This window comes from Tribolium castaneum, chromosome 4 (genome assembly GCF_031307605.1).
Source record: "Tribolium castaneum strain GA2 chromosome 4, icTriCast1.1, whole genome shotgun sequence".
NCBI classification, from domain to species: Eukaryota; Metazoa; Arthropoda; class Insecta; order Coleoptera; family Tenebrionidae; genus Tribolium; species Tribolium castaneum.
The window spans coordinates 20,788,224-20,860,312 of NC_087397.1; the positions used below are offsets into that span (position 1 = coordinate 20,788,224).

Consider the following 72,089-nt stretch of genomic DNA (forward strand, 5'->3'; position numbering starts at 1 on the left):
GACGTTCCCTACACCACGCCTTGTACAGAGTCGTTGAATCGGCTTTTGAGTTTATAAATTTTATATTACTATTTTTGTTGTTTCACTTTATATTTAAATGAAAAACACACTTCTTAATTATTTAATTAATCAATCAATCAGTTAAGGGAAACTTACAGCGGCCCTAGTCCCAGCGGTCATTAAAAAGTAATTAAGAATAATTACCTCATTAGCACTAATTAACTACTATTGTACCGCCTATTCTACTCACGAACAATTCTTTAAAAAATCGTAACCCAAGAGTCCATTAAACGGAATACCACTTGGTTCTTTCAAGATATGAAATTTTATTGGAATTTTTTTATTGTGTATTTCCAATTTTTATTCGATGCTTCCGACGCTTTCTGTGATTGCGTTGGCTACAAGGAGACAAGTCGAATTGGTTCCCAAATTCGGTAATCCTCTCTAATTATGGTCCAATTGGTTCCCATCGGTCAGGTAGGTCAGATAAACGGATTAAAGTATTATGATAACAGGAATGGCATTTTAAGTGTATGAATAAATTCACTAGTTCAAAAACAAAATATTGAGGTAAAATCCATAGTCGAATCTCCTCTTAGTTGAAATATGTTAAAATTATTTTTGTAATTTGTCTCCATTTTGATGCTTTAATAGGTTAAGGGTGCACAGAATTTAAAATTGACGGATAATTTAGAGCAAACGATGTAAAACTGAACAAGAACTAGAACTCTAGAGTCAGAACCACCTTTCTTGTTTGATACTTGACACAAGTTTTCTCAAACATTTTTCTCGGAGCACATAGAACCCTATCTGTGAGAATTCAATCTGTAATTCCTAACGAAGAAAGGAGAAAAAGGAAATGCAATGACAAAGGCAAATTAGTAAACTGAGAACGGTCAGAGCTTATTTGCAGAATATTTTACGAAATTTACAGAGAGCGGGCTTAAAAAATAACATTCTCCTTTTTTTAAATAACCAATTAATCACGAATAAATGAGAGTTATTGTTGGATATCCTACCAAGAAAATAATTATTTAAACATTTCCACCAGCTTTAAATCTAAAATAAAAACATATCCGTGACTTAATCCTTTCTCTCTACCTGCTCATGCGGGAGCCAATTCGACCCTCTCCCGGGATCCAATTCGACCATCACTTTTTACAGAATTATACTTATAAAGATTAACGGGAACCAATTCGACTACGACCGCTACAAGTCTAGACATTCGAACTTTATGATTGGCATTATAAGTTAAGCCTTCATTTTTTTTTAATTTTTGTTATTCTTATTAAGGAGACACTTGCGCCTGTGTCTAATAAGAATTTAAAATTTTGATTGCGATATCATGACAACATACGAGATGTCGGTATCACTAGCTAAATAAATTCGTATAATATTATTAACATCGACGATTGGATTTCTTAGGAGATCATTTCAATAATTATTCCCGAGGAATGAATTTCGGAATTTTGAATTAGTAGCATAACAATTTTTTACGTAGGAATTGCGAATTTCCGAACTAACATTCTCGCGGAATGTGTTACGGAGGTTTGATACGTCTCTGTAACTTACAAATTGTCGACTTATTGGACGCTTACAGCCGACATTTAGGAGTTTAAATGCACATTGCTTATGTCATTGTGATTTGATGCTCTTCTGTTGTTTTCATTGGAGTTCTGATTTTGTTTGCGATTATTGTATTCGCGTTTACGACATTCGTTTATTAGATGACCTTGTTTTTTGCAGTAATTGCAAAATTTGTTCTGAGGAATTGGGCCTTTTTGTCCGTAAGATTTTGAAATTCGACCGTCGTGAATCTTTTTTGGATCCGGATATTTATTCCGGGTGAAGTTATTTTCTTTGAGTTTATAACAATCGCGGTATGTGTGACCGGGTTTTTTGCAGTTCGAACACTTTATGGAGTTTTGATTGCGATAATTACTTTTTCTTTCCACGAAAATTCGTTCTTCGTTCAGCGCGAAATCTAAAGCGTCTGAAAGATTTTCCGGGCTTCGTAATCTTAAAATATGCTAAATTTCTTCCTTTGTATGGAGAACAAATGTATTTAAGGCGATATCTGTAATCATTTCTGAGCGATACCTGCGTTCAGCAGATCTCATTCCCGAAAATGTATTTAGAATACGCGTAAGCAAAGATTGGACCCGATTGTAGAATTGCACAACTTTTTCGTCGCGATTTTGGCGGAGTGTGTTTAATTCCTCCATGTGTTGGGATTCGGTTTTCTTTTCCGAAAATAATTGTTGAAGAATTTGTTTTAATTCCGACCAAGAACTGACAGTTTTGTCTTGAATTTGAGCGCTTGCATGACCCGTTATATTGGAAAGAATAAATCCTAAAAGTGGTTCTTTTTGCCGATGTGTAGCGAACCTGTGGGCTGTATCGCATATTTTTTTAAAACTCTTGTAAATCTGAACGTTTTCTGTCAAACGACCGGGTTATCATTCTAAACAATGTGTTGGTATTGATTATTTCAATTTCAGGGGTAGTACTGCTGTTGTCAAAGTCGTTATCATCGTCATCCGGATAGTAATGATTTTCGATTAGAATTGTTTTCGAGAGAATTTTTGACGTTATCAAAATTAAATGGTTGTTGGGTATTAGTGCTTTGAAAATCTGTTTTTAATTCTGCTAATTAATTTTAATTTTAATTTAATTTAATTTTTAATTTAATTCTAATTTGTCGGTGCTCATTTTGTTAGTTTGAATATTGTAGTAATCAAGATTGGCTAATGAATGGTTTTTTGAGTGTAGGGTCTAGAGAGTGATTGTTACTTGAGTATTACTAAGTCACAAAAAGTCGTATTTACGTTTACCGTAGAGGGGACCAGGACTTGATCCTGTGTAGATGCCTCAGCCACTGGTCAACACTGTTATGACTTATCAGGATGTTGGAGGGAAGGGGTTCGTGGAGTGTTTTCTGGCGATCGCCGACCAGTCTTCGACTGCCAATTTGTCGTAGCACCACTTGCACTCACTTGCACAAAGAATTAAAATCCACCGAATTTTCGTTGAAGAATTCCACTTCTGACACCAAATTAATGTTATGTTTTTTTGGTTAATAAAACATTCAGGAACTTCTGACACCACGTTATTAAAAAGAATAGACCTTTCGTACAAGCACAATTCACCGACTCTGACCCTTATTAAGGAACGTGAAGAACTTGCAGAGTTTTTAGAACTCTTCGAACTGTTAAAACTAATAAAACTGTTGGAACTAATGGTAAAAAGGAACTTTTATAATATTGCCTCATGAGTTAAACTGGAACATCCCTCTTTTGTGTTTCAGATATTTCATTGGTTTTTGACTATGTTGTGATTGGTTGGGTTTTACCCTTAGATTTACGAATTACCATATGGTACCAAATGTAACCGTATGTTCTAAGTTATACAAAATAGGGATGTTATTCCTAAACAAAAAGATTTTTAAATATTATCTCTAAGACTTAAAACAATATAGGAGATGAGGACAGTTGCTTGCAACGTTTACGAAGCGGGTGGCTTTTCGTACGTATAAATAAATATTCGATCGCACGCACAGTTGTGGTACATAACAAGCTTATGCCAGTGTTGTCATCAGGTCACTATGATTACGAAAAAGTTGTTAAATCTTACGAAACCGTGCCGTAAATCTATTAATACAAGATAAGATAGAACTGCAGAACGTGCTAATGATCCAAATGATCACATTTATAACCATTATTCATTAAATAATTATTCATTAACACTTGTTGCGGTTAATCCATTTTTTTTAAATTAGTAATTATACTTAACTTCTAAATAGCATTTACTTTTGGGTGGAATTAGTTACATACGAGTAAAGAATAAAGAAGGAGCGAGTAATTCTACGAGTACGTAATTGCTTTACAACTCGAGTTCCGTACTATACTTTACCACCATAGTTGAAAATAGTTTTTTTATTCTGCGAAACTGTCAATTTTTTTCTCTTTGTGAGGACGTTTTGACAACTCTTTCGAATGTAACCTAAAAATTAGGGTAACATAGCTGATCGTAAAATCGGTAAAGCTACGAGGGCAAGATGAAAAATTCTTAGCCTAATATTGGATGCCTTCGTTTTTTGATTCAAATATGCATTTATTTTTTGAATAATCTCTATTTAGTTCAACGGACTTGGTGCATTGTGTTTCTAATTTTTAATCCCATCCCTCAAGTGGCTTTCTAGTAAGTCTGCAAAATACTTGTTTACAGTCACAATCACCTCCTCATTCGAGTGATAATTTTTCCTAACCACATTTTTTTAATTTGTGGTTGTTGGAAGCCTGGGGAAGTCAGCTTAGGCGAATATGAAGATAGTTCTAATAATTAATGTTTTAAATCCCTCAATGTTTCCATTACCACAGCGCCATTGTGGGCGGGTGTATTGGACCCATGCGGCACTCTTTTGCAATTTTACAGTTTTTTTTTGTATTTAATTTTTGGTGCAAAATAGACTACACTCTTTTCTCAGATATTCCTATGACCTTATTTATCTAATCAGTTTCATTCGTCGATAATCCAATACCAATTGTGCATTTTTTTAAGGTTTCCATACGTGGTTACTGTTTTTAGTCGTTCTTCACAAAACTCATCATTGAGAGATGTGCCACCACGTTCGAATTCAGCTTGCCATTTTTTACATTAGAATATAAAGAGGCTGACTCTATAGAAACTTTCACCAACTTTCGATAAATGTCTGTTGGCAATAAGCCCCCCAAAACAAGGAATTTACTGACGGCGGAATTCCCCATTTTATCCGTTGTTCGAAACAGACATGCACTTTTACTTTAAAAAATGCTCAGAAAAAAAAACTATTTGTCAGATTAAGACGAATCTTGAGGAATTCTATTATGACGCATGATGACTTGTTACTGCATAAAAATTTTCTTGACAATATTAAGTCTATGGTTGGTCAAGAATTTCTCACCTTGCCCTCGTATACTACAAGTATTTAAATATAAATCATTTTCTTGAATTTGAATTCATTAGTAAGCTGCCATAGGAAGTACAATAATTATTATATTCCATACAGTACTACTCCATGACAACTCAACAGTGAATTCGGAAACGTCTACATTAGACGATTTGAACAATTCTTTCTGAAGTAGGTTTTATATCAGAAAAACAATATCATTGTTATGTAAAGAATTCCTGTCGTACATTGACCGAACTTAAGTTTCATTATTCAATACTTGGTTCTATTGATTTAAAAAAAAAACTCTCAAATCGTTGTCGTCTTTTCAAGGAAAGCTGATCAAAGTTGTGTCGAGCAATCGAGCGTAAGACCAAGTCTGAGACTCTTCATTTGTTAAATTATAAAATGAAGAATATCGCAGACTATCATCACTCATCCGATAGTTTTGGTTGATATTAATTGTAGATTTAAGAAACAACTTCAGGGTCTACCTTGCCCAGTGATAGTTAAATAAATATCAACAAAAGCAAAAGGTGGACCTGGAAGCAATTTCGGAAAAGAAATGTATCTCGAGGCATAATTTTAAATTCCGAGAGGAACTATTGTAGATAAATTAGCTTGAGAACCAAGACCTAAACTTAATTAAATTTAACATAAAATTGACATTGAAGGCTGTAAGATTCATTAATAAGTTGCCATAGAAAGTACTATAATTACTATGATCTATACAGTACCATCCATGCCAACTCACTATTGAACTTGATGAAGTTTACGTTCGATAACTTGAGCACCGAACATTAACAATGATATAAAAATGAAATCCATTTCTCGGAGTAAAGTTTTTTCATTCAAAATCTGGTAGTATTAACTTTGATTGAAATAAAAGCACCTGAATCGTTGCCTTTATGTAACGGATGCAACGACAAATGCGCTTTATTTTCAAGGAAAGTTGGTCGAAGTTGTTGTGAGGGTGGTCGAGCAGTGGTGGGTAGTATTGAAACACGGTTGATAATACGGTTAATATATTAATAAGACGAGCAGAAAAGAATAGGAAACAATAACCGAGAGTTGCGAGTCTACATGTCGGCGACTACACTTCAACACTTACTTACTCTCTAGGATCTTACATCTCAAGTTGAACATGCGTATTAACAATAAGTACTCGTAGGGCACAAATTCGCGCCTGAATACAATGTAATTCCCAACACTCCCCCGTATTCTGCCGGAATTTGTTACAATTTTTTTTAAACAACTTACATTAATTAGAGTACATCAGAACAAAATACAAGAAACAAAAAAAAATACACAGTGGGACTAATGAACAACATTTCCAAATTCAAAACAAAAACATTAAATTTCGCATAACATAATGCTTTAGTAAACACATCGGCGACTTGTTCAGTCGATGGTACATATTTCAAGACAATATCTCCATTCTCATATTTCTCACGTACAAAGTGATATCGGACATCGATATGCTTAGTGCGTTTATGAAACATTGGATTTTTAACAAGCTTAATCGCTGATTGGTTGTCAACGCACAAAGCGACACCACCGCACTTTTCACCCACTTCACTTAAGAGGCCACTTATCCACACTGCTTCCTTGGTAACTTCCGAAGCTGCCACGTACTCGGCCTCCGTTGTAGATAGGGAGATGCACCTTTGACGACGACTACACCAGGTGATGGCGCCATCTCCCAGTTTGAAAACGAAGCCGCTTGTCGACTTCCTGGAATCGATGTCGTTCGCATAATCGGCATCCGAGTATACGATGAGTTTACCGGAGTTGTTGTAGAGGATTCCCAGCTCCTTAGTCCCCTTTAAATATTTGAAGATCCGTTTCACGGCGTTTACGTGAGCGATTGTTGGATTGTTTTGGTAACGACTCACTACATTTACCGCAAACATAATATCGGAACGCGCGGAAATTGCGGCTTACATTAAACATCTCGGTAAGGAAATAGCACGTCATTGTTCTTGGGTTCGTTTGGATCGGATTGCGACAATATCGCGTTTGGATCAGCTGGTGTATTACACGTTCTCGCATCGTTCATATTAAAACGGTCAATAATACGATCGATAAAGTTCGATAAATGTATGAAGATCGAATTCTTACCAACTTTAGGATCACTCTGTCTTTTAATTTCCAGTCCCACAAAATATTCTGGTTCACAAATGGTCACTTCGAACGCACTTTTTAATTTGTTGCCCATTTTGTGTAGAGTGTCCTCGTCCTTTGCCAAAATTAGACCATCATCTACATACAGTAGAAGGATCATTAATTGTTCGTTGAATTTTCCTGTGTAAACACATTTATCACTTTCACATTGTTTAAGTCCGAAAAGTTCGAGGAACTCGTAGAATTTTCTGTTCCAGCAGCGAGGTGATTGCTTAAGTCCGTACAATGACTTTTTTAATTTTAACACAGAATTAGGTGGCACAGATAACCCGGGAGGAGGTTGCATGTAAATGTTTTCTTCTAATTCTCCGTGAAGGAATGCTGTTTTGACGTCGAACTGTATCATCTGATAATTTTCTCTTGCGGCGACGGCCAAAAGAATTCTTATCGTGTCGTATCGAGTTGTCGGTGCATACGTTTCGTTATAATCTACGCCTTCGGTCTGGGCAAAACCTTTTGCACATAATCGTGCCTTATAACGAATATTTTTATTATTGGGGGATCTTTTAATTTTGAACACCCACTTAGATCCGATTGCCTTTTTATCAACTGGTAGGTTGACAAGATTCCAAGTATCGTTCTTCTTCAAAGCGTCCAGTTCCTCCTGTATCGCATTTCTCCACTCTTCGGATTCGCTACTGGTGATTGCTTCGTCATATGTATTTGGGGTATCGCTCTCAACTATGTTTATCACATAATCATCAAGATTGTTTGGTGTTTTTAAAATTGCACGTGGTCTCAGATTATACCCTCTTCGATCTTCAGTTTCTGGTACGGGTTCTTCCTCGGGTTCTTTAGTTTGATCGTTTTGGTCATCATGCACTAAATTTCTTTTATCGTCGTGAATTTCATCCGTGATTACAATCTTATTTGCTCTGGGTAAAGTCAGTTCATTATCTTCGCCGAATGTTACATTTCTAGCGATTTTAATCTTTCGAGTTGCTCGATCAAACAGTCTGTAATTTGTCGAGTCATTATCATACCCTACAAGGATCAGTTTCTTGCTTTTCGGCTCTAATTTCTTTCTTAAGTTATCAGGTACGTGCATGTACGCGTCAGAACCAAAGATTCTTATGTGTTTTAGATCAGGTGTCTTGTTTGTCCAAAGTTCGTATGGCGTCACTTCTTGGTTGATCGAATTTGTCGTTCGATTCAAAATATATGCCGCCGTGTTTACGGCTTCCGCCCACAAATATAATGGTAAATTCTTCGTATAGATCATAGATCGGGCGCTTTCAACTAGAGTCCGATTTTCGCGTTCAGCTTTTCCGTTTTGTTCGTGGCAATATGGGGCGCAGGTTTCAAGAATTATGCCTCTATCTTTTAAGAACCTATGAAATTCCTGATTCACGTATTCCCCGCCATTGTCCGCACGCAAGGTTTTAATTGGGTGACCAAATTTATTTTTGCACATACAATAGAACTGTTTGAAACAATCGAGAGCATCTGATTTATGTTTTACGAAATAAACGGTTCTAAAATTCGTCGAATCGTCTTTGAAAAGTATAAAGAATCGACATCCGCCGACGGAATCTACTGACATTGGACCACACACGTCTGTGTGAATAATTCACCGGCTTTGTAATTTCTTTTCTCGATTTTATGATATGGCATTTTGTGTTGCTTACCATACCGACAACCCTCGCAAATTTGATTGACCTTGTCATCAGTTATTCCATGTGCGTCGATCAAGCCTCTCTTCGCCATCTCCTGGATTGTTTTCATATTGATGTGTCCTAAGCGCTGACGCCAAGTTTGTAGACTTCTTGTCGCTGTCAAATTGACCTCGCTTGTTTTTGTTGTACAACGTATCAGTAATTTATAAATATTATTTGACTGCCGAACTGCACAGGCTTTTACGACACCATTACAAATTATTTTGGCTTTGTTATTCTCTTTTGTAATTGTCATTCCCTTTTTCGTAATTTGACCCTCCGAGAAGAGGTTTCTCTTTAGATTTGGAATATACCAAACATCTGTCATTTTGTTTTTAATCCATTCGTTTTCTAGCCAGCATTCGATTTCAATCGTACCCTTTCCTTTTACTTTTAGTTCGCTGCCATTGCCAAGTTTCACACTGAACTCATCGACCTCTTGTATTGTTGAAAATATGTCTCGTCGTGACGTCATATGCGCCGAGGCGCCGCTGTCCAGGATCCATGCTTCATCTTCTTGGATTTTGGTAGGAATTTCGTTGACATCATCGATTAAGAATGCTCCACTGTAACCTTGAGTCACATGGGTTTTTCGTGGGGCACGACACTCTCTTGAAATATGACCTTTTTTATTACAATTGTAGCACGTAATGCGTGGTTTTCCTCTTATCGTTTTCTTGTTTGGTACGACACTTGTAGTGGTGACCAACGCGTTTTCTGTTGTTTCCACAGTTGTTAAATTACGCTCTTCGTCGATGAGTCTTGATGTCAGGTTGCTAAGTGTTTGTTTGTCTTCCGCTAAAGACAACCATGCCTGTCTAAAGTTGCGGTATCTTGCCGGCAGCGTACCAAGGATTTTTGTAATTATGGCCACTTCACTTATATTGTCGCCAGTTTCTCTTATTCGTCTTGCCAGATTCTCGACTTTTGAAATGTGTTGTGCAATGGAATCATTTAAACACATTTTGTACTGATGAAACTCCTCGTGTATAAGCATCTTGTTTGTCTCCGTCTTTATATCGCAGATCGCATCCAACTTGTCGAGAATTTCTTTAGCCGTATCGCAGCTTTCTATCATCGTTATTTGAGACAATTCCATCGTAGATGTTATTACGCACATTGCTATGGCGTCCTTTTTGTTCCAGGTGTTGAGTTCTTCAACCCTATTCGCTGACGGTTTCTCCATTTCGCCTATTGCTATTGAATACACCCCCTTTGCCTTTAGGGCGCATTTTAGCTGGAACCGCCACTGCTTGTAGTTGTTTCCGTCGAATTTGTTTATTGCTGACAAATTTATTCCGTCTGCCATTCTTGCTTTCACGACACTCGTTTTTGTCTGTGAATCACCCGTCACACTGGTTTTGACCGCACGAACCAGTTTTTAATCGCCCGAACGCGTGTTTCACTCGAACGTTACTGTAGGCAAAACTGAACTAAAACTACCCTTGCGACCTGGGCCCATAACCTGTTGTGAGGGTGGTCGAGCAGTGGTGGGTAGTATTGAAACACGGTTGATAATACGGTTAATATATTAATAAAACGAGCAGAAAAGAATAGGAAACAATAACCGAGAGTTGCGAGTCTACATGTCTGCGACTACACGTCAACACTTACTTCCTCTCTAGGATCTTACATCTCAAGTTGAACATGCGTATTAACAATAAGTACTCGTAGGACACAAATTCGCGCCTGAATACAATGTAATTCCCAACAGAAGTTGCGTGGAAATCCAAACCTATGAAGTTTGATTTAATATAAAATGAAAAATATCATAGACCTCATTTGTAAGATGTGGACTGAAAAAACGACTGTAAGATCCACTTTGTCCAGTGATAATTAAATAAATATCAGTCTAAACAAAGATAGACCGGGAAGAAATTTCCGAAAACATTGTGATGGAATGCAAGTGTAGACCATATTTATTCAACTTTTCAATAAAATTTTACTTGTTTACCAACAATAAATCCACAGATTTATATACATAATGGTGCAATTTTTCTTGTCTTTTAATTGTAAACAATTCAAAATTAAGAATACAGTAACCGTGCTATATCCTGCAAATAGCAAAAAAACACTTAATGCTCACTAAATTTCGAAAACATTTTCTGCAAAAGCACAACAGCACGAGTGCGGTTTTTTGAGAAAGCAATAAAAATTTAATGCTCACCTACAAGAAGTCTTGCTGCTAAAATGAAATCTATTATTTGGCTGGAATATATGCTACTATAAAGTATAATTTTACACGGTACTACCCTACGCCAATGCAGAACTAAATTTACATAAAGGCCACATGTGCGGACGTCTATAACATTATGTTAGCCGTCCGCGCATTTGTGCGCATCGTGCGACTAGACCATTGGTGGATTGTTTCAAGATGAGTTTTAAAAGTGGAGATGAGACGAACTCACAAAACATTGAAAGTTTTGAAAAAAAAAATACAATCAATTTGTATAAAGGGACTGTAAAAATCACCCAGAAGACGAGATTACTTCAAAAATTGACGAAAGCAAGATTGGTGTACTACTGAATCGTTTAATAACTTTAATACAAATGATTATTTTTTACAATTTTTACGTTTATATTTAAGCATTAAATTACTCACACATCAGTGAGTTGATGCGTCGGTTTTTGAGTACCCGGTATAGGTAATTACACATACAGTGTCTCCCAGATCTCGCACCCCACCGGAAAGATGCATATAGTTTAGAGAATTCTGAAGCCAAAAATTCCTTTACAAAATTTAAATGGCTGTAAATTATTATACGATTACTAAGAGTATTTAAATTTTCATCATTTATTTTGGATTTGACTACATTAGTAAGCAAGTACTAACACTTATACAAAACTTTACAAGAATACCAAACACTAACAACACTACGACCATAAACGTTCGTTGCTAACAAATATCGATACATTTTATATGACGGCACAGATGTATACATTTTTTAGAAAACATAAAATATTTTCTCTTACTTCACTTGCTGGCGAATTGTAATTTATTACTGAGCCGGCATGGGTCGTACTATGGGTTAAAATGTTACATGGTACCACCTTATGCCAACCCAGCACTAAATTTATTCAAATTTAACTTAAAAATTAACATTGTTTGCTGCAAAATCATTTTTCTTAAATTTGAATTTATTAATAAGCTGCCATAGGAAGTACTATAACACAATTACCGTAACCCTGATTTCCACCACACAGACTTTGCTTCTCGTTTGATAAACATTAAAGAAATGACTGCAGGGCCTACCTTACCTAGTGCAAATTAAAGAAAAATCAACTTAAGCAAAGATAAGCCTGGTAGAAATATCGATAAAATTGTGATGAAATGCAATTGTAGCTTCTGATCTTATCCCACACCATTTTGCTCAATCAAACAAAGTTAACTTATTTCATTTTTACCGAGACAACTCCAAAATAAGGCAATTTGTGTAAATTCCGGACATATTGCCACTAAAAGTGCTACTTATTTCGAAGCGATCTTCATTATTTAAATAAAGTAGTAATTTGGATCAAGAACACCCATTCGACTTTTATTCGTTTTAGTGGTTAATGAATCCGAAATGAAGCAAACATTGACTGTACCATGAGCAAATATCGAAAACATTTTCTAGTAATGCACAAATGCTCGTTTTTTTGTGAAACCAATAAATTTCTTCCCCTACCTAAAAAATTCTTGATGGTGAAATAATTATTATTGGACAGGAATGTTATCACCATACACGTGCTCTGGATTAGCATAGAACCTTCCATAAAGATCCATTGACAACACTCGCTTTCCAACACCGTGGTCATCAAAAACCTTGCAACTCCTGCAGGAACTATTATGGGACGAGTCGAATTGGTTCGTCGTGATGTTGTTAGTCGTTATTTTCGAGCCATTCGTAATATTGTAAAAGTTATAATTTTAATTGATTAAAAATAAGTGAAATAATTGTAAAAGTAAAGTTGTTATAGATGTAATAATATTATTTCATCAATAAATAATTGGACTGAGCGATTTGACCTGATTATCTAGAATATTATTTTTACATCGTTTTTACTTGTTGCAAGATTTGTAGTTTTTTAATCTTCTATGATCATCAAATGGCACAGAACGACCAATGATAACTAAATACCATAATGAAAAATTTTATCCTATTTAAAAACAAAACACTTTATCGGAGAATTGCAATTTATTACTGGGCTGGCATAGATCGTACTATGGATTAAAATTTCACATGGTACCAACAAGCCAATCCAGCACTTAGTTTAATTGCCAAAGGGCAAATTGTTTACACCTGATTTCCTCAAGATAGCCCCGTTAAATTAGACAAAAATTAGACGATCGGTGAAAAAAGTTTCTAGAATTGTAATTCTTTTAATGTTTCCTTATTTGTACATTTTTCTTTGTAGACCTACTCCCATGCATTTTAACCTAAATATTAAGTAACATTGCTGACTGTAAAATCGGTAAGGCTATACTAGCATTTGGCATTGGAAGTACTATAATTAAGATGATCCATTCAGTACTTCATGCCAACTCAATAGTGAATTAGAAAAAAATTGCATTCGATGATTTAAACAATTCCTTCTGAAGTGGGTTTTTTAAATCAGCAAAACATTAAGATTGTTACGTAAAGAATACCAGTCATACCTTGAACTCAAGTTTGATTATTCAATATATGTATATGTTGACATTGACTGAAAGAAAAGCCTCCAAATGGTTGCCTTTTAAATAAGTACGCAACGACAATTGTACATTATTTTTAAGGAAAGTTGATCAAAGTGTTGTCGAGCAATCGAGCGAAAGATCAACTCTGTGACTCCTCATTTGTTAAATTATAAAATGAAGAATATCGCAAACTATCATCCTTCATCCGATAATTAGTTAATATTAATTGGAGATTTAAGAAACAAGTATAAGTTCTACCTTGCCCAGTGATAGTAAAATAAAAATAAACAAAAGCAAAAATAAAATTGTACATTCCTTTTTTCAATATAGACAAATTAGTTTGGAAAACTATGACACTAGTAAATACTTTGTAAATACAAAAATACCTACATGTACATTCTCTTTTTGTTCCAGTTGTTAGAGGATTCGAAATGAAGCGAGCGTTTATCGGTTTATGACCCTAAAGAAGCGTAGAAACCACCAATGTTTTATTATTTATCGAAAATATTTTGTACAAATGTGTCTTTTGAAAAAGAAAGAAAATCTTCGCAAACCTAAAAATGACTTGCTGGTGAAATGAAATCTCTTACTAGGCCGGCATGGGTCGTACTATGAAATAGAATTTTACACAGTACTACTCTGTACCAACCCAGTACTACATTTACTCAAATATAACAAAAAGGTTGAAATCTCTAAGACAGTTTATTATCTTGTACTAGGATTTGTTATTAAGCTGGCATATAAAGTACTATGATTATCATGGTCCTAAATACCACTTTATTCCAACTCAAGAATAGATTCCTGATTAGTTGCTTTTTCGATAAATGCTCAAAGAACATTGGTCAAAATATTGCGAACCATCCGATAATTTGTGATTGATATTTGAGATTTGAGAAACTACTACAGGGCTTATTTTGCGCACTGATAAATTGATAATTAAACATAAACCAAAGCAATGATAGACCAGACAGAAATTTCAAAAAGTTAGTGTTGAAATGCAAATCGATGATAGACCAATACGTTGAAAGAATCAAAGTCAATTTGTTTCACCTAAATAACTGTTATACTGCCATTTATGGTAATATTAGTATCTACATTCTTAAGCTAGTCTCATCTTAATTTAGATTAAATATTAGTTTTGATTCTAATACTTTTGTAAAAAATAAAAAATCTATTTTTATTTCTTTTCAGTTGGCCCAGAAATCGAAATTAAACAAACGTTAACCATACTATGACAATATGGTTATGGTAACACTCAATGCTCACTAAATCTCAAAAACATTTTACAAAAAATATGCTCATGGTGGTAATGCCAGAGTTTTCAGGTCGCATCTGCAGCGTCTGACCTGACCGAACGATCACTAGTAGTGACCGGGACCATATGTCTCTTCCGAAAGCCGAGGCATAAAGGTTTTGATTAGAAAGCATAAAAACTCTTACTGAGTCGGTACCACTTATGCCACCCCAGCAATAAATTTACTAAAATTTAGCTTAAAAAAATACTATTAGATATAAAATCAGCTATACCTTCATCAAATGTAGCTTTATTTTTATGCATATCTAATCCTGTGTAATAAAATTAAATCATAAAATTTCTTTTCAGTAACGTATTCCAAAATAAGGTAACTAATATAGATTTTGGGCATATTGCTACAATTATTCTGTTTTTGAACTAAAATGAGCTCTCATCTAATAATACAGGTTGGTAACGATTATACTAAATCATACAAATGGGTCTATGTGTTTTCAAATTTAAAAAATATAATTAAGAAATTACAACACATCTACATACTTGATAGCGCGTATGTTTACAATGGGCACGAATTAAAAAAATAAATCTTTACTCACCGTTACCTCTCCCGTAATTGATGATCGAAGAACTTCGCACTGTTGTTCTGATGCCTTCAGGAACCACGGACACATAATGGCCCTTAGGCCAAAATTGCCTGCTTATATTGGCTTACCCCCCAGGGATAATGGAGAGTGGGGTTGGGGTGAAAGTTACTTTTCTGCTTTCAACAGCAATTTTACAAAAAGTTTTGTTAGATTTTGTTAGAAATAAGTTAGAAAAGAAAAATTGGAGAAAATATTCTCAGGTTTCATAAATGGTAAGGCTAAGTTTTGAGAACTTCAAATGCCCATAACTCTATATTACAAATGGAATGCTCCAATTATTTATATTACACTTGATGAAAAAAAAGTTTTACATTCACCGTACTTTAGAATTCCCTGTACTTATGTGGAATTTATAAGTTATGTTTTTTTGATATTATGTAAGATTCCTTACGTTACAGCTTTTTTTATAAAACGCTACTTTAAAGAATTATTTTTCATTGAACAATGGACAAGTAATGATCAAAATTAGTTTTGTTAAACTAAATAAATTCACTGAATTTACGTTTATAAACCAATATTTTTCATATTTTTCTTCGGTTTTAATGGCAACTTATTAAACAAAATATGATTAATTTCTCAGTGTCAACAAAATATTATAACTTGAAACCTATTAAAACTAAGTAGAGGAATGTTTTTGAAGATTCATGCAGAATTAGAAATGGAAATTAAATTTTAGTTGAAAAAACTGAGTTATAGATGTTTGAAATTCTGCAAATTTGGTGTTTTTTAACATTTGTTTTAGATAAACTTAGAAATACAAAAAAAGCTTTAAGCTTTCTCTTTCAACTACCCAAAAAACGATTTTAAGATTTAAAAAAATGGGTATGTTACTGATTTTCTTAACAGAAGATGCGAATCCAAAAAATTTCAAAAAACTCCAATTATTTAGAAAATGGCTGAACTTCATTGAATACTTAAAATAGCTTGCTGTTCTTACTTGTTTTTATTTTGTGTCTATAATTACTTAAACATCTTATTTCATCTCGTTTGAAAAATAATAATGGGTAAACAACAGATGTGACAATCAATTAAAATGAAATCTATCCCACTCTATGACATGCTATACTTTATTATCTATCCCTTATATTATACATTTTTATAAACAAAATAAAGTAGAAAATGGATAAAACGTGGGAAATTTTATTTCAAAATCTTCAAACTTTGAAACCACTAACCACTTTCCCGTAATCCCTAATTGTTAAGCCGATTTGCGCTAAGTGAAATTTTTCAGTCACCTGCGCGTTAACTTCTCGGTATTTGTGTTAGTCCTAAGAACAAACATTGGGAGCATTTTACAAAATAATTTTAAACAGTTAGTTAGCGCCTTGAACGATAACAAGAATTAGTAGAAAAATATTTAAGATTATACAGAGTGTTCCAGAAAAGGTTTACAGATTATTGTTGAAAAAATAAATACATATAATTAGGCAAATTGTGCGATGACGAAATTTTTGTTTAGTTTTCTATATGCCAAAAAAAAACACAAAAAGCGTTCTTTAAAATTGCTTTAAATACATAGATATAGGTGTAATTTTTTTCTTTTACACAAATCTAAGTTTTTTTTTCAAAATCCCCAATTAGGTTTATTTTTATTGTAGATATTTGACTAAAAAAAGTGTCTTTGGGAGAAGTAAGTCATTTCAATTGAAGCAATTTATTGGATTCTAAACTTTATTATCAGTTTTTTTTAAAAAGAATTGTCAGTGTCATAATCGTGTAAAAAGTAATTCGTATCGCTTTAAAATGGCAAATTAAGCAATTAAGTCTACATTAGGTTCCACGATTTGGGGTGTATTAATAACTTTAATACAAAAGATTATTTTTTACAATTTTTACGTTTATATTTAAGCATTACATTACTCACACATCAGTGAGTTAGTGCGCCGGTTTTTGAGTACCCGGTATAGGTAATTAGGCATACTGTGTCACCCAGCTCTCGCACCCCACCGGAAAGATGCATATAGTTTAGAGAATTCTGAAGCTAAAATTCCTTTACAAAATTTAAATAGCAGTAAATTATTTCTTACTTCACTTGCTGGCGAATTGTAATTTATTACTGAGCCGGTATGGGTCGTATTATGGGTTAAAATGTTACATGGTACCACCTTATGCCAACCCAGCACTAAATTTATTCAAATTTAACTTAAAAATGAACACCGTTCGTTATAAAATCATTTATTTTAAATTTGAATTTATTAATAGTCTGCCAAAGAAAGTACTATAACATAATTACCGTAACCCAGATTTCCACCACACAGACTTTGCTTCTCATCCGATAAACATTGAAGAAATGACTGCAGGGTCTACCTTACCCAGTGCAAATTAAAGAAAAATCAACTTAAGCATTGATAAGTCTGGTAGAAATATCGATAAAATTGTGATGAAATGCAATTGTAGCTTCTGATCTTATCCCACACCATTTTGCTCGATTATGAGCAAGGAATCAAACAAAGTTAACTTATTTCATTTTCACCGAGACAACTCCAAAATAAGGCAATTTGTGTAAATTCCAGACATATTATCATTTAAGGTACTACTTAGTTCGAAGCGATCTTCTTCATTATTTAGATTAAGTAGTAATTTGGAACAAGAACACCCATTCGACTTTTATTCGTTTTAGTCGTTAATGAATCCGAAATGAAGCAAACATTGACTGTACCATGACCAAATATCGAAAACATTTTGTACTAATGCACAAATGCTCGTTTTTTTTGTGAAACCAATAAAAATTCTTACCCTACATAAAAGTTTCTTGATGGTGAAATAATTATTATTGGACAGGAATGTTATCACCATACACGTGCTCTGGATTAGCATAGAACCTTCCATAAAGATCCATTGACAACACGCGCTTTCCAGCACCGGTCATCAAAAACCTTGCAACTCCTGCAGGAATTATTATTATAAATTCGGATCATCATTCGTCGGATGTTGTTAGTCGTTATTTTCGAGCCATTCATAATATTCTAAAAGTTATAATTTTAATTGTTTTTTGTGTTTTGGTTTTTTTTTGGCATATAGAAAACTAAACGAAAATTTCGTCATCGAACAGTTTACCTAATTGTAGGTTGGTAAATGCTTTTGTGGTGGTCAGTGGTTAAAAGTCAATCTTCAAAAGTAAAACTCTCTCAATTTAACAAAAATTGAAACATTATTTTAGAAAATAGTAATTCGTTTTCCAATATTCTGCAAGTAGGGTGACTAATACATATTCAAAATTATGCACATAATGGGTTGTACATGTTATTTATTCTCTCTTGGAACTTTAGGCACTTTAGGAAAAGAGTTTTGATTATACAGAGAGGCCTAAAATGCGTGACGTCATAATGCACGGTACATTCTTTAATAGCATGCTATTATTTTTTTCTGCTCATTAGTGCCCTTATAGCTACTTACATATTACTAAAAAAATTAAAGAAGTTACAAGACAATTTTTTAACAAATAACTTGGAATTTGTTAGAATTTACGTTAGGGTTGTAATAAGAAAAAAATGTTTGTTTTTTAATTATATAAACAGAAGTTTACATTAAAATAGGCACAATAAAGAGCTCTAAAATTTTAAAAAGTTTGAAAGTAAATTGTAAACACCCTGTAGTAAGAGTGTTAAACCTAATTCAAAACGTACCTAGTAATAATGAAGTATCAAAAAAAGCACTGTTGGTGTTTTTTATTAATTTTAAAAAATTAAGATGTAAAACTATTTTTTTTTGTATTTAATCTTTTTAACAATAATCTGTAAACCGTTTAAAAAATAGCGATATATACGTACTCGTAGCTAATGAAGACAATTAAATTAAGCATGCCATTAAAAAATATTATGTCGTGACACTTTTTTGGAACACTCTGTATAATCTTAAATATTCGTCTGCTAATACTCGTTATCCTTCAAGGCCCAAACTAATTGTTTAAAATTATTTCGTAAAATGTTTCCAAGGTCTGTTCTTAGAAATACACAAATACTGAGAAGAAGTTAACGCGCAGGTAACTGTAAAATTTCACTTAGTGCTAATCTGCTTAACAGTTAGGGGTTAAGTGAAAGTTGTATTTGTGGTTTCACTTCAGGGTGTTTTAGGACTTTGAGATAAAATTTCCGACATTTTATCCATTTTCAGTTTAATTTTCTTTATGAAAATATTTCAATTTGGTTTAATTTATTCTAATTGATTGTCACATCTGGTTTTTACCCAATATTATTTTTATACGAGATGAAATAAGTTCTTTAAATAATCAAAGAGACAAAAATAAAATCAAGTAAGAATAGCAAGTTATTTCAACTATTCAAGTTTAGCCATTTTCTAAGTAATTGGAGTTTTTTGAAATTTTTTAGATTCTGACCTTCAACTAAGAAAATCAGTAACATATCTTTTTTTTGTAATTTTAAAATTGTTTTTTAGGTAGTTAAAAGAAAAAGCGTAGAGCTTTTTTTGGTATTTTTAAATTTATTTAAAACAAATGTTAAAAAACCCAAATTTGCAGAATTTCAAATAATAGAGAATTTAATTCTCGTTGAATCTGCATTAACATTAATTTTACTAATTTTTAATAGGTTTCAAGTTATAGTATTTTGTTGACACTGAGAAATTCATTAGCCATTTTTTTAATAGGTTGTCATTAAAATGAGAGAAAAATATGAAAAATTTTGTTTTATAGTCGTAAATTCAATGAATTTATTTAGTTTAACAGAACTAAACAGTAAAATTGTGATCATTACTCATCCATTATTCAATGAAAAATATTTCTTTAAAGCAGCCTATTATAAAAAGAGCTGCAACTGGCAAGGAATCTTGCGTAATATCAAAAAAAACAACACAACTTGAAAATTATCAGACATAAGTGTAGGGGATTCTAAAATACAGGTCTATGCAAAACATTTTTTTTATATAGTGTAATATAATATTGGGGCATTCCATTTGGAATATTGAGTCGTGGCCATTTGAAGTTCTCCAAACTCAAACTTATCATTTATGGAGTCTGAGAGTGTTTTTTCCAATTTTGAAGACACTAAATAAAAGATATAATAATAATATAGGCATAATTTTTTAATTTCCTACATACGATTTTAAAATTTAAAAAATGATACGGATACCGAGTAATCCAAAAACGAAGCTGGTAAAACAAGTTCCAGTAACATGTTATTAGAAATACCTACCGATATTAATTGTTAAAAACATTTTAAAATTAAACTTTGTTTAAAGTATTATTTTTTAAAATATAAATTTAAAATGGATGAATTTGGTATAATAGAAAAAAATTGAAACAATATTTTGAAAACAGTGGAAACACAGGTACTATGTGAAAATATGGTGTTTGTAACTTGGTCTATTGTATTAAGCAAGAATAATTAAATAAAAAAATGAATCAAATAACAAAATACTTATTTTATAAGGAGTTGGCAGTTACTAACTACAAATTATTATTGAATAAAAACTAAATAAATTCAATATTTTCTAAACTTATTTTCTAAAAATATCATAAATAATTTTTTTGTAAAATTACATACTTAATTTTAAGACAATTGTAAAAAAAACTATTAAATTAATAAAGTTCATGTTTCAAAAGCAACAAATTTGGAATTTTGCGAGTTGTAAACACATTTTTCTTTATTTTAAACTACTTTTGCCGCATAATTTTATAAATTATTGAAAAAAACAAAAAACATTTTTACGTATTTTTTGACATAATGTCTAAATGTTTGTTTTTTTTTTCTAACTTATTTTCTACAAAAATAGTAAAACATTACAAAACTTTTTGTTAATTTGTTGTTGCAAGGCAGAAAAGTAACTTTTACCCCAACCCCACTCTCCATTATCCCTGGGGGGTAAGCCAATATAAGCAGGCAATTTTGTCCTGAGGGCCTGTGTCCTGTGTCCGTGATTCCTGAAGGCATCAGTGCAACATTGCGAAGTTCTTCATCAACCACGGGTGCGGTATCGATAAGTAAAGATTTGTTTTTCTGTAATTTTTTTTAATTCGTGCCCATTGTAAACATAGGTGCAATTATGTATGTAGGTGTATTGTAATCTTTTGTTTATATTTAAAAAAATTAATGAAAAAATATAGTCCCATTTGTATCATTGAGTACAAACGTTACCAACCTGTATTGTTGGATGAAAGATGATAGTTTGTGATATTCTACATTATTATTACCAAGTAACAATTTCTACATGATTTCCTTAATAATAAGGCACGTTTGTTGTTAGCTTCTTAAACTTGATTGGTATTCTTTTGCATAAGACTTTGGAAACGATATCCAGGGTATATCGATATTTATGCATACTTATCGCAACATTCAAGTCTTTTTCGAATTCACTAATTTATTCTTATGGTACTTCCCGTAACACTCTCAAATTTTAGAAATGTAGTATTGGGTTTTTGAAGTGGCACCATGTAGCATTTTAACCCATAGCATGACCTATGCCCACCAAGAATAGATTTCACCTTACCAGTAACATTTCTTAGACAAGAATTTTCTGCTTGTGTCATTTGTGTCTAGTGTAAAAAATTATTTTAGTATTTAGCATTGACTGTTCTGTGTTATTTTGTGGTCTCAGCATGGTCAATGTTCGCAAAATTTTAAATTCTGTTACAACTGAGGGGAATGAAGAATTGGAAAACAAAGATTTTTGTATTTACAAAGTTTTTCAGAGTATCTTGAATGGATGTTATCAAAATCGAATAATAGTAGCAATATGGCCAAAATTCACATTAGTTTCCTTATTTTGGAATCCATTACAGAAAAGAATGTTTATGTTATGCCGACATTTGTATGATTTAAATTTATTACACAGAATTAGGTATTCATAAAAACAAAATTACATTTGAATTTGAATAAACTCTAAAATCATGGTAATTTAAAAGGTATAACTGATTTTACATCCAATGGTATTTCTTTTTAAGCTAAATTTTAGTGAATTTATTGCTGTGTTGGTATAAGTAGTACCATGAAAAATTTGAATCTATAGTACGACCCATGCCGACTCAGTAATAAATTACAATTCCAGCAAGTGGAGAAAGCGAAGAGCTTCTAAACAAAACAAATAATTATACCTTTCTGTAAAATGTTTTCGAAAGTCAGTGAGCATTGATTGTTTCCATGATATTTTATTGTCACAGTACGGTTAGTGATTGCATAATTTCGATTTCTGAGACAACTGAAAAGAAAGAAAAATAGAAGTTTTCTTGTATTTTTTATAAAAGTGTTAACTTATATATATAGTTTATATTATAACTGATATTTAATCTAAATTAAGAAGAGACTGGCTTCAGAATGCAGATACTGATATTACCATGAATGACAATATGACCGTATTTAGGTAAAACAAATTGTCTTTGAATGATTTTTTCAACGTATTAGTGTATCATCGATTTGCATTTCAACATTAAATCTCTGTTCGGTCTATCACTGCTTTGGCTGATGTTTGTTTAATTATTAATTTATCAGTGGGCTAAGTAGACCCTGCAGTAGTTTCTCAAACCTATATAAATGTTCTTTGAGCATTTATTGAAAAGGCAACGATGCAGGAATCTACTGTTGAGTTGGTATGGAGTGGTATTATGGACCATGATAATTACAGTACTTCCTATGCCAGCTTAATAACGAATCCTAATTCAAGAGACGAAAATTTATACTGTCTTACAAATTTTTCAGTCCAATGTTGCTACTTTTATTTTTTTGAGTAAATTTAGTACTGGGTTGACACAGAGTAAAACTATGTAAAATTCTATTCTATAGTACGACCCATGTCGGCCCAGTAAGAGATTTCAATTCACCAGCAAGTCATTTTTAGGTTTGCAAAGACACACATTTGTACAAAATGTTTTTAATAAATGGTTATCCAGCATTGGTTGTTTCTATGCTTCGAATCCTCTAACAACTGGAACGAATAGAAAATTGGATATATAGTTTTTTTTGTATTTACAAAATTTTGTATAGTATTCACTAGTATGGTAGCGGTCAGCTCCATTTGCGTGTGCGTCATCTGACATTTCTGTCACTACGTTTACATAGCAGGATCATAGCGGTAACAAACTCTCAAATATTTTTTGAGGTTATAGTGTTTAAATTTTGGATTTTTAGTTGATGGTGAAGGTATCGTTTTCTTTAAATACATTTAAATACAATTAAAATTGTGTGCAATGTATTAGAAATTGTTTCCTAGATGTCTTGTTTATTACGCCAATATAAAATTAACAAGTTTTTCAACGGTTCGACCTTTGTAAAGTTAAACTCACAATTTTTGGTACCCTTAGAAGATGGACTTTGTAAAGAACAGTATCTAAAGTGGGAGTACACGAAAGTATCTTATTTAATACATTTACTATAAACATAAAAAGAGTATGGACAAGAAATTTCGTACTGAAATAACGTGTGTAATGTGTAATCTGTAAAGATTTTTATGCATTTCAGCAGGTGACAAGTAACAAGATCTGAAAGCTGAAACTGAATATGCCGGTCCATATTCCACTACCACAAGCAAAAGTATGAACACCAAACTTGTAATTTTGACCATCTAGTAACTAGAAGATCACTCTTGTGTGAATGCTTATTAACAAAATTACGCTTTATTGACTCTTTATACGCACCAGGAGTTAGTAAATTATATCTGTGGTATACACACGATATGTAAGGTTATGTAATTTCCATGTTTATTTCATCATTTATAGAGCGTTTGGCCTAGTGACAGAATAATGAAAAGTATCAACCAACATTTTTTTGCAACTGTAATTAGATTTGAGTAGAACAAAAGAGCTGATCCTCATTACTTTAGTTTTTAATATCAACATAAGTACATTAATACTTGTTTAATCCTAAGAAATTTTTGAATATTGGCCACAAATAATTAATTAATCACAAAAAATACAATTCACAAAACCAGAACTAATAAACGCAGAATCAAAAACCTAACGAAACGCAAAAGAAAAACTAACGGAACTCAAAACAAAAACACACGGAACGCAAAACACAATTAACGAATGGAAAATACTTCCGAATAACACCGATAACAACGATGCGACAACGACTATAATTTATTGTCAATGTCAGGTTGACAAATTCGTGAAACTTGATGGTGTTGTCGAAGTGCACATGTAAATTAATGTTCAAGGATACCACCCTTAGATACCCCTTAGTTGTTTAAATTTGCATTGTTTTGATAATTTTTTTACAGTTTTGCGTTGGTAATGAAAAAATGAAATTGATGACGCACACGCAAATCGAGCTGACCGCCACTATATCTTAGTTTTCCAAACTTATTTGTCTATATTAAAAATAGAAATGTACAATTATGTCTCAAGGTACACATTTTTTTTGAAATTTCTGACAGGTCTTCTTTTTGCTTTTGTTGATACTTATTTTACTATCACTGGGCAAGGTAGGCTCTGCAGTTCGGAAAGAAATATTCGGAAAGAATAAATCATCTAATGCAGACCTTTTCGAGTTCACTGTTGTCTTGGCCTTGAGTAGTACTGTATGGATCATTTTAATTAAATTACTTAATCTAAATAACGAAGAAGATCGCTTCGAAATAAGTAGTACCTTTAGTGGTAATATATATGTCTGGAATTTACACAAATTGCCTTATTTTGGAGTTGTTTCGGTGAAAATGAAGTAAGTTAACTTTGTTTGATTCCTTGCTCATAATCGTGCAAAATGGTGTGGGATAAGATCAGAAGCTACAATTGCATTTCATCACAATTTTATCGATATTTCTACCAGACTTATCTTTGCTTAAGTTGATTTTTCTTTAATTTGCACTGGGTAAGGTAGACCCTGCAGTCGTTTCTTTAATATTTAATCAATATATTATGGGATGAGAAGCAAAGTCTATGTGGTGGAAATCTGGGTTACGGTGATTATGTTGTAATACTTTCTTTGGCAGATTATTAATGAATTCAAATTTAAAATAAATGATTTTATAACGAACGGCATAGTACGACCCATGCCGGCTCATTAATAAATTACAATTTGCCTGCAAGTGAAATAAGCGAAGGTATTTTATGTTTCCATAAAAACGTATACATTTGTGCCGTCATATAAAATATAACGATACTTAGTTAGCATCAAACGCTTATGTTCGTAGTATGTTTAGTATTTGGTATTCTTGTATAAAGTTTTGTATGAGTGTTAGTACTTTCTGTGAATGCTTACTAATGTAGTCAAATTCAAGATAAATAATGAAAATTTAAATACTGTTAGGGTCGGTTTACAGAAAGCGAAATTAAGATTTAATTCAAAATTAAACTTATTCGAATTAACTTGCTATTTAAAATACATTCACAAATGTCAAGTTTTGTGAGCACTGTTGCTGTTGTGTCTTTGCAGAAAATGTTTTCTTATTTTAGTTAGCATTAAGTGTTTTTTTCCTTTTTCTGGATATAGCACGGTTACTGTATTCTTAATTTCGAATTGTTTGACAATTAAAGGAAATAAAATAAAAAAATTGTACGTACCATTATCTGAATCTCTGGATTTATTGTTGGTAAATAAGTAAAATTTTATAGAAATGATGAATAAATGTGGTCTACACTTGCATTCCATCATATTGTTTTCGAAATTTAGGCCCGGTCTATCTTTGTTTAGACTGATATTTGTTTGATTATCACTGGACAAAGTGGATCTTACAGTGGTTTCTCTAGTCCACATCTTCCAAAATTGTCGAGGTTTATGATATTCTTCATTCTATAGTTCACCAAATGAAGAATCACAGACTGTTTTTCATTCGACAATATTTCGTTGTGCAACATTCATTGAAAGCCGTACCTGTTTTTTAATTATTGTCAGTACTACACGATTTTGAATAATCATATCAACGTATTTTTTTCGAAATTTCTGGCCCTGATCTATCTTTGCTTTGTTTGATGTTTGTTTAATGATTTCACTTGACAAAGTATCCCTGCAGTGTTTTATTCAATCTCTAATTAAAATCAATCACAAATTATCGGATGTAGATTTTGAATGAAAAAATTTTAATTAGAGAAATGGTGTTCACTTTTATAACACTGTTAGTGTTTAATTAAATGTACTGCTGGGTTGGCATAAAGTGGTACTATGTAAAATTCTACTCCTTAGTACGACCCATACCGGCCCAGTAATAGGTTTCAATTCACCAGCAAAAAAACACATATTTATGTTATCGTATAAATGTTTTCGTTATTTTGTTAGCATTGGCCGTTTCTGTGCTGGTTTATGGTGATAGTACGGTTAATGTTCGCTGCATTTCGAATTCTCTAACAGTTGTAACGAAAGAATATGCATATTTGCATTATTTACACAGTTTTGTATCATTTTATTTATTCTAAATTAAGAAGAAGCTTTCTGTTAGATTTAATGGTACCCTGAATGACAATACGGCAAAGATCTACAAAAATCACCCTATTTTGATAGCTATTTAGGTGGAAAACGTCGACGTTGTTAAATTCTTTGCGTACAAACGAGGCAAAAGGACAAAAGTGAGTAGAAAAGTTTAAAGCTGACATTTGCAGTTCATCACAATGTTTTCGAAATTTCTGCCCGGTCTATCCTTGCTTAGATTGATATTTATTTTATTGTCACTGGGCAAGGTAGACCCTACAGTCGTTTCTTCAATCTACAATCAATATCAGCCAAAAATTAGCGGATAAAGTACAAAGCCTGTGGTATTGTTCATTTTGTAATTTAATAAATGAATGGTCACTGACTCTGCTTTTAATTCGACAACACTTTATCCAACATTCCTTGAAAGTCTTATATTTGTCAAAAAGGCAACGGTCCAAAAGCTTTTCTTCCGGTCAATGTCAGTCTTACTACCAATTTCTGAATAATCAAACTTGAGTTCGGGAAGTGGTAGGTATTCATTTTTGTGTCACTGTTAAATACTTGTCAAAGCATATTTTTCTATGTTCTTAAAATCAATATAACAGGCTTTTACGGATTCACCATTAAGTTGTCATTGAGTGTACTGAACTGTATAGATGAGGGTAATACTAAGAATAATACTTTCTATGAAAATTTACTAATGTATTTAACACAGTCACTTGATGGAAACAGTCATTTAATGAAATATTTAAATTTGGAATAAATGATAAAATTGTAAATACTAGTAATAACCTTTTACTAATTTAATTACTCAGTGTTCCTGTTTTGACAAAAAAATTAGTGCTGAATTGTTAAAGGGTAGCACCATGTAAAATTTTAGTTTAGTACTATAACGTACTGCCGGCCCAATAAGTGATTTCAATTTCACCAGTATGATTTTTAAGGTAAGCGGAGAATATTCTGAGATGAGCATGGGTATGTACTATATTGATCATGGTAATTATGGTACTTTGTATAGCAGCTTATTAACGAATTTACAGCCTACAATGTTAATCTTTATGTTAAAAACTAAATTTAGTTCTGGGTTGAAATCGAGTGGTACCATCTAAAATTTTAAACCACTGTACGATCCATTCGGTAATAAACAAATAAATTACAATTCATCAACAAAGTGTGTTGTTTTTGGGTAAGCAGAGGTTTTACATTTTGTTTTTGAAGGATGAGATCCTCTTGCTTTCCCAAAAAATGCACATCTATTGCTCGTAAACATGTTTTCGTTATTTCGTTACCACAAGTCGTTTCTGTGCTACTTTATGATCACAGTACGGTTAACGTTCGTTAAACTGTAAATTATGTAACAAGTGAGAGAAATAAGTAAATGATTAATCTCGCAAAGTTTTGAATTAATACTACGGTGTTTGTTTTCAAAACTGTTTAATATAAATATATTTAAACTAAGTTGCCTACTGACTACATCGCCAAAATCTACACAAATCGCTTTGTTTTGATATTTATTTAGGTGAAACAAGTTGTTTGTTTCTTTGCTTTTACAAAAGCAAACATACTTGTATTTCATCATAGTTTTTCGGAAATTTCTGCCCGGTCTTTGTTTTGGTTTATATCTACTTCATTGTCACTGAAAAATCCAGAAATACTGAGCAACATTTTTACAAAGTACGACCCATGTCGGTCCACTTATAGATTTCAATTCAGCAGCAAGCCTATCTTAGGTCAACGAAGCCTGTGTTAAGTCATATTTTATGCTGACTGTTTTCGATATTTAATTAGCAATGGCTGTAATGTAAGGGATACACAGTGCCAGTGCCAGTGATAACTATTTATTTAAATGGAACATTAAGTATCGCGAGTATCGATATTAATAATTACAGTTATAATGAGCAATGAATAATTTCTCCATTGCGGGAGATCTCCTCGGACATGAAGACTACCTCCATAACTCTTAACCTAGTTACACTAAACCTAATAATATGTCTTACACTGCTAAATGAAACAGTAACTAAATAACCTAAACAATAAACTATTATTGAGGTATTGAGGTTGAAGTTGCTCAGCATAATGCAACCCAATTATATTGATATTACTAAATATTATAAACTAAGTGGTTGGTCTATCACACCGTGGAAAAATGAAAAATGGGATAGGTAGGTGTTCTTGTATTTAAAAGTTTTAGATCAGAGGGTTAGTTTCTAGAACTATTACCACTTGATCACCATTTTTTAAATTTCTGCACGGTGGTTTTTTGTTCGACACCACTTTCTTTGAAAATAAAGCATATTTTTCATTGCGTCTTTATTGAAAAAGCAATTATTCAAGTAGTTTTCTTTCTAACAAGTTCGGTACTAGACGCTGTGATTTAGTTTAACACAGTTTAGTCGCTGTCGCTGCGATTTAGTATAACACTGTATTCTTTTCTTTTACAGAAACTCTCAATTTGTGCTTTATTTTTTCACTCCGAAAAATTCAAATACACTGTTGCGATTATTCTATGAACTGAAATGGGATATAGTTGATAACATTAGGTATTTGAAACTTTATGTTTTTAGACAATTTAATAATTTTTGAGAATATAGAACAAAAGATAGGGTGTTACGTTTACGTTGTGAGTGAAAAAAATACCCGAGGGGCACATTTATTGCAGACCACATTGTACAAAAAAAACACCTACGTACCAAGAGAAAGGACTCATAAACCCTCTCTTTGTATTTCCAATTAAGTTACATTCTAACCAGTCTAATTAAGCAAGACAGTAAAATACATGCTCTCAATTAAACACAACAAATATTCTAACAAAACCTACTAACTCATTAAACTTCTATACTATTTTCTATACTATTAGACTGGTTTCGTTTAGTTAGATAATGGGAGCTACTGCGAATGGTTCCAGCAAATAAAGCCGTTCCTTGTAAAGATTTCGTAAAGCCCTACCTTACCGGCCCTTTAAAGCCTTCGTATTAATTAAATGTCGGATCAGCTAGCATCTGATTTTATTGTCAATCACGACTGGTACTTCTGGTCTTCTTTGCGATATTTTGTAGTCTTCGCATAGTTGTTCTAATTGAAATTCTTCGTCTGATGTCACTGGAGCTGCCTCCGAAATTTTGGTCACCAGCTTCATTGTGGTGTCTTCGTATTTGGCTTCTACCACCCAGAAAACTTCGTCAGTAAAGTACGAATCTGGGGCGTATTGGTAGACCTATAATTCTTCGTGTAATTCTTGGATTAAACTTCACTGTGCTGTGAGTTTTTTCCAGAGGGACTCATACCTGCTTCGTGGTTTTGTTTGTTCGATTGAACGTTCTTGTATGTGCCGGATGTGACCAACGTCACATTGCACGACTGCCATCCGAAGACCACAATTAATGAGACTGCAAAGTAGACGTATTGCACAACCCGGTGGAGGTTATCCAATAGTAACCAAGGGATGGTAGATTCCATCCTGTTGCACGATCGAGTGTTGAAGGAGCTGCAAGATCAGGTCAGCGTGGAGGCTAACCAAGCGGGCTAACCATTGCATGATTTGTACAATTCAGTGAGAAAGATCTGGCGATACATTATTCATATGAATCATTGTTTATTAGCCTTTTAATGTTCCGTCTTGTAGTTGTGGACATAAATACCCAACAACCCTTTTTATTTCATTACAGAATGTAGTCTGAGCTGGCTGATCTATTCGCTGGAACGGCCTGACGAAAAAACTTCCTGACTTGTTATTTGAATTATTGTTGACAAGGTAATTAACGCTCCAAAATAAAAATTTCTAATACATATAACATTATAAAATGAAGAACATTGCAAGATGTACATCCAATAATTTGTGGTTGTAGACTGTAGACTGAAGTAATATCTTTTCAGGGTGTACTTTGCCCAGTTATAATGAAGTAAGTATTAACCTAAGCAAAGATAAACTGGGCAGAAATTTAAAAAACTATGAAAGGCTTTTATTAATAATTTTACATTGCTTTATTTCTTGTTACCGCACTTGTTACAGAATTAGAAATGCAGCGAACATTAACCGTTACTATGACCATAAAGTAGCAGAGAAACGGCCAATGATTACTAAATATTAAAAACAAAGGTACGTCTTTTGTAGTCTTTTAAAAAAACATAAAAAATCTTCTTTTATCTAAAACGGGTTTGCTGCAGAAATGTATTACTGGGCAGGCAAGAGACATGGAAAGGTTACAGTTTTACACAGTACCACTCTATACCAACCCAGTACCAAATTTACTCAAATTTAGCTTAAAAACAGCCACGGGAGTATTACTTCTTGTGAATTTGAACTCATTAATAAGCTGCCCTATGGAGTACTACAATTACAATGGTCTGCAGTACTATCCCATGCCAGCTCAATGGTGAATTCCAAAAGCCTTTTCGATAAATACGCTGCTTTCAAGGAACGTTGGTCGAAGTGGTGTCGAACGAAAAACCAAGCCAATGACTTTATTAAATTCATTTATTAAATTATAAAATCAAGAATACCACAGTCTTCGTGTTCCGTTCGAAAGTTTCTGCTTGCTGTTGATTGGAGATTGAAGAAACGGCTGTAGGGTCTACCTTGCCCACTGATAATTAAAAAAGTAGTCTAAGCCGAGGTGGACCTGGCAGACAAGATAACATGAATCCCAGCTTTTCCGTAAAATTTTCCTCGTTTATAAGCAAGATATCAACTTCTTGTTGGATTTTCTTGGCATGGGAATGATTAACAAAAACGTAGTTTAAAAACCCAACACACCGAACTTTTGTTTGAAACACAACGCGTTACATCCACAAAGTGCTCTTCGTCAGGTGAAAAAATAAACCATAGTCAACAGCGTTGAACACACGTGCCTAAACTAATACTAAACAAGACTAATTCTAGTCATGCCTTATACAGCATTGAGCAAACGTATGGAACCTAGCATTTTGTGCCTAAACTATGTGCCTTACAGAAAAAAACAATTAATCCATCATCAAGTAAATTAGATATGAGATAAATTTTAAAAGAATATTTTTGTTCGAAATTTCTTTTATTATTTTTTTTTTCAAATAACACAGTGATTTTTTTGGTAAGAGACTATGCTCCATAAATTACTTCTAATTTATTAACATTGTATTTAAATCACTGGTTGTCTGAAAATAAATTATTAAATTTGCATTTCGAGCACGTTACGAAGGTTTTTCAAACTTGGCCGAAGTGGTTGTATCCATGATTGTTCATATTTGCGAAAAGTTTGTTGAATCAAATTACTCAAATAGAAACATTCATCGATACCACCCATTGACTTCCTACTCTGATGGACTCTTCGACCATATATCATATAGACTCGCCGTAAAGCGAGTTTGTAGGCAGGTTGTTTGAAGCCAACATGTAAGGGCGAAAGGAGTGAGGGGCAAGAGGAAGCTTACTTCTTGTTCAATGGCAGCTCGTAGTCAAGGGGCAAACAATTAAAAAAACATTGCAAGTTTCAGAAATAATTTATGTATACGAGTTTAAAAAAAATGCCTTAGTTAAAATACTTTTAATTCTACCTTAAAACATGCGCTCAGAATTATAATATTCAAAAATATTCAGTATCACAGCGGAAAATCAGAATACGTTACGACGCCACTGGTGTATTTCCATATTTAGGTTAACACGAGTAGTTTCGTTCTTACGGATGACATTACCGATGAATAAGCCCTTGTGGATACTTTCTCCTGTATATTTCGACGTAAGAACCAAATTTTACCCATTCTCAAGTAAATTTAAGCCCAAAATTCACAATCAGAGAAGGGGTACCTAAGGGTCAAATTCGAATACCAAGCCTCATTTCCCCTTGCCCCACCTGCACATGTTGGCTTCAAAACAAATTTCACCTTGCCCAGTCTATATGATATATGGTGGAAGGATGGACTGCGCTTGAGATAAAGATTTTGTTGTCAATATAGGTAGCCAACACATCAAACTCAATGGTGGCAAAATGAAATTTTTAGATGTAAGTTTGTATTGTGCAGCCAGAGAAAAACGGGTTTTTTGGAATTGCTAATTTCTATATCTGTAGTGTTGTGAAGTTATTTAATAATTTTGTTAAAAACAACAAATATTTACTTTACATTCTCACCTAAAACATTTAGGCAGGACCACATGAAACGTTTATTTCCGTGAAGCAATCAAGGCGAGGGTTTAGTAACCATCCTACTGCCGCCAAATTGGAAGGCTTACAAAAGGCTTATATTGCACGCAGAAATATTTGCCCCATCAGAAGCAAAGTCATAGTCCAAGGTAATAGTATCAGCGTTTATCAGTTTCGAGTGCACTAGAGACAGTGCACCTCAAAGTTGTTGATAATATTTAGTAGGTACACCAGTTGTTGAGAATAACGATGATTTTGTTGTTTGGGAAATTATTAACTATTATAATTTTGTAGCTGATATGGTTGAATAATTATTAATATGTAAGTGGATTTGTGTCTCGAAAAGCTGGACGAATTGTTAGTTGCAGTCATTGTTTATTTTGTAAAAGTTTAGAATCAGATTTATTAAATAAAAAAGTTCAAGAAGGTTTTTGTAAAGCTTATGCCAGTGTTGTCATCAGGTCACTATTATTATGAAAAAGTTGTTAAATCTTACGAAACCGTGCCGTAAATCTATTAATAAAAGATAACAACTGCTATGATAGAACTCAATAATATTGCAGAACTTGTTAATGATCCAAATGACCACATTCATAACCATTATTCATTAAATAATTATCCATTAACAGTTGTTGCGTTTAATACATTTTTTTTAAATTAGTAATTATACTTAACTGCTAAATAGCATTTACTTTTGGGTGGAATTAGACACATACGAGTAAAGATTAATGAAGGAGTGAATAATTCTACGAGTAAGTAATTGCTTTACAACTCGAGCTCCGTACTATACTTTACCACCATAGTTGAAAATAGTTTTTTTTATTCTGCGAAACTGTTAATTTTTTTTCTCTTTGTATGGACGTTTTGACAACTCTCTCGAATTTAACCTAAAAATTAGGGTAACATAGCTGATCGTAAAATCGGCAAGATGAAAAATTCTCGGCCTAATAACGAATGCCTTCGGTTTTTGATTCAAATATGCAATTATTTTTTGTATAATCTCAATTTAGTTCAACGGACTTGGTGAAATGTGTTTCTAGTTTTTAATCCCATCCCTGAAGTGGCTTTCTAGTAGGTCTGCAAAATACTTGTTTACAGTCACAATCAGCTCCTCATTCGAGTGATAATTTTTCCTAACCACATTTTTTAAATTTGTGGTTGTTGTAAGTCTGGGGAAGTCAAATCAGGCGAATATGAATATAGTTCTTATAATTAATGTTTTAAATCCCTCAATGTTTCCATTACCACAGCGCCTTTGTGGGCGGGTGTATTGGACGCATGCGGCACTCTTTTGCAATTTTACAGTTCTTTTGTATCTAATTTTTAGTGCAAAATAGACTACACTCTTTTCTCAGATATTCCTATGAGCTTAGTTATCTCAATCAGTTTCATTCGCCGATAATCCAATACCAAGTTGTGCATTTTTTTGAGGTTTCCATCCGTGTTTTTAGTCGTCCTTCATAAAACTCATCATTGAGAGATGTGCCACCACGTTCGAATTCAGCTGGTCATTTTTTACATTAGAATATAAAGAGGCTGACTCTATATAAACTTTCACCAACTTTCGAAAAATGTCTGTTGGCAATAAGCCCCCCAAAACAAAGAATTTACTGAAGGCGAAATTCCCCATTTTATCCGTTGTTCAAAACAGACATGCACTTTTACTTTAAAAAATGCTCAGAAAAAAATCTTGAGGGATTCTATTATGACACATGATGACTTGTTCCTGCATAAAAATTTTGTTGACAATATTAAGTTTATGGTTGGTCAAGAATTTCTCACCTTGCTCTCGTATACTAAAAGTATTTAAATATAAATCATTTTCTTGAATTTGAATTCATTAGTAAGCTGTCATAGGAAGTACAATAATTATCATATTCCATACAGTACTACTCTATGCCAACTCAACAGTGAATTCGGAAACGTCTGTATTAGACGATTTGAACAATTCTTTCTGAAGTAGGTTTTATCACAGAAAAACAATAACATTGTTATGTAAAAAATTCCTGTCGTACATTGACCGAACTTAAGTTTCATTATTCAATACTTGGTTCTATTGATCGAAAAAAAAACACTCAAATCGTTCAAGGAAAGTTGATTAAAGTTGTGTCGAGCAATCGAGCCTAAGACCAAGTCTGAGGTTCTTCATTTGTTAAATTATAAAATGAAGAATATCGCAGACTATCATCTCTCATCCGATAGTTTTGATATTAATTGGAGATTTAAGAAACAACTCCAAGGTCTACCTTGCCCAGTGATAGTTAAATAAATATCAACAAAAGCAAAAGGTGGACCTGGCAGCAATTTCGAAAAAGAATGTATCTCGAGGCATAATTTTAAATTCCGAGAGGAACTATTGTAGATAAATTAGCTTGAGAACCAAGACCTAAACTTAATTAAATTTAACATAAAATTGACATTGAAGGCTGTAAGATTCATTAATAAGTTGCCATAGAAAGTACTATAATTTCTATGATCCATACAGTACCACCCATGCTAACTCACTATTGAACTTGATGAAGTTTACTTTAGATAACTTGAGCACCGAACATTAACAATGATATAAAAATTAAATCCATTTCTCGGAATAAAGTTTTTTCATTCAAATCTGGTAGTATTAACTTTGATTGAAATAAAAGCACCAGAATCGTTGCCTTTATGTAACGGATGCAACGACAAATGCGCTTTATTTTCAAGGAAAGTTGGTCGAAGTTGTTGTGAGGGTGGTCGAGCAGTGGTGGGTAGTATTGAAACAGAATTCGAAATGCAGCGAACATTAACCATACTATCACCATAAACCAGCACAGAAACGGCCAATGCTAACAAAATAACGAAAACATTTATACGATAACATAAATATGTGTTTTTTTGCTGGTGAATTGAAACCTATTACTGGGCCGGTATGGGTCGTACTAAGGAGTAGAATTTTACATAGTACCACTTTATGCCAACCCAGCACTACATTTAATTAAACACTAACAGTGTTATAAAAGTGAACACCATTTCTCTAATTAAAATTTTTTTATTCAAAATCTACTAGTAAGTAGTTACTAGTATTAACTTTGATTGAAATAAAAGCACCTGAATCGTTGCCTTTATCTTATGGATGCAACGACAAATGCGCTTTATTTTCAAGGAAAGTTGGTCGAAGTTGAGCTGAAAACCAAACCTATGAAGTTTGTTTTAATATAAAATGAAAAATATTACAGATAACTTATCATCAGTTCTCTCATCCGATAATTTGTGATTGATCTTAATTGGTGATTGAACAAAGTACTGCAGGGCTACTTTGTTATTTTGTCCCGTAAAATCATTAAACGAACATCAAAATAAAGCAAAAATAGATCAGGGCCAGAAATTTCGATAAAAATACATTGAAATGATTATTCAAAATTTTTTAGCACTGACATTAATTAAAAAACAAGAACGGTTTTCAAAGAATGTTGGACAACGAAATGTTGTCGAATGAAAGACAAAGTCAGTGACTCTTCATTTGGTGAATTATACAATGAAAAGTATCATAGACCTCGACAATTTTTGTAAGATGTGGACTGAAGAAACGACTGTAAGATCCACTTTGTCCAGTGACAATTAAACAAATATCAGTCTAAACAAAGATAGGCCGGGAAGAAATTTCGAAAACATTGTGATGGAATGCAAGTGTAGACCACATTTATTCAACTTTTCAATAAAATTTTACTTGTTTACCAACAATAAATCCACAGATTTATGTATATAATGGTGCTATTTTTCTTGTCTTTTAATTGTTAAACAATTCGTAATTAAGAATACAGTAACCGTGCTATATCTTGAAAATAGCAAAAAAAAACAATTAATGCTCACTAAAATTCGAAAACATTATCTGCAAAGGCACAACAGCAAGAGTGCGGTTTTTTGAGAAAGCAATAAAAATTTAGTGCTTACCTACAAGAAGCCTTGCTGCGAAAATGAAATCTATTATTTGGCTGGAATATATCCTACTATAGAGTATAATTTTACACGGTACTACCCTAAGCCAATTCAGAACTAAATTGACATAAAGGCCACATGTACGGACGTCTATAACATTTTGTTAGCCGTCCGCGCATTTGTATGGACTTATATTGTTCTGGCTATTCGTCGTATGTTCGATTTAAGCACTCTGTCACCCCAGAAATTGTCTACTATATCATAGGCCTACAAATTTATATCATGCATTGATGTAGCTACATACATCGTACGACTAAGCCATTGGTGGACTAGTGTTTAATTGTTTCAAGATGAGTTTTAAAAGTGGAGATGAGCTCCTGTTATATGACGAACCCACAAAACGTATTGAAAGTTTTGAAAAAAAAAATACAATCAATTTGTATATAGGGACTGTAAAAATCACCCAGAAGACGAGATTACCTCAAAAATTGACGAAAGCAAGATTGGTTTACTACTGAAGCGTATTAATAACTTTAATATAAAAGATTATTTTTTACAATTTTTACGTTTATACAGGATGCTCAAAAACTGGCGCACCAATTCAATGGTATGTTATTGAGAAGCAAGTGCAGATTACGGGAAAAATGTTAAAAAAATTCCAAATGTCATATTTTAAAAAATCTGTAGCTACAAACTTATTGTGTTAACTTCTTTAGTTTTCATTATTTTTTTATGTTTTTATGTTTCATACCAGGTAATAATTCCGTAACAAAACGATGAATAATTATTTTTAAATTCACTATCAGATTTTAGCAGTTTTTTTAATTTAAAAAAATTAAAATTCATCCAAAAATCACAATATGTAGATGTGCCAACACTGGGAATTATTTCCTAGGAAACCTTTTCAAAAATAATTTATTTTTATTGTTGCTCAAATTCTATTGCGATCATGACTATTAGACAACGTTGCCACATATCATTTATCTAAAATCCGTTATTTATCGATAACTTTAATTCAAAGAATTTTTTTTACTATTTTTACCTTTATATGTAACCAGTTCTCTACCACACACTATTGAGTTGGTGCGCCAGTTTTTGAGCACGCTGTATTTATGCATTACTTTACTCACACATTAGTGAGTTGGTGCGTCGGTTTTTGAGTACCCGGTATAGGTAATTAGGCATACAGTGTCTCCCAGATCTCGCACTCCACCGGAAAGATGCATATAGTTTAGAGAATTCTGAAACTAAAATTCCTTTACAAAATTTAAAATGGCTGTAAATTATTATACGATTACTAAGAGTATTTAAATTTTCATCATTTGTTTTGGATTTGACTACATTATTAAGCAACTACTAACACTTATACAAAACTTTACAAGAATACCAAACACTAACAACACTACGACCATAAACGTTCGTTGCTAACAAATATCGATACATTTTATATGACGGCACAAATGTACACGTTTTTTAGAAAACATAAAATATCTTCTCTTTCTTCACTTGTAGGCGAATTGTAATTTATTACTGAGCCGGCATGGGCCGTACTATGGGTTAAAATGTTACATGGTACCACCTTATGCCAACCCAGCACTAAATTTATTCAAATTTAACTTAAAAATGAACATTGTTTGCTGTAAAATCATTTTTCTTAAATTTGAATTTATTAATAAACTGTCATAGGAAGTACTATCACATAATTACCGTAACCCAGATTTCCACCACACAGACTTTGCTTCTCATCCGATAAACATTGAAGAAATGACTGCAGGGTCTACCTTACCCAGTGCAAATTAAAGAAAAATCAACTTAGGCAAAGATAAGCCGGGTAGAAATATCGATAAAATTGTGATGAAATGTGATTGTAGCTTCTGATCTTATCCCACACCATTTTGCTCAATTATGAGCAAGGAATCAAACAAAGTTAACATATTTCATTTTCACCGAGACAACTCCAAAATAAGGCAATTTGTGTAAATTCCGGACATATTGCCACTAAAGGTACTACTTATTTCTTCATTATTTAGATTAAGTAGTAATTTGGAACAAGAACACCCATTTGACTTTTATTCGTTTTAGTCATTAATGAATCCGAAATGAAGCAAACATTGACTGCACCATGACCAAATATCGAACACATTTTGTAGTAATGCACAAATGCTCGTTTTTTTTGTGAAACCAATAAAAATTCTTCCCCTACCTAAAAAAATTTTTTTGGTGAAATAATTATTATTGGACAGGAATGTTATCACCATACACGTGCTCTGGATCAGCATAGAACCTTTCATAAAGATCCATTGACAACACGCGCTTTCCAACACCGTGGTCATCAAAAACCTTGCAACTCCTGCAGGAATTATTATTATAAATTCGAATCATCATTCGTCGTGATTTTGTTAGTCGTTATTTTCGGGCCATTCGTAATAGTGTAAAAGGTATATTTTAATTGATTAAAAATAAGTGAAATAATTGTAAAAGTGAAGTTGTAATAGTTGTAATGATATTATTTCACCAATAAATAATTGGAACAAGGCGATTTGACCAGATTATCTAAAATATTATTTTTACATCGTTTTTATTTATTGCAAGATTTGTAGTTTTTTAATCTTCTATGATCATCAAATGGCACAGAACGACCAACGATAACTAAATAACATAATGGAAAATTTTATCCTATTTAAAAACAAAACACTTTATCGGAGAATTGCAATTTATTACTGGGCTGGCATAGATCGTACTATGAATTAAAATTTTACATGGTACTATCAAGCCAATCCAGCACTAAGTTTAATTAAATTTAGCCAAAGGGCAAATTGTTTACATCAGATTTTCTCAAGATAGCCCAGTTAAATTAGACAAAAATTAGACGATCGGTGAAAAAAGTTTCTAGAATTGGAATTTTTTAATGTTTCCTTATTTTTACATTTTTCATTGTAGACCTATTCCTATGCATTTTAACCTAATTATTACTAATTATTAAGTAACATTGCTGACTGTAAAATCGGTAAGGCTATACTATCATTTGGCATTGGAAGTACTATAATTAAGATGATCCATACAGTGGTACTTCATGCCAACTCAATAGTGAATTAGAAAAAAATTGCATTCGATGATTTAAACAATTCTTTCTGAAGTGGGTTTTTTAAATCAGCAAAACTTTAAGATTGTTACGTAAAGAATACCAGTCATACCTTGAACTGAAGTTTGATTATTCAATATTTGTATATGTTGACATTGACTGAAAGAAAAGCCTTCAAATGGTTGCCTTTTTAATAAGTAATAACGACAAATGTACATTATTTTTAAGGAAAGTTGATCAAAGTGGTGTCGAGCAATCGAGCGAAAGTCTGTGACTCTTAATAAATTCTAAAATGAAGTGCTCAGTGATAGTAAAATAAAAATAAACAAAAGCAAAAAGTGCACCTCGAGGCATAATTGTACATTCCTTTTTTTAATATACACAAATTAGTAATTACACTAGTAAATACTTTGTAAATACAAAAATACCTACATATCCATTTTGTTCCAGTTAGAGGATTCGAAATAAAGCCACCGTTTATCGGTTTATGACCCTAAAGAAGCATAGAAACCACCAATGTTAACTATTTATCGAAAACATTTTATACAAATATGTGTCTTTTGAAAAAGACAGAAAATCTTCGCAAACCTAAAAATGACTTGCTGGTGAATTGAAATTTCTTACTAGGCCGGCATGGGTCGTACTATGAAATAGAATTTTACACAGTACTACTCTGTGCCAACCCAGTACTAAATTTACTCAAAAATAATAAAAAGGTTGGAATCTCTAAGACAGTTTATTATCTTGAACTAGGATTCGTTATTAAGTTGGCATATAAAGTACTATGATTATCATGGTCCTCAATACCATTTAATGCCAACTCAAGAATAGATTTCTGAATTGTTGCCTTATCGATAAATGCTCAAGGAACATTGGTCAAAATATTGCGAACCAAAGACCAAGTCTGTGACTTTTCATTTGTTGAATATCACAGAATCTCATCCGATAATTTGTGATTACTATTGATTTGACTACTACTGCTGTGTCTATTTTGTTTACGGATAAATAGATAATTAAACAAACATCAAACAAAACAATGATAGACCGGACAGAAATTTCAAAAAATTAGTGTTGAAATGCAAATCGGTGATAGGACCAATACGTTGAAAGAATCAAAGTCAATTTGTTTCACCTAAATAACTGTTATGTTGCCATTCATGGTAATATCAGTATCTACATTCTGAAGCTAGTTTCTTCTAAATTTAGATTAAATACTAGTTTTGATTCTAATACCTTTGTAAAAAATACAAAAAAAATCTATTTTTATTTCCTTTCAGTTGTCTCAGAAATCGAAATTAAGCAAACGTTAACCGTACTATGACAATAAAATATCATGGATACACTCAATGCTCACTAAATCTCAAAAACATTTTATAAATAAATATGCTTATGATGCTAATGCCAGAGTTTTCAGGTCGCATCTGCAGCGTCTGACCTGACTGAACGATCACTAGTAGTGACCGGGACCAACGGCTTAGCGTCTCTTCCGAAAGCCGAGGCATAAATGTTTGTTTTGTTTAGAAAGCAAAAAAACTCTTCGACTCTTACTGAGTCGGTACCACTTATGCCACCCCAGCAATAAATTTACTAAAATTTAGCTTATAAAAAATACTATTAGATATAAAATTTAATATACCTTCATCAAATGTAGCTTTATTTTTATGGATATTTAATCCTGTGTAATAAAATTAAATCATATTTTTTTTTTCAATAATGGATTCCAAAATAAGGTTACTAATATAGATTTTGGGTATATTGCTACAATTATTCTGTTGTAGAACTAAAATGAGCTCTCATCTAATAATACAGGTTGGTGACGTTTATACTAAATCATACAAATGGGCCTATGTGTTTTCAAATTTAAAAACTACAATTAAGAAATTACAACACACCTACATACTTGATTGCGCGTATGTTTACAATGGGCACGAATTAAAAAATACCAAAAACTTCGTAATATGAGTTAATAAAAATCAACTAAACAACTAAAAATTATACAAATCTTTACTCACCGTTACCGCTCCCATGATTGAAGTTTGAAGAACTTCGCACTTGTTCTGATGCCTTCAGCAACCACGGACACATAACGGCCTTCAAGCCAAAATTGCCTGCTTATATTGGCTTACCCCCCAGGGATAATGGAGAGTGGGGTTGGGGTGAAAGTTACTTTTCTGCTTTGCAACAACAAATTAACAAAAAGTTTTGTAATGTTTTACTATTTTTGTAGAAAATAAGTTAGAAAAGGACAAAATTTTAGAAATTATCTCAAAAAATACGTAAAAATGCTACTTTAAGGAAATATTTCTCATTGAACAATGGACAAGTAATGATCAAAATCAGTTTTGTTAAACTAAATAAACTCATTGAATTTACGTTTATAAAACAAATTTTTCTTCGGTTTTAATGGTAACTTATTAAACAAAATATGATTAATTTCTCAGTGTCAACAAAATATTATAACTTGAAACCTATTAAAACTGAGTAGAGGAATGTTTTTGCAGATTCATGCAGAATTAGAAATGACAATTAAATTTTAGTTGAAAAAAACTGAGTTATAGATGTTTGAAATTCTGCAAATTTGGTGTTTCTTAACATTTGTTTTAGGTAGATTAAGAGATACAAAAAGCTTTAAGCTTTCTCTTTCAACTGTCCAAAAAACGATTTTAAAATTTAAAAAAAATGGGTATGTTACTGATTTTCTTAACTGAAAGGTGCGAATCCAAAAAATTTCAAAAAACTCCAATTATTTAGAAAATAGCTGAACTTAGTTGAATACTTAAAATAGCTTGCTATTATTACTTGTTTTTATTTTTGTTTCTTTAAATATTTAAACATCTTATTTCATCTCGTATAAAAAATAATATTGGGTAAACAACAGATGTGACAATCAATTAAATTGAATTAAACCAAATTGAAATCTATCCCACTCAAATTCATTATCCATCCCTTATTTTATACATTTTTATAAACAAAATAAATAAGAAAATGGATAAAACGTGGGAAATATTATTTCAAAATCCTCAAACTTCTTGAAGTGAAACCACTAACCACTTTCCCGTAATCCCTAATTGTTAAGCGGATTAGCGCTAAGTGAAATTTTTCAGTCACCTGCGCGTTAACTTCTCAGTATTTGTGTAAGTCCTAAGAACAGACATTGGGAGCATTTTACGAAATAATTTTAAACAATTAGTTAGCGCCTTGAAAGATAACAAGAATTAGTAGAAAAATATTTAAGATTATACAGAGTGTTCCAGAAAAGGTTTACAGATTATTGTTGAAAAGTAAATACAAAAAACGGTTTAAAAATTAATAAAAAACACAGTGTTTTTTTAAACTTTTAAAATTTTAGAGCTCTTTATTTTGCCAATTTTAATGTAAACTTCTGTTTATATCATTAAAAAACAGACATTTTTTCTTATTACAACCCTAACAGAAATTCTAATAAATTCCAGGTTATTTGTTAAAAAATTGTCTTGTAACGTATTTAATTTTTTTAGTAATATGTAAGTAGCTATAAGGGCACTAATGAGCAGAAAAAAATAACAGCATGCTATTAAAGAATGTACCGATCATTATGACATCACGCATTTTGGGCCTCCCTGTGTAATCAAAAATCTTTTGGTAAAATGCCTAAAATTCCAAGAGACAATAAATAACGTCTGCATCTCGTTATGTGCATAATTTTGAATAAGTATTAGTCACCCTACTTGCAGAATGTTGGAAAACGGATTACTGTGTTGTTAAATAACTTATGTTTTTAAACGTAACATTTTTTTGAAAATTAAATTCTTATGTAGTATTTTTAATGTTAAAGTTTTTGTTGTAATTTTAACATTACCTTGTTCCCCTTAGCGATTTTTTCCGGTTGATTCCCATGTTTGGTTATAAGCTCTATAATAAAATTCCATAATATCAAAATATAACTGAAATCAGAAAAATATTGTTAGGCGCTTTCATAAAAATACTTTCTAGTTCATAAGAAAACATGTTTTTCCACGTTCCGACAAACTACCTGCATAGACTTTAAAATTTACAAATCAATCATAGACTATTAGACTACCTACCTGTTTACCCTCTTAATCTTTATAAATTTAAGCTGGGTTCTCGTTAGTCTGGTAATGAAATTTTAGAAGCCATTACAGTAATATCAAAAAAAATTAACAAGCGATTAGATGCTTTGATAGAGATGATACAAATTAAACCTAACTTTGCAAATATGTCTCCATTAAACTATCGTTTTCAAAATGAAGAAAAAAGCTAGTATTTTCTAAAATAATGTTTCAATTTTTGCTAACTATAGGGAGTTTTACTTTTAAAAGCATTCACCAACCTACAATTAGGTAAATTGTGCGATGACGAAATTTTTGTTTAATTTTCTATATGCCAAAAAAAAACACAAAAAGCGTTGTTTAAAATTGCTTCAAATACATAGATATAGGTGTAGTTTTTTCTTTTACACAAATCTAAGTTCTTTTTTCAAAATTCCCAATTAGGTTTATTTTTATTGTAGGTATTTGACTAAAATAGAGTTTTTGGGAGAAGTTAGTCATTTAAATTGAAGCAATTTATTAGATTCTAACCTTTATTACCAGTTTTTTAAAAACAATTGTCAGTGTCATAATCGTATAAAAAGTAATTCATATCGCTCTAAAATGGAAAATTAAGAATTTAATTTTTTATTTAATTTAATTTAATTAAGAAAATTAAGAAATTATCTACATTAGGTTCCACGATTTGTGGTGTATTAATAACTTTAATACAAAAGATTATTTTTTACAGTTTTTACGATTATATTTAAGCATTACATTACTCACACATCAGTGAGTTGGTGCGCCGGTTTTTGAGTACCCGGTATAGGTAATTAGGCATACAGTGTCTCCTAGACCTCGCACCCCACATGTACTATTGTACACGACAATTTTCTATTATCTTCTCAAACTTGACGTGACGTGGTGGATTTTTCTTAATATTTTTTTAACTTATTGATTCTTACAGAATGAAAAAAAATCACCTGTGAATCTTTAATTCACAGAGAATCACTTAGACCAGTTGTTAGTAATTTTATGACATGGAGAATTATTTAGCAAGGGTAGGTATTCCGTGAAAAACTCTTGTTAATGTGGGTAATTATAAATGTCAAAAATACCGAGAAAAATGCTCTGTGAAAAGTTTCACAGAAAGAAAAATTTCACTCTTAGGTCAAATCCACTTAATTAGAGATTAAGGAAAGTCCCAGCGAGCTCCTACAGGAGATTTGCTTTGGAAATTCCCAGCCCGTCTGTGTAAAGGTTTTGAGTCCCCATGCACTCCAACCTTTGTCTCACGAATGTGATTGTCTATTTAGGAACATGCTAGGTATACGTTAACAATAAACTTTAAGGATTTTGCCATAACAGAGTGGAAAATTTGAAGAGTACTTAGGTACAGCATACCTCAAATATTGTTACATCAGATTTCCTTAAGAAATGTTTTTAATTTCTTCATGATTTTTCCAGGTTTTTTTTGGATTTTTTTTCACTTTTTAAATGAGCTCCAGTGATTTTCTTAAGATTTACCTTGATTTGCACAATATAATAGGTTTAAACTTTAAATCTAATGAACAGTTAAAAACAATAATAGTTAACATTTGTTTCTGTTAATTTATTCTGATCCAAAAAAACCGTTTTTCTCTGGCTGCACAAAACAAACTCACATCTAAAAATTTTGTTTTGTCACCATTGAGTTTGATGTGTTGTCTACCTATGTTGACAACAAAATTTTTAACTTATGCGCAGTCCATCAGAGTAGGAAGTCAATGGGTGGTATTGATGAATGTTTTTATTTGAGTAATTTGATTTATCATTTCATCAAATTTTTCGCAAATATGAAGATCCATGGATACAACCACTTCGGCCAAATTCGAAAAACCTTCGTAACGTGTTCGAAATGCAACTATAATAATTTATTTTCAGACAACTACTGATTTAAATACAATATTATTAAATTAGAAGTAATTTCTGGAGCATAGTCTCTTACCAAAAAAATCACTGTGGTGAGGTGCCATTTGAAAAAAAAATTTTAATTATAGGAATTTCGAAAAAATATTATGTTAAAAATAATCACATTTTTAAATTACTTGATGATGAATTAATTGTTTTTTTCTGTAAGGCACATAGTTTAGGCACAAAACGCTAGGTTCCTTACGTTTGCTCAACGCCGTATAAGGCATGACTAGAATTAGTCTAGTTTATATTCTCACTTGACGAAGAGCACTTTGTGGATGAAACGCGTTGTGTTTCAAATGAAAGTTCGGTATGTTACGCTTTTGTTAATCATTCGAGTAAAAATAAAACGAGTAAAATATTACGGAAAAGCTGGGATTGATGTAGAGTCAATACTTATTTTGTCACAATTTTTTTGAAATGTCTGCCAGGTGTCCACCTCGGCTTAGAATTTTGACACTGACAGATAAACGAACTAAAGTATTATGATAACAGGAATGGCATTTTAAGTGTATGAATAAATTCACAAATTCAAAAACGGAATATCGAGGTAAAATCAATAGCCGAATCTTCTCGCTAAGTTGAAAAATGTTAAAATTGTTTTAGTAATTTGTCTCCATTTTGATGCTTTAATAGTATAAGGGTGCACAGAATTTAAAATTGATGGAGAATTTAGAGCAAATGATGTACAACCGAACAAGAACTAGAACTCTAGAGCCAGAACCACAATTTTTGTTTGATACTTGACACATATCTAAATTCTTTCAAACTTTTTTCTCAGAGCACTTAGAATCTGTGAGAATTGAATCATTAATGTCCAAAGTAATCGAGTAAAAGGAAATGCAATGGCAAACGTAAATTAGTAGGTAAACTGAGGACGGTCAGAGCAAAATGAGCTTATTTGCAGAACATTTTACGAAATTTACAGAGAGCTTTAGGCGCAAAAAATAACATTTTCCTTTTTTTATAACCAGTTAGCCACAGATAAATGAAATTTGTTGTTGGATATCGTCCCAAGAAAATAGGTCGTGGTCGAATTGGTTCCCAGTAATCTCTATAAGTATAATTCTGTAAAAAGTGATGGTCGAATTGGTTCCCGTATGAGCAGGTAGGTAAAAAGAATTAAGCCAAATATATGTTAATATTTTAGATTTAAAGCTGGTAGACATGTTCAAATAATTATTTTCTTAGCACAAAATCCAACAACAATTTTCATTTATTCATGGCTAACTGATTATTTAAAAAAAGGAGAATGTAATTTTTTAAGCCCAATGCTCTCCTGTAAATTTCGTAAAATGTTTCGTCAAGTAATGACTATTAAGACATCTCACATGATGACGTTGCGTTCGTTAATATGTCTATTAATACTATTAAAGCATCAAAATGGAGACAAATTACAAATATAATTTTAACATTTTTCGACATAGTACCCATTAAGTTCTATGCGCCTTCTCCATCGTTTTGGAAGTACTTGAATACTCGAAGAAATATTTAGCCACACCCTTTAAATTGTTAAAATACGATTTGTTTTTGAACGTTTTGGAACTTGTAAATTTGTTCATAGACTTACAAACGCTATTTCTGTTATCATAATACTTTAATCTGTTTATCTGCCTACCTGATCGACGGGAACCAATTCGACCATCCCCGGGAACCAATTCGACTCGTCCCCTAAAATAATTATTATAATACTTCTGCTAGCTTTAAATCTAAAATGTAAACATATCTGTGACTTAATCCTTTCTATCTACCTGCTCATGCGGGAGCCAATTCTACCCTCACTTGGAAACCAATTCGACTATCATCTTTTATAGTATTATAATTACAAAGATTAACGGGAACCAATTCGACCACGACCGGCAGAATCTGGTCCCAATATTATGCCTGTTACGTCATAACTTCGTTTGTTATGATTTTACTCCACGTCAGACTCAACTTTGGAATTTATCCTTAATTTTTGGTCATTAATGTAATTTTGGATGACCTGTCTTTCTGTTCGTATTGTGGCTAACAACACTGCAAAGCATTAGCGTATACTACACTGAAAGCCATTTACATATTATTTGTTTTTGAAATCTAACCATAAATACAAATTTAAGAGCATGTCCGTTTTCTAAAAATCACTCTGTTTTTTATATATTCCCGTAAACCAAATAAATAAAGAACAAATTGTAATGTCAGAATTTTAATCCCATACCTTCAAGTGAAACCATAAACTAAACCTTTCCTTAATCCGTAATTAGGTGGATTAGACCTAAAAGTGAAATTTTTCACAAATACCTGGGTTAATCTTTTCTCAGCATTTTTCTCGGTATTTCTAAAATTTGTAAATTTTTAATAACCCACATTAACAAGAGCTGTTCACAGAATACCAACCTTTACTAAATAATTCTTCATGTCATAAAATTAGTAACAATTGGGCTAAGTGATTTTTTGTGAACAGATTCACAAGTGATTCACGAGTGATTGTTTTGCTACTGCTTTACAGTTTAATTAAAACAATGTAAAGGATTCGAAGCTGCCTGTGATGGAAACTAAAATTCAGTTGTTCAAGTAAAACTAGCCATGTGTCAGCATCGCACTCTGCGATAACTTTGCTTCTGATCAAATATCTTTTTAATTTCTTGATTTCTATCAAACAGCCAATTCGTTTTAACGCAAGGGACACTTTGCAAACATTTTTGACTTTATTTTCAGTTTTTACAAATAATATCAGTAGAACTGAATTTTTCTTTATATGAATTTAGTACCTATCAAATTGTTTGCAACTTAAATTAGAGCTATATTTTTAAAATTTAAAATACGAACAAGTAAAAGAAATACAAATTGAAGACAGACGGGACAGAAAAAACTCCTCACATTTTTATGGTTGAATAATCGTTAAAATATTCTGTTAATTTAAGAGGCATTAATTGCAAAAACTATTTTTTAAGTAACAGGTGGAATCTGTTGAAACTTTTGAATTCACAAAACCGAAAAATAAGGCAATTGATAACGGCTTCTCATTAATTTACTTTTTTTTACACATGATTGGACGAGACAAAATTTAAATTCGAAAGCCTTCTGTCTGATCACTTCTTCCGTAATCATTTTGAATAAGTTTGGTTTGTGTTTTGTGAAAATTTTTCATTAAATCTATGTCCAATACTAGCATTTTCTTCATCTTAAAAACGAAAGTTTAATGGAGACATATTTACAAAGTTGGGTTTAATTTGTATCATCTCTATCATAGCATCTAATCGCTTGTTAATTTTTTTTGACATTACTATAATGGCATGGCTTCCAAAATTTCATTTTTACATTTACATTTTTACATTTGGTGTTACAACCAAAAGCTCTTATTACATCTATTAAACAATATGGCTTGTTTTGGATGGGCGTGGTAATCTATTCTTGAGGAATTTGAACATTCTTCCGCCAGTGTCACTCTTAAGTTATTTAACGTCTCCAACAGGGGTTTGCTACGTTCTACTCTTTTGCCAAGAAATTCCCAAACCAGATTGATATCAAGTCGAAACTATTGGCTGAGCACAAAAAACGTCGTATTTTAATTTGTTCCAATATCAGACAACAATGTCTTCCAACAATGAATGGCGCATAGGAAACTGTGAGTGTAGGTCCTGCACCTTTCTTCGCGGTATTATGTTGTTATACAGTATATTCAACACTTCGGCTATCATTGCTCAAAGGAACAATTTTTACAGAAATTTCTGGTAGCTTCCTACGCAAATGAGTCAAACTGTTATCTGATAAGCAGTTTTGAGTAACAAAACACAATTTAAATCAAAATCAATGTGATAATTGAAATTATGGTCCTGATCCCAAAGTACAAGAAAGCGGTTTAACGCTGGTGTAGCTCCAAAAAGTACAATGTAATCATGAAAATTTCTTCTAAAGCTTGTTAGGACTCTAGCTAATTGATTAATTGAGTAAAATTCACACAAAAAATAAATGAAGTATTTCAAATTTTAAAAAATTAAAGTGTCCGAATTTTCTTGAACGGCAGTGTATTTCGTAAAATGCTCCCAATGTCTGTTCTTAGAAATTCATAAATACTGAAAAGAGGTGCGCAGGTGACTGAAAAATTTCACTTAACGGTAATCCGCTTAAAAATTAGGGGTTAAGTGAAAGTTGAGTTTGTGGTTTCACTCCAGGGAGTTTGAGAACTTTGAGATAACATTTTCGATGTTTATCCATTTTCTTATTTATTTTGCTTATAAAAATGTATGAAATATGCGATGAATATTGAAGTATAGCATGTCATTTGAATGGAATAGATTTTAATTTGGTTTCATTCATTCTAATTGATTGTCACATCTGTTTTTCACCCAATATTATTTTTTGTACGAGATGAAATAAGATGTTTAAATAACTAAAGAAACAAAAATAAAAAGAAGTAAGAATAGCAAGCTATTTCAACTATTCAACTAAGTTTAGCGATTTACTAAATAACTGAAGTTTTTTGAAATTTTTTGGATTTGTATGTTCAATTAAGTAAATCAGTAACATACTCATTTTTTAAGACTTTAAAATCGTTTTTTGGGCAGTTGAAAGAGAAAACTTAAAGCTTTTATTAGTATTTCCAAGTTTATCTAAAACAAATGTTAAAAAACCCAAATTTGCAAAATTTCAAACATTCATCATAACTCAGTTGTTTCAAATAAAATTTAATTTTCATTTCACAAAATGATAGAGAATTTAATTCTGCATGAATCTGCATTAACATTAACTCTACTTATTTTTAATAGGTTTTAAGTTATAGTATTATGTTGACACTGAAAAATTTATTAGCAATTTTTTTATTAGATTGCCATTAAAACGAGAGAAAAATATAAAAAAATTGTTTTATATACCTATATTTAATGAATTTATTTAATTTAACAAAACTGTTTTTGATTATTATTTGTCCATTATTCAATGAAAAATATTTCTTTAAAGTAGCCTATTATAAAATGAGCTGTAACTAGTAAGGAATCTTACGTAATATCAAGAAACCTAAACAACTTGAAAATTATCACACATGGGTATAGGGAATTCTAAAATACAGGTCGATGCAAAACATTTTTTTTCATCTAGTGAAATATAATTAATTGAGACATTTCATTTACAATATTGAGTTATGGGCATTTGAAGTTCTCCAAACTCAGCCTTACCATTTATGAAATCTGAGAATATTTTCTCCAATTATTCTTTTCTAACTTATTTTCTACAAAAATAGTAAAACGAACAAAACAAAACTTTTTGTAAAATTGTTGTTGCAAGGCAGAAAGGAACTTTCACCCCAGCCCCACTCTCCATTATCCCTGGGGGGTAAGCCAATATAAGCAGGCAATTTTTGCCTGAGGGCCATTATGTGTTCGTGATTCCTGAAGGCAACAAGTGCATCAGTGCGAAGTTCTTCGATCATCAATCACGGGATCGGTACCGGTAAGTAAAGATTTGAATTTAAGATTTTGTTGCTAAAGAGTTAAAAAACTAAAGCAAAAATTGTTAGAATAGTTTTAACCTTACCCTTCCCCTAGTTTGGGATGCCCCTGATTAAAATTTTGTACATTTGGTCTTCGAATTCGATTAGGCTTGTCAAAATAGATAACTGTACCAAATTTTGTAATTTTATCTGTAATGGTCTCAGAAATATTGAGAAAAACTCACCAAAAAAGAAATGTTTTTAGAGAGTGTAGTTCCCTTACCAAGTCTTTTTCGATGCATGTTAATAGAAAACTTTTGACGTTAATTTTGTCGCAATTAACGGAACTATATACAGGATATAGTTATCGATATATCGGTAAAAATTCTCAGCCATCTTCGACACTAGTTCAATTAACATCTTGTCATTGCATACTTATCGGAACGATTCTAGACTTTGTCGAATTCACAAATTATTATTGTAGATTTCACTTTACCAGTAATCTTTTTTAAGCAAGAATTTTCATGCACATTTGTGTCTTGTGTAAAAATTGATTTCCACATTTAGTTAGCATTAACTGTTCTGTGTTATTTAGTGATAAGTGGCCACAGCATAGTCAGTGTCCGCAAAATTTCGTATTCTGAATTATTCGAATAATAGAAGCAGTATGACCAAAATCTACATTAGTTGCCTTATTCTGGAATTTATTACAGAAAAGAATGTTTATATTATGCCGACATATGTACGATTCATTACACCTGATTGGATATCCATAAAAATGAAGCTACATTTGAACTTAGATACTCTTTAAAATCAAGGTATAACTGCTTTTACATCCAATGGTATTTCTTTTAAGCTAAATTTTAGTGAATTTATTTCTAGGTTAGCATAAGTGGTACTATGAAAAATTTTAATCCATAGTACGACCCATGCCAACTCAGTAATAAATTACAATTCCAGCAAGTAGAGTAAGCGAAGAGTTTTTGTGCTTTCTAAACGAAACGAAATTATTTATGCTTTTTTATAAAATGTTTTAAAATTTAGTGAGCATTGATTGTTTCTATGTCACAATATATATAATTTATATAAAAACTGATATTTAATCTAAATTAAGAAGACTAGCTTCAGAATGTAGATACTGATACTACCATGAATGGCAATATAACAGTTATTTAGGTGAAGCAAATTGACTTCGATTGATTCTTTCAATGTTTTAGTCTATCATCGATTTGCATTTCAACACTAATTTTTGAAATTTCTGTCCGGTCTATCATTGCTTTATTTGATGTTTGTTTAATTATCTATTTATCCGTGGACAAAATAGACACAGCAGTAGTAGTCAAATCAATAGTAATCACAAATTATCGAATGAGATTTTGTGATATTCAACAAATGAAAAGTCACAGACTTGGTCTTTGGTTCAACATTATTTTGACCAATGTTCCTCGAGCATTTATCAAAAATGCAACGATTCAGGAATGTATTGTTAAGTTGGCATGGTGTAGTATTAAGGACCATGATAATAGTACAGTAGGGTGAAAATGTGATGCCAATAAACCCCGGTTTTAGATCAATAGGTACTCGGACCGCAAATATCTGAATGGAATATATTAAATGAAAAGATGGTATCCAATTAAAAACAAAACTATGTTTTTCATTTACTAATTTTTATCAGAAATTTGTTTACACTTCGGTAATCGTGTTTGGATTTTTGCTACAAAAAGGGATGCAATTAGTTTTCGCTAAATAGTATAGGAAAAACAAATTTATTTAGCAACGCGAATTAAATAACATCTTTATTGAAATTGATTTCATCGGCTAAAGGTTTCGACGGTTAAATTTACTAGAAACATTAAATCTTTTAAGCAGTTGTATTCGAGTCAACTCTTGGAATCAACAAATAACAGTAAATTTCAATTTTTGATTAATTTTATTCTCAATACGAATTAAATGTCATTTAATTAAATTAGAGGATAATTGGAATTGGAATCAGCTTTATTATTAGTTGTATAGATTACGGATTTCGTAAACATTATAATTTTGAAATTTACTAAAAGCATCAAATGAAATCTTATTTTAAGCAATTGTATTCAAGTTGAAAACTAAAATTATTTCGTGTCCTCAAGTTTACGACTAAATATAGTTTATTGCCACCGATGGTTGCTGTTGGGGTACCTACCGATCCCAAGTGCTAGGGTTTATTGGCATGACATTTTCAAATCACCCGGCCGTACTTCCTATGCCAGCTTAATAACGAATCCTAATTCAAGAGATGAAAATTTACAGTGTCTTACAGGTTTTTCAGTCCAACGTTGCTGTTTTTATTTTTTAAGTAAATTTAGTACTGGGTTGGCACAGAGTAGTACTATGTAAAATTCTATTCCATAGTACGACCCATGTCGGCCCAGTAAGAGATTTCAATTCACTAACAAGTCATTTTTGGGTCAGCGTATGTTTTTCATGCTTTCTCAAAAGACGCACATTTATACAGGATATTTTTAATGTATTGTTAGCATTGGTCGTTTCTATGCTTCTTTATGCACATAGATCGATCAATGTTCGCTTTATTTCGAATCCTCTAGCTACTGAAATGAATAGAAAATTGGATAGGTAGGAATTCTTGTAGCTACAAAGTTTTATATATTTACTAGTAAATTAGTTTTCAAAACTAATTTATCTACATTAAAAAAGTTTCATTCGGAATATTAAAGTATCACTGGGTAGGGTAGACCCTGCACTCGATTCTTGAATCTCCAATTAATATCAACCAAAATTATCAGATGAAAGATGATAGTCTGCGATATTCCTCATTTGATGATTTAACAAATGAGGAGTCACAGACTTGATCTTTCGCTCGATTGATCGACACCATTGTGTCAAAGTTTCCTTGAAAATAAAGCTAATTTGTCGTTGCGTCTTTATCAAAAAGGCAACGATTTGGGTTCTTTTCTTTTAATCAAAGTCAATAGAACTAAATAATGAATAATCAAACTCAAGTTTGGTCAAGACCTTGGTGTAATTTACGTAACAATGTTCATGTTTTGCTGTTATAAAACCTACTACAGAACATTTTTTTGGGTAAATTTAGTACTGGGTTGGCACAGAGTAGTACTATGTAAAATTCTATGCCATAGTACGACCCATGCGGGCCCAGTAAGAGATTTCAATTCACAAGCAAGTCATTTTTAGGTTTGCAAAGATTTTCTGTTTTTTTTAAAAGACATACATTTGTACAAAATGTTTTCGATAAATAGTTAGCATTGGTCGTTTCTATGCTTGTTCATAGCCATTGATCGACCAATGTTCGCTTTATTTTGAATCCTCTAACAACTGGAACAAATAGAAAAGTGGATATGTAGGTATTTTGGTATTTACAAAGTTTTGTATAGTATTTTCTGGTGTCTTAGTTTTGTAAACTAATTTGTCTTTATTAAAAAAAGGAATGTACAATTATGACTCAAAGCACATATTTTTTTTTAATTTCTGCTAAGTCCTCTTTTTGCTTTTGTTGATATTTATTTTATTATCTATGGAAAAGATAGACCTTGCAGTTGTTTCTTGAATCTTCAATTAATATTAACCAAATTTATCAGATGAGAGATGAGAGTTTGAGCTCATCTTCAGTTTAGAATATAACAAATGAGGAGTCACAGACTTGATCTTTCACTCATCTTTCCTTAAAAATAAAGCACATTTATCGTTGTAAACAAAATTCCAGTTTCAGACATTTCTATGTTTATCTTAAGGAAATCTGGTGTAACCAATTTGGGGTGTGCTTTACTCTTTGGTTAAATTTAGTGCTGGTACCATGTGAAATTTTAATCCATAGTACGACCTATGCCGAAGCCAGTAATAAATTGCAATTCTCCGTGTTTTGTTTTCAGATATTTAGATAAGTTTAGGTAAAATTTTCCATTTCGTTATTTAGTTATCATTGGTCATTTGATAATCATAGAAGATTAAAAAATTATGAATCTTGTAATAAGTTAAAACAATGTAAAAATAATATTTTAGATAATCGAGACAAATCTCCCTTTTTTGGTATTTATTGGTGAAATAAATTATATGATTCGATTTTTCGAATTTTCTGCTCGGTCTATCCATGCTTTTGTTGTTATATATTTAACTATCACTGGGCAAAATAGATCTTGCAGTAGTTTCTTCAATCTCCAGTTAATGCCAGAAATTTTTAGATTAAATATGTTGTTCAAGTTAGCCTAATTCGAATTCACTTTTGACAGTGGGTGGCACTCAATTTACTTAATGAGTAGGTAAATTTATTGCAATTAACTATTTCAAAACTATATAAACGCCAACGTTGCATTTTTTCTCAAAATTAGCAGTTATAAAGTATTCATGCACTTCAAAAAAAAATAGCTAATCTAATTTATTACTTTCAATGGGATCTAATCACTAATTTCACCACCAAGAATTTTTAAGGTATGGGAAGAATTTTCATTGCTTTTACAAAAAACGAACTTTTGTACATTACTACAAAATGTTTTCGATACTTAGTTAGCATTGGCTGTTTGTATGCTAATTTATGGTCATAGTACAGCCAATACTCGCTTCAGTTCGGATTCAATAACGACTAAAACGAATAAAAGTTGAATGGGTGTTTTTGTTCCAAATTACTATTCAATCTAATTAATGAAGAAGCTCACTTCGAAATGAGTAGTACCTTTAGTGGCAATATGGTCGAAATTTACACAAATTGATTTATTTTTGAGTTGTTTCCATGAAAATGAAATAAGTTAACTTTGATTCCTTGTTCATAATCGAGCAAAATGGTGTGGGTGCTCAGAATCTGAGTTATGGTAATTATGTTATAGTACTTCCCATTTGAACGATGACCCCGAGTATTTTTTTCTCTTAAAATACTTATTGGATGTTGCTGAATGTCGATTTAGTTTTTTACGAAAATCTTAAGAAGGGTTTGCTAGTTATACACACTGATCCAGAAATACTGAGTCTGTTCCAATTAAAAACAATTTAACATTCTTGTGGGGTTGTACGTTAAATAATTGTCAAGAAAAATCAAATTCGGTTGCAGTGTTGCAAATTATAAGCAAACATATTTTCAAATCTGTTGCCAACAGACTCAGTATTTCTGGATCAGTCTGTACTAAAAAACGTAAAAAAAAACGATTTTCCATTTACCGTAAAGTAAAATAAAGTTAAAAATGCAATTTTTAAAATTCAATATCTCCTAAACTAGATGGTCAATCTTTTTCATCTTTGCGCCATCGAAGCAAAATACTTTGAACAATAATCTGTAAAAATTTTAAAGAGATCTTAAGAAAGTGAATTTAAGCACCAACTACCTTAGATACAAAATTATTGAATTAGAAGTAATTTCTGGAGCATTGTCTTAAAAATTTGATAATTCGAAACATAAAAAGAATTTCGAAAAGTTTTAGTCGTAAAAAATAAACACATTTTTAAATTACTTGATGATGGACTAACTGATTTTTTCGTAAGGCACAGAGTTTTGACACAAAACGCTTGGTTTCATACTTATTTCCCAACGCTGTATAAGACATGACATTGTAAGAATTAGTTTTGTTTATATTCTCACCTGACGAACATCACTTTGTGGTTGAAACGTTGTGTTTCAAATAAACGTTTGGTGTGTCAGGTTTTTAAACTGTGTTTTTGGTAATCATTCCCATGCCAAAAGGATGCAACAAAAGTTGGTATCTTTCTTATAAACTAGTGAAATTTTACGCAAGTGTTCAAAAGCTGGGACTGATGTAGAACAAACACTTAGAACTTATCACAATTTTTTTGAAATGTCTGTCAGGTCTACCTCTGCTTAAGTTGATATTTATTTAATTATCACTGGGCAAGGTAGACTTTACAGCCGTTTCTTCAATCTTCAATCAACAGCAAGCAGTAACTTTCGAACGGAACACGAAGTCTGTGATATTCTTCATTTTATAATTTAACAAATGAAGAGTCATGGCTTGGTTTTTCGTTCAACACCACTTCGTCCAACGTTCCTTGAAAGTAGCGTATTTATTGAAAAGACTTTTTGAAATTCACCACTGAGTTGGCATAGGGTAGTAATGCAGACCATTGTAATTGTACTACTTCCTAGGGCAGCTTAGTAGATATGCTGTGCCGGTTCAAATTCACTTCGTCTGCGCATGCGCCATTTCAGGGATTCCCCCGATGCAAAATATTGTAGCTATTTTTAGATCATGATGTCATGGCAATTTTTGGATCATGACGTCAGGATAAGAATCTCCAGAGAAATCTCACATTGAAAATTATGGGAATCCCTGCGGTCATTGTTATATTTAGATATTTATGCCAGGGTGGGATATGGTTGCTTTAGGGTTTTGTAGTGTATTCAAATTAATAAAAATGCATTTATTTTATACAGACATATTTATTAATTATTATAACAGTTACACTTAAACAAACGTATGTACATATATACTTATTATTTATATTTTTGCCCTAACATCTTCATATAACTTTTTACTTCACAATGCATGCAGTTTCGTTCTTGAATCTCGGTTTCACCTTTGCATTTGGGGCATACAAATTTGGTTGGAACGGACATAGTGTTGCGGAAGTTAAATGCTGTTTCTTCCTGGATTGTGACTCATTAAGGTAAGCCCTAACGCTTCGTGGGAATCCCCAATGTTGATGCTATTTTTAGATGATGATGTCATGGTTTGAATTTGTATGCGCATGCGTCACTTTGGGGAATCCCACATTGAAAATTATATGAATCCCCGATGTCAGTGCAATTTTTGTATCATGATGTCATACTTATTTTTGGATTATGACGTCAGTATGGGAATCCCCTTTTGGTATTACCATGATCTCATGGTTGCTTTTAGATTATGATGTCACACTTATTTCCAGATCGATGAGTCAATGTTTATATTATATTATGTATAATATTACAATTCTTGGCTTACGACATGATTAATATAATTTAAGCCTTTTTGGTTTCCTTAATTTGGTCCATTTAATGAAGAAAATATAAGAGAATGTATCAGGATCATATAAGTTGCAACAGCGTGGAGTATCCAGCAGCAGGCATGTGATAAAGGCGTAAGCGGTTATGGCGTGGGCGGCGGTGACGAGTGTCTTTCATGTTTATAGTTTTAATTGAAACCCAATCACATTTCTTTCGATAAGAAACTATAACGGCTGGATTTCAGTCGTTAATTACAATTAAATGAAAAAGCAGGTAAATCCCCCAAACTGGATCATGAGTAATCGTATATACTGATTGAATATTGTATATCGTGGTAATATGGTCTCCACGGATCTTCATATCGGTCGAGATGTTGAATCAGTTGAAACTTGTGTTAAAAGTAAGATTCAATCTCCTAAATTGATTAAAGAATAATAAGTGTTACCTCAAGTATACAAATTTATTATTATGATCGTAATACCGTTTTGGGCTTAGATTGTATCGATGATTTTGAAGTACAATTGTTGTACAATTTTTTGACAAATTTATGCTAGTACACTATTCAAATATTTTCCAACCCCATTTAAGGATGTTATGACTACAGGTGAAACTTTGCGTGTAAACAGTGAGAAAGGGCACATACTTTTTGATGAGGTAATGGGAACAGGTTTCTGTTTTTGATCTCATATGAGCTTACTTTTATTTAATTATACAGGGCGTTTACCAAAGAAAACTACGTTTTATAAATGCTTTCTTATTTACTAGCTTATTTATTTCACAGTTCCACAATTATACTGTATTAATACATAAGATAACTTTCGTTATCCCAACATTCCTCTTCATTTTCGGAATTTTGTTTATTTTCAATCAGATAATCGTCATTATCCCAACTTTCATCCTGATCGTTAACGTTTTGTTTATTTTCAGTTAGATAATTTTCGTTAGTCCAACTTGCTTCTTGGTCTTCTGCGTTTTGTTTATTTTCAGTCAGATAATTTTCGTTATCCCAACTTTCTTCCTGATCTTCGGCGTTGTGTTTATTTTTATTAAGATAATTTTCGGTATCCCAACTTTCTGTCTGATCTTCTACGTTTTGTTTATTTTCGGACTCCCTTTTTCTTTTTGCGTCCTCTTCTCTGTGACACTTAAAAATGTGTTTGGCCATCCTGTGCCATACTAGCCTATGTAGGTTATTATAGGCACATGTCACCATATCCTCTACAACATAAACAATTACCTTTAAGTTATAAATGACACAATACCTTAAATTAGACTTACCAGTGCATAAGCTGGCTGATGGTTTTCTTATTGGACTATTCATCTTTTTAAAGGTCTAACTTAAGTCACTCGAAAAGAACTCGTATTTAACTTAAGATAAAATCTGCAGAAGTTTCCATATGTTTATATAGGAAGTTTTGTGACAAAGAAGCTATATTAGAAAAAGATGAGAATTTACAATTTACCCTTGTTGCCTTTAATTTGCTCCACCTCTCAAAATTCATCCAATAAGAATTGAAACTTATTTAGTAAACGCAAACTTGAAATGGAAGGGATGACAACCCGCCAATTTCATAGGTCAATTTTATTTTGTCATAGCTTGTTTTTGTCTGCGCGTGGGTCACTTTGGAGAATCTCGCATTGAAAATTATGTGATTACCCTGATGTCAGTGCTATTTTTGTATAATGATGTCATGGTTATTTTTGAATCATGATGTCAGGATGGAAATCTCGTGGGGAATCACACATTGAAAATTATGGAATTACCCTCCTGGCATTGCAATTTTTGGATCATGAGGTCATGGCTGCATTTAGATTATGACATCATAGATATTTCCGGATTGTTGTATCATGTATGGTATTAAAATTTTGGGCTATGACATGATCTTCACATCTATTGGTTTCCTAAATTTGATTCATTCAATGAAGAAAGTTTAAGAGATGGTATCAGGATCGCATAAGTTGCAACTGTATAGAGGTGTATCCAGCAGCAGACATGCGATGAAGATGCAAGCGGCCGCAGCGTGGGCGTAGGTGGCGGCATATGTTTACTTCAATCGCATTCCTTTTGATAGCAACGGCTAGCTTTCAGTCTTAAGTTACATTTAAATAATAATTCCTGAATACAAATTGTGAGAACCACATGATAAAATTACGATGATGTCATGGCTATTTTTAGATCATGATATCACCGCTTCTTTCAGGGAATCCCTGACGTAATTGCTTTTGTTGAATTATGTGATGACATGGTTATTTTAAGATCAATGAGTCACCACCATCGAAGGACCATGATATCATGTCTATTCTTGGATCGACGAATCACCGCTATTGTTTGTTGCATAATAATACCATGGTTATTTTTAGATTATGACATAATAATTCTAAGTGAAATTTACCCCGTACCCTTCAAACCCTACATTTATTCAATATAAACCACGACATAAGCTTAAAATTTCATTCTGTTTAACCACATCTTCAGTACTAGTTACATCAGTGTGAATTAAATAAAAATTTATTACTTTGTGCTTGTGAAGAAAAGAAAAACAGAAATACTATTCAAGAATTCAAGATGAGTAGTGCAGCATTTGAAAGCTTAAACCTTAAAGCATAAAATGGAATCATTTGATAGTGTTGAAAGTATTAAAGTTTATGAAATGTTACATTGCGTAAAGGCATTTCAAAAACTATCAACAAAATATGGAATGAAGGTTATGGTGCAATGTGAGGGATTTTCATTCATATTACCATTTCGATTTACTGAGCACCTCAGCGATGAAGAAATTGATATTTTGAATGAAAAAATAAAAAATGGTAACAAATTATTAATGATCAGTAAAGAAGCGATAGGAAACACTTCAAAAATCAAACAATCTTTTTTATATTATGTTTCTAGAGTTATTGTTGAATATCTGAATATTGTTGAATATTAAAATGTTAAAACCACAAAGTACAAAAACAAAAAGTAAAAATTATACAACCATTAAAAGTATTGAAAGTCCTGATAATGATATTTATCTGAAAATTGGTGTGCAGCCATAACCCCTTATGTAATGTATAATGAACCACCTGATGTGAACATGGTTATTTTTAGATCATGACATCACCGCTTTTTTCGATGAATTATTGACGTAATTGATATTGTTGAATTATGATGTCATGGATATTTTAAGATCAATGAGTTACACCCATTGTTGGATCATGATATATATCATGTCTATTTTAGGATCTTGGAGCAAAATTAAGCCTTTCACCCCTATCAGTTTCCTAAATTTGTTCCATCTAGCGAAGAAAGTTTAAAAGATGGTATCAGGATCGCATAAGTTGTAGTATCTGCATCCAGACTCATGTGTGTGTGTGTTTGAATGAACTCGAGTCACATTTCTTTGATAAGAAGGAATAGTAACGGTTGGTTTTCATCTTCCTCACATAATTATGCAGTTAATATGCAAAATGGTCTCTATTTAGGTAAATTACATTGACCTAAAATAAATAACTCAAACACTGTAAGATTTAACGAAGTTGCTACTCTTCAAGTTCGAATGACGCTGATGAAGATCAAAAATTTTATTGAATAAGAGATAGAATGTAGTTTCAGAAACGAATTCGTGATGCAGAAATGATTCTAAAACCATTTCTTGAACTGAAAATTAGCAACATAGAGAGAACAAAACAGAAGAATAATGTGATACAAGTATAAATATTTTAACTTTAACTCATCGGAATAGAAAGTCTACAATCGCACGACATTGTAGTTGTTATTAAATATTAGGTATGCATCCGTGGAGAATAAAGAAATATAAATGTTTGAAAAATGATCAAAACTTATCTTATCAATCGTAGTAGAGCTTTGAAGAGAAAGAAAGAGCATCAGAGTGTTGGTTCAGGAATTGTAAATTCTGTTATTAATAAATTACCATTTGAATTGCACATTCCTGGTTATCAAATTTAAAAAACGACTGGAGCGAGAAGGTCGTGATATTAATAAATTAGTCGAAGCGTGCACAAGTTTCGGTCATTTTTTAGATCGTTCAAAATTTACAAAAAAATACTGATAAAGCTTCCCAGACGTTTTCGTACTGATGTAGATCTATGTAAATAATGTAAAATGTTAAAAATTCAAAAATTTAGAGGTGTTTTTATTGACTCAAAACGTACGAATCAATGAATGTGGTATATTAAATTTAGATAATGATTGAGGTATTAGTACACATTGGACTGCTTACGTAAAACGTGGGCGAGAAGCTATATATTTTGATAGTCATTGTTAGAATTTAGTTTAATTTAGTTTTTGGGCTCAGAGAATTTTTGTTTGTTTTATTTTGAATTTCTCCCGCGGTCATGCGCGATTCGCAAAGGGTGGTTTTTTAGTTTTAAGTAGTGGCGCGCGTGTGACCTTGAAGAGGTGTTGAGTTCTTGGTTTGAAAAGCGCATCAAGTAGTTTCGTTCCGCTTCGTGTTTTTTCCTCTCCAAAAGTACAAGCCGGCCGGCGAAGAATTTTCCAAAGACGCCAAAAGGTAAGAACCACCCCAAGCTCGCCGCTCTCATTTTTTTTTCTCTTGTAACTTGAACTGCCCATACGAATTTAGCCGCTTACATTTATTTTGGTCCTTCGAGCCCGAACGCAAAGTGTATTCGGAACCATTGTTGTTAGTTTAAATTTGTTTCAATTCGCAAATTCGTATGGGTAAATTCTCTGAGCTTGTTTCGTCGTTTCGTAATTACAGTTTTTCGGTTCAATTTGTCGCGTCCTAGAACAGGTATTGGTTATCTCGCTTTATCGCTGGGTTTTTGCTTTCGGGTTATCGCTTTTTCTCGCTCTTTTCGTTGTAGTTTCGAATTGTTAAATCGATTTATTTTTATTTCGTATTTGAAATCCAGGATTTGAATATGGCCCCTAAATCCATAAAAAAATGTATTGCTCTTCGGGAGACCGCTATTACGCAAATAAACGAGTTAAAAAAGGTAGCGGAGGTGGCTGATCGTCAAGAAGCGCTTTACGAAAGTTCTTATCCTGAATTTAAAGCTCGCTATAAATTTATTGAACGCATATACGGGGATTTTTATCAATATCATAACACAATAATTGGTACGTTGGCAAACAGTGATGAGGAGTTAAACCATGAAAAAGAAATTCAGGCTGCATTTGATAATGATTATTATTTTGTTCATGTGGTGTTCGAGCGCGTTTTTAAATCAAAGCCAACCTTTGAACGTTCGCAGTCAAATCAGTCTGAAACCACTAATAAAGATCACATTCAATTGCCTCGGTTGGAGTTGTATAAATTTTGCGGAGAATTAAAAACGTGGAAAACATTTTTGGACATGTTCAACTCAACAATTCATAAGAATGGGTCGTTGTCAGACGTGGAAAAATTCAGTTATTTAATTTCGTCTCTTAGTGAGGAGCCACTATCAATTGTTAGTCGTATTCCTATGGTAGGCACTAATTATCAAATCGCATACGATGCTTTCGTTAAAAGATACGACAACAAGAGATTGCTTGCGACGCACTATTGGAACCAAATCGAAAATGTCCCTTCGTTGACAGAGAATTATACATCGTCGCAACTTAGAACATTGTTGTCCACATTTGAGGAAAATTTGGCGGCATTAAAAATGGTACAATTTCCAGTCGAAAGTTGGGATTTTGTGTTATTTAATATGTTTTTGAATAGGCTTTGCTCGTCGTTAGTTAGTCATTTCGAACTCGGTCAAGATTCGCCAACCGCTGTCCCAACTTTTAAATCGCTAAGTGATTTTTTGCTTTTAATGTCGCAAGCCTCGGACAATGTTTCTCAAAATGTCACTCCAAATACGTCGAAATTAACGCAAAAGGTTCCAAAAATTGTTTCTTCTCCTGTTAAACCTCGACAAGGTTCGGTATTCCTTGTAAATTCGGAAAACTCCAAATGTGCCTTATGCAATCGCGATCATCTCATCTATAAATGTCCCACATTTCTCGCAAAATCACCACAATCTTGTTATGAAATAGTAAAGTCCAAACAATGGTGTCTTAATTGTCTTGGTGCTAAACATTTATTGCGCAATTGCAACTCGTCGTCGACTTGTCGAGACTGTCATCAACGCCATCACTCTCTTTTGCATTTTGTTAGTTCGAATACGCTCTCAACTCAGTCCAAACCCGCAACAATTTCGGAAAATCCAATCGCTCCAATAGATACTTCCCCTAAATCGCTAGATTCGCCTACTCGCATTAATTCGCTCACTAATTTGATTCCGTCGCAGTCTGTATTGTTGTCTACCGCTGTAGTTGAAGTCCAGGATTCGTTAGGACAGTTCCAAGAAGTTCGCATCCTCTTAGATAGCGCTAGTCAAGCGAATTTCATTACAAAAAATTGTGCAGAGCGCTTAGGATTATCACGCAAAACCTCGACCTTTATAATTAAAGGCTTGGGAGGCATGAATGATAAGGCCTCAAAAGAGGTTTCATGCACTCTTCGATCGAAAAATGAGCCATCTATTCGTTTTTCAATTAACGCAATTCTTCTTGACAAAATTTGCGATGATATGCCAAGCGTATCATTCTCAACTTCCGGTTGGACCAACCTAATGAATTTGACATTAGCGGACAGTCAATTTAATCTTTCTCGTGGTATTGACATGATATTGGGAGCGGATATTTTTCCTCTTATCTTAGAATCTGGTCGCCTTCTCGGAAATTCGGACGTTCCCACCGCTATGAACACAAAATTTGGTTGGATTCTTATGGGTCAATTTCGGTCAAATACGCATAGGAAGCACAGTTCTTCACCACACCTTCATAGTTTTTGCGCAACAATCGAATCATTCGACACACTACCTCTCGAAAACATCGTCAAACAATTTTGGGAAATTGAAGAGCCTAATTTACCTTTGGATGCTACTTTGCCACCCGAAGATAAATTAGCAGAAAATAACTTTGCGTCGCTATTTTATCGAAATAATTCTGGTCGATTTGTCGTTCCCATGTTGTTTAAAGAAGACGATCCTATGTTTCCCGGTTCGTTCGCTAACGCATTTCGGAGACTTCAGTCAATCGAGCGTCGTCTTATTAAAAACCCCTTGCTTTACGAAGACTATAAGGCTTTTATGAACGAATATTTAGATCTTGGCCACATGCAGCTCTTTACAAATGGAAATTCGTCGGATGGATATTATATTCCCCACCACTGTGTTATAAAGGCTGATAGTCCAAGCACAAAACTTCGCGTAGTTTTTGATGCCTCCTGTCCTTCGTCAGAAGGCAAATCTCTCAATGATAGATTATTTGTAGGTCCAAAACTTCAAAAGGACATTTTGACTATTCGTTCACGCTTTAGAGTTCATCCCATCGTGTTCACCGCAGATATACGACAGATGTATCGTCAAATTTTGATTCTTCCTGAACATCGCAAATTTCAGAAAATTTTGTGGAGAAACTTCTTCATACTTCTTCAAAACCTTGAATTACCCACTTATATCTCTTATGCAAAAAATACGCTTAAAAGCTTTACTAGAATGACACTTTATTGTACTATTGCTTAAGAAAAGTTTAAATGTCACTTATATGACTTATGTACGCCCCAATTTAATTTCTTTCTTTTTCTTTGACGCTTTAAGCCTAATTTTTCTGCCGGTCAGTGTAGTTTACATTGGTTGGCGCTTCTACAATTCGATATCCGAGAGGTACAGTTGGAAAAACATGATAAAATAGGTGCTTTCCTTTCATGAATGTTGCTATCAACTATTTTAGTAGAATCTTCATCAACAAATATTATGGGATTAACATTACTCTTGCTATTCTTTTCTTCATCTTGTTGTTGGATGATAATATTTTTTAACCATTTCTTTATTAAGATATGCATTAAATCATCAATTTCATAAGATCCTTCAGGTATTTCTATATATACCTCTTTATTATCTTCACTTACATACAAGAATTTATTATTGGTGTGATCAATATTCAGAAATGAATTATAAGTTTGTAGGTTAGTTATTCCAATCACATAACTGCTGTCATTTTCTAAGGCTATTGATGGACTATATTGAGATGTTAAAAGTGAACTGTTTCCAGTTATTGCACTGGTATATAGGCCAATAGAGGTAACACATATTAAACAACCTTGCTGACCACAAGGTAATAAATAGTATCAGTGACTGCCTCTGATAATTTTACGTCTTTAAATACTCCGTTTACAACCGATTGTTTGTACGTTGATACGCACATTTTTTAAAAGGTCGTTGTGGGCGTTGCAAGGTTTTAGATTATACACGAGCAGAGCAATATAAGAAGGAAATGCATTATGAGAATATCTTCTTCATTGTGGTTGTTGTACTAGAATTGAAGACCACAATTAACCGTACCATATTTTTGAATTAACTCATAATAGTATAGAATTTAACATGGTCCATTCCTTTCTAATTATTTAACTAGTTCTCGCGGTGGTTGAAGATTACTATGACTGTAAGCGGCTAAATTCGTATGGGCAGTTCAAGTTACAAGAGAAAAAAAAATGAGAGCGGCGAACTTGGGGTGGTTCTTACCTTTTGGCGTCTTTGGAAAATTCTTCGCCGGCCGGCTTGTACTTTTGGAGAGGAAAAATCACGAAGCGGAACGAAACTACTTGATGCGCTTTTCAAACCAAGAACTCAACACCTCTTCAAGGTCACACGCGCGCCACTACTTAAAACTAAAAACCACCCTTTGCGAATCGCGCATGACCGCGGGAGAAATTCAAAATAAAACAAACAAAAATTCTCTGAGCCCAAAAACTAAATTAAACTAAATTCTAACATACCGCCCACCTAAAAGGCTCCGCGTTTTACGAAACCGTAGGAACAGGTAAAGGGCAAAGCTTTACCACTGGGCGCTTGAGCGTACCCTGGGAGGTACGTACTGTGGCAACTCTGACGACCCCATCTGCACCAGGATGCACCGCGACGATTCTTCCTAACTGCCATCGTAAAGGAGATAGGCATTCATTTTTAACAATCACTAAAGTATCAGAAACGATTGGTTTTGAAGAAGTATTCCACTTACTTCGTTGCTGAAGAGTGTGTAAATATTCCTGATGCCATCGTGACCAGAAATCTTGGTGCAGACGTTGGACTAATTGCCAGCGCGTTAATCGATATATTTTCAATGACGATAAGTCTGAATCAGGAGGTGCGCTAAGAGGTTCTAACGTCAAGAAATGGCCAGAGGTTAAAACTGAGAGGTCGTTAGGATCGGCGCTAACCGGGCAAAGAGGACGCGAATTAAGTACTGACTCAATTTGAGTTAGAACCGTATACAATTCTTCGAATGTGAGGATTTGCTCTCCTATAAGACGATGTAAATGGGTTTTGACCGACTTAATGCCGGCCTCCCAAATCCCTCCAAAGTGAGGGGCTGATGGGGGGTTAAAATGCCACCGAAGACGTTCACGTTCTGCGGCTGATTTCATATGACGATTAAGCTCGCGATAGCCACCAACGAAATTAGTACCGCAATCTGAATAAATATAAGAACAACGTTCTCGACGAGCCACGAATCGCCGTAAAGCGGCCAAAAACGCTTCTGTGGATAAATCCGACACTAATTCGATATGAATAGCTTTAGTACTAAAGCATAGAAATACACAAATATAGGCCTTCTGCGACTTTGAGCCTCGAGTTCTACCTAAAGTGATCTTAAAAGGACCACCATAATCCACTCCAACACACGAAAAAGGCTTGATTTGAGAAATACGCAGCGACGGTAAATCTCCCACTGGAGGTTTATTTTCGATTCAATTATTTTCGAAATAAGTTTTTTAGCCCCCAATATCCAAAATCTCTGAGACAATAGGAAATGGAGCGTTTGAGTGCCGGGGTGAAAATACCGAATGTGCATATCCTCAACAATTAGCTCGGTTAAACGATGTCCACGAGGAAGTAACATCGGATGTTTAGCATCGAAAGAAAGACCAGAGTGTTTGAGGCGACCACCTACACGTAAAATCCCTTGAGGATCTACAAAGGGCGCCAATTTTCTGAAGGGTTTGGAACAAGATTCCAGATTTTTAACTTCCGAGGTGAATACCTGTTGTTGGACATGTTTAACGAGCAGGGTCAATGCGTAGTTTATTTCATCCTCACTTAAGGCCTCAAAATTTCGAGTTTTAGTTTTAAGATTTTTGACAAACCGTAGCCACACTGCGATAATGCGTAATATTTTTCGAAGAGAAGAGAAGGTACTCAATATGCGATCGAAAAAACTTTCTTCTGTTTGAAGAACTAAGACAACCTTGCGTTGTTCTTCTACCATTATCGAGTCATTTTCCAAATCTGGTATCTCCGATTTACCTACGACCAAATCAAAATTGCGTAACCAAGTGGGCCCCGCCCACCATAGCGGGTGCTGCAGGAGATGCATTGGATTTAAACCACGAGACGCGCAATCGGCGGGGTTGTCATCCGACGAAACGTGATGCCAAGTAGCAGTGGGTGCTAATGATTGAATGAGAGCAACCCTATTGATAACAAATACCTTCCAAAGGTGAGGAGACGATTGAATCCACGAAAGGGCTATGGTAGAGTCGGACCACGCGTAAACTTGTTCAATCTCTATGACACCTTTAAACGTGGTAAGGGTGTAATCTATTAACTTGGCCAATAAAACTGCCGCACATAACTCTAGACGCGGAATGGAAATTTTCTTCAACGGCGCTACCTTTGACTTTGCACAAATGAGACGAATTTCTATTGCATGGGTAACTGAGACACTTCGTAAATAGACCACTGCGGCGTAACCAGACTCACTAGCGTCGCAGAAACCATGAAGGGTACACAACCGAACTTTTTCTACGATAATTTTTCGGGGAATTTGCAAAGTCGCTAATTGGGGAAGTTCCGAACAAAATTGCGTCCAACTCGAAATAATGTCGTCAGGGGGCGAGTCATCCCAAGACAACTTCAAAGTCCATAGATACTGAATTAAACGTTTTGCGTAAAAAGTTAAAGGAGCCAAAAACCCAATAGGGTCGAATATGCGAGCCAATTCAGACAAAAGCGATCGTTTTGAGCACGGACGATTGAACGGTTGAATACTATAAGAAAAACTATCGTTACGCGGGTTCCATTGCAGTCCCAAAACTTTAACGAAAAACTCTGATTCACTATTGAACGCAAGGGCTTGATCTAATTGATGTGAAAGAGGAATTTTGTTTAAAACGGTAGGGTCATTGCTAGACCACTTTCTTAATTCGAAACCTGCAGTACTGAGCAAGTCAATTAGTTTATCCCGCAAATTATGAGCTTCAGCAATCGAAGAGCAACCTGTAATAATGTCATCGATATAAACATCGTTAACCAGGACTTCGGAAGCGAAAGGAAATCGAGTTTTTTCCAGAGATGCAAGTTCGCCTAATGTGCGAATTGCCAAAAAGGGAGAAGACGACACTCCGTAGGTAACGGTATTTAACTGATATTCCTGAACGGGTTCCTGTGGGGAGTTTCTCCACAAAATTTTCTGAAATTTGCGATGTTCAGGAAGAATCAAAATTTGACGATACATCTGTCGTATATCTGCGGTGAACACGATGGGATGAACTCTAAAGCGTGAAAGAATAGTCAAAATGTCCTTTTGAAGTTTTGGACCTACAAATAAACTATCATTGAGAGATTTGCCTTCTGACGAAGGACAGGAGGCATCGAAAACTACGCGAAGTTTTGTGCTTGGACTATCAGCCTTTATAACACAGTGGTGGGGAATATAATATCCATCCGACGAATTTCCATTTGTAAGGAGCTGCATGTGGCCAAGATCTAAATATTCGTTCATAACAGCCTTATAGTCTTCGTAAAGCAAGGGGTTTTTAATAAGACGACGCTCGATTGACTGAAGTCTCCGAAATGCGTTAGCGAACGAACCGGGAAACATAGGATCGTCTTCTTTAAACAACATGGGAACGACAAATCGACCAGAATTATTTCGATAAAATAGCGACGCAAAGTTATTTTCTGCTAATTTATCTTCGGGTGGCAAAGTAGCATCCAAAGGTAAATTAGGCTCTTCAATTTCCCAAAATTGTTTGACGATGTTTTCGAGAGGTAGTGTGTCGAATGATTCGATTGTTGCGCAAAAACTATGAAGGTGTGGTGAAGAACTGTGCTTCCTATGCGTATTTGACCGAAATTGACCCATAAGAATCCAACCAAATTTTGTGTTCATAGCGGTGGGAACGTCCGAATTTCCGAGAAGGCGACCAGATTCTAAGATAAGAGGAAAAATATCCGCTCCCAATATCATGTCAATACCACGAGAAAGATTAAATTGACTGTCCGCTAATGTCAAATTCATTAGGTTGGTCCAACCGGAAGTTGAGAATGATACGCTTGGCATATCATCGCAAATTTTGTCAAGAAGAATTGCGTTAATTGAAAAACGAATAGATGGCTCATTTTTCGATCGAAGAGTGCATGAAACCTCTTTTGAGGCCTTATCATTCATGCCTCCCAAGCCTTTAATTATAAAGGTCGAGGTTTTGCGTGATAATCCTAAGCGCTCTGCACAATTTTTTGTAATGAAATTCGCTTGACTAGCGCTATCTAAGAGGATGCGAACTTCTTGGAACTGTCCTAACGAATCCTGGACTTCAACTACAGCGGTAGACAACAATACAGACTGCGACGGAATCAAATTAGTGAGCGAATTAATGCGAGTAGGCGAATCTAGCGATTTAGGGGAAGTATCTATTGGAGCGATTGGATTTTCCGAAATTGTTGCGGGTTTGGACTGAGTTGAGAGCGTATTCGAACTAACAAAATGCAAAAGAGAGTGATGGCGTTGATGACAGTCTCGACAAGTCGACGACGAGTTGCAATTGCGCAATAAATGTTTAGCACCAAGACAATTAAGACACCATTGTTTGGACTTTACTATTTCATAACGAGATTGTGGTGATTTTGCGAGAAATGTGGGACATTTATAGATGAGATGATCGCGATTGCATAAGGCACATTTGGAGTTTTCCGAATTTACAAGGAATACCGAACCTTGTCGAGGTTTAACAGGAGAAGAAACAATTTTTGGAACCTTTTGCGTTAATTTCGACGTATTTGGAGTGACATTTTGAGAAACATTGTCCGAGGCTTGCGACATTAAAAGCAAAAAATCACTTAGCGATTTAAAAGTTGGGACAGCGGTTGGCGAATCTTGACCGAGTTCGAAACGACTAACTAACGACGAGCAAAGCCTATTCAACAACATATTAAATAACACAAAATCCCAACTTTCGAGTGGAAATTGTACCATTTTTAATGCCGCCAAATTTTCCTCAAATGTGGACAACAATGTTCTAAGTTGCGACGATGTATAATTCTCTGTCAACGAAGGGACATTTTCGATTTGGTTCCAATAGTGCGTCGCAAGCAATCTCTTGTTGTCGTATCTTTTAACGAAAGCATCGTATGCGATTTGATAATTAGTGCCTACCATAGGAATACGACTAACAATTGATAGTGGCTCCTCACTAAGAGACGAAATTAAATAACTGAATTTTTCCACGTCTGACAACGACCCATTCTTATGAATTGTTGAGTTGAACATGTCCAAAAATGTTTTCCACGTTTTTAATTCTCCGCAAAATTTATACAACTCCAACCGAGGCAATTGAATGTGATCTTTATTAGTGGTTTCAGACTGATTTGACTGCGAACGTTCAAAGGTTGGCTTTGATTTAAAAACGCGCTCGAACACCACATGAACAAAATAATAATCATTATCAAATGCAGCCTGAATTTCTTTTTCATGGTTTAACTCCTCATCACTGTTTGCCAACGTACCAATTATTGTGTTATGATATTGATAAAAATCCCCGTATATGCGTTCAATAAATTTATAGCGAGCTTTAAATTCAGGATAAGAACTTTCGTAAAGCGCTTCTTGACGATCAGCCACCTCCGCTACCTTTTTTAACTCGTTTATTTGCGTAATAGCGGTCTCCCGAAGAGCAATACATTTTTTTATGGATTTAGGGGCCATATTCAAATCCTGGATTTCAAATACGAAATAAAAATAAATCGATTTAACAATTCGAAACTACAACGA

At 33.2% G+C, this 72,089-nt stretch overlaps 11 non-coding genes across 11 annotated transcripts; 3 read left to right on the top strand and 8 right to left on the bottom strand.

The window, feature by feature from the left end:
* Positions 1–4,988: 4,988 nt before the first annotated feature.
* Mir11617b (microRNA mir-11617b) lies at positions 4,989–5,083 on the bottom strand. Its single transcript, NR_161801.1, is given in 1 exon segment — positions 4,989–5,083. It is a non-coding gene; the product is annotated as a microRNA mir-11617b (primary transcript).
* A 192-nt stretch (positions 5,084–5,275) lies between these two features.
* On the bottom strand, positions 5,276–5,375 carry Mir11619c (microRNA mir-11619c). Its single transcript, NR_161863.1, has one exon. It is a non-coding gene; the product is annotated as a microRNA mir-11619c (primary transcript).
* A 243-nt stretch (positions 5,376–5,618) lies between these two features.
* Mir11617e (microRNA mir-11617e) lies at positions 5,619–5,678 on the bottom strand. The gene has a single exon (NR_161888.1). It is a non-coding gene; the product is annotated as a microRNA mir-11617e (primary transcript).
* Positions 5,679–11,754: 6,076 nt separating this feature from the next.
* Positions 11,755–11,846, bottom strand: Mir3851l-1 (microRNA mir-3851l-1). The gene is given in 1 exon segment (NR_161802.1): positions 11,755–11,846. It is a non-coding gene; the product is annotated as a microRNA mir-3851l-1 (primary transcript).
* A 14,985-nt stretch (positions 11,847–26,831) lies between these two features.
* Positions 26,832–26,889, top strand: Mir3836h (microRNA mir-3836h). The gene has a single exon (NR_161885.1). It is a non-coding gene; the product is annotated as a microRNA mir-3836h (primary transcript).
* A 908-nt stretch (positions 26,890–27,797) lies between these two features.
* On the top strand, positions 27,798–27,856 carry Mir11639 (microRNA mir-11639). Its single transcript, NR_161886.1, has one exon. It is a non-coding gene; the product is annotated as a microRNA mir-11639 (primary transcript).
* A 6,698-nt stretch (positions 27,857–34,554) lies between these two features.
* Positions 34,555–34,649, bottom strand: Mir11617c (microRNA mir-11617c). The gene has a single exon (NR_161803.1). It is a non-coding gene; the product is annotated as a microRNA mir-11617c (primary transcript).
* Positions 34,650–34,838: 189 nt separating this feature from the next.
* Mir11619d (microRNA mir-11619d) lies at positions 34,839–34,931 on the bottom strand. The gene has a single exon (NR_161864.1). It is a non-coding gene; the product is annotated as a microRNA mir-11619d (primary transcript).
* Positions 34,932–34,947: 16 nt separating this feature from the next.
* On the bottom strand, positions 34,948–35,039 carry Mir3836c-1 (microRNA mir-3836c-1). The gene is given in 1 exon segment (NR_161804.1): positions 34,948–35,039. It is a non-coding gene; the product is annotated as a microRNA mir-3836c-1 (primary transcript).
* Positions 35,040–40,318: 5,279 nt separating this feature from the next.
* On the bottom strand, positions 40,319–40,424 carry Mir3851n-1 (microRNA mir-3851n-1). The gene has a single exon (NR_161805.1). It is a non-coding gene; the product is annotated as a microRNA mir-3851n-1 (primary transcript).
* Positions 40,425–56,889: 16,465 nt separating this feature from the next.
* Mir3836a (microRNA mir-3836a) lies at positions 56,890–56,980 on the top strand. Its single transcript, NR_038659.1, is given in 1 exon segment — positions 56,890–56,980. It is a non-coding gene; the product is annotated as a microRNA mir-3836a (primary transcript).
* The last annotated feature ends 15,109 nt before the right edge of the window (positions 56,981–72,089 follow it).